The following is a 61,655-nucleotide window of genomic DNA, read 5'->3' as shown; positions in this document are numbered from 1 at the left end:
TATATGGGGAAGAGCTTTTTACATGGCTGGTGCTGAATGGGGGCTGTCATAAATGCCAAACTGTGGGGAAAAATAAGTTTTTTAAAGCTGTCTGTATGTGCTTCCTACATTTTGTTTTACAGAATTACATGAATTTACATTACTTCCATCTAGGTATATATGAACATTTCTCGGTTATGTCATATAGCACCTAAATTGTTCTCCAGCTTGGTAAATAAAGCCTGCCAATTTTTCCCATGTTTTCTACTGTTAGAGGTGCCTGCGACTGTTGCCCAGGGTGGAGACAGGTCTGACTAAGAGCTAGAGTTTCTATTTTCAGAAATGCAGGGTCAAACGTTTGTTTTGCTCCTAACAGTCCCGGGGCAACCCCGAGTGAAACCACCAGCTAGAGCTTTATCTCGATGTCTGCAGACCTCATCCTCCATTCCATTGTAGGATTGTGATCATACATACACTGTGACTTCAGCATCAAAACAGTTTAACTCCATCCCCCATCGTGCCTGTGAAAAGATCTGGAGACCTTGAACACTTGCACTCTTTTTGTAAAAGTTTGCTTGCCCAACAAAGACATTGTGCTAATAAGAATTTTGGAATACTTACAACTGACTTTTGGAGTGCTTGCATACTCATAGACTGCAAGACTCCAGAATTCAACTTGTTGCTTACCTGGTTTGTAAGGAAAACCCTTAAGTTTGAAGTCCATTCATACTTAGAGTAGGGCTTCATGGGTGCATAGACAAAGGAGGGACGTGCAGGCAAAAGCTAGCATAAGTGGGGGCTCTGATATCCACTCCCCATCTCCAAGAAAAACAGGTATGGTGCATCCTGAATGTATCTTCTCTGTCCACAAGAGGTATCAAACTATTTCCCACATGCTAATTGGAATGTGTTCTTGTTGGTTGTGTTCCAGTTATCTTCTGTGTGCTTAGCCAAAGTTATGGATGGACGAGCAGAGATGGAGGTGATAAGAAGCACAAAAGGGAGTGTGGCAGGGGAGGTCAGTGTCCACTTGGTTTCCAATGAGACTACTGTGCAAAATGCCCACCTACCAGCAACTGCCTTCATCATTCCAGGTAGGTGGCTGAAACACTGAAGAATACCATGCTACATCTAGTTGTCTTTCAACGTCTTTTGCTGCCACTGCTACTTCTCTTCTTTGTGTCCCAGAAAACTACACACTTATCTAGGTGGACTAATTTCCCATTTGATCCTGTTGCTGGATTTTGTTTACTTGATTGTTCTCTTTGCAGGTGAACATACTTATGGTATGAATTAGTCAACTATACTCTGTGTATACAATATAGTTTCCTAAGATTCTGCCCACCTCCACAAGTGCTGTCCCTAAAGGATCATTTGCCCCTTTATTCAGATATACCTTAGAAGCAAAGCAGAATAACTGAAATATGGACATGCATGAGAGTAGTAGATAAGGTGCCAACAATAATGGCATTGCTCTGTGCTGCAAGCAGTGAGAACCAGAGTCACACTAAAATGTTGTGAACTAACCTGGTGTGGACATGTGCCTTTGAGAATCAGATTTTTCTCTGCTGCTTCTGCTCACAGCACTCTTAAGGTAGGGAAGGAAGAAAGAATATTTCCTTTACACATCCTGATTGCAATCTGTTAAGACTATGAAAAGAAAACTGAATTCTGTCCATCTAATTGTGAGGATTTCTTTTTTTGGTAGGGATAAAATCTGAAAGTGACTCACAAAATAATGACAATGCAGGGCTCTGCAAAGGGGGTGGGGAAAACCAGCTATGACTTAATCATCTTATATTGCCTATTCATATAATAAGGTATTTGGAAACAATCAACTTTCATGTTCTCTTCTGGCGTTCAACCCAGCCTGACTGTGCTCTCTGCATAATGTCCCTTGCTTGTGGTGAACTCTGGATATATCTCCTGCAAGATACATTTTGCACATGTGTACATATAGATATGCTTGTGATAGACATGTACTATTTTTCTTTCCTTCTTGGTAAGCAAATACAACCACTGTAAACCTTCCAACAAGCACCTTAGAAATCCAACGATTCCCTCGGGATCCGCAGAAAAACATGGGCACAGAAAGGCAAAGAGAGGTCACTGGCAATGAGCCTATCACAGCAACGGTCATCCCACAGATCAGTGGTGTTCAGACTTGCAATACCATCCGAGTTCTGGAATGGAAAGATGGGGTGGCCACTCTCCCTGGCAGCAACCTACGGGTAGGTGAACTGAAGCCCCTTTCAAGTTCCCAAGTGCCGCCTCTGTGACTGGAGAGCTAGCAGGAGTGGGGCTTGGTTTTGGTAGGTGGCATAGAAGGTCTCTTGGCAGTACAGTGGATGAAGCAGTGGAAGGTTGGGTTCTTTATTCTAACTCGTTGTGCAGTGATAAATTTAGAAGTGCAAGCACTTATCATAACAAACCTCATAGCTGCAGTTCTGAGAAAAGTCCAGAATTGCAGGCAATTGTGTTGGTCCATATCAATAAAGCAGTTCTAGGAGTTTTTATCTGCTAGGAGCAGGTCTTGTGCGATGGGAATTCAAAACCAAGCCACCCCAAAATACTTTACAAGGAACAATATATCATTGCTGGGGAAATTCATTGTCCTCCAGCTACTATTAGGCTCAGAGGAAACAGGACATTCTTAAGGGGGTGGCAGATGACATGGACATCCGTGTTGCCACAAAGTGCTGGCTTCTCATGCTTGCCAGCACTGGCCTCACCACACCACTGGTGCCGTGTCTTTTGTTGCAGCATATCCCTTGCAGCTAAGGCATCCAGCAGCAGGTCTGAGTTGTACCCATGTTAGTCTTATTTAGAGTAAAGCTACTGAAATCAGTAGGGCTTGACTTGACATAGACTAACCTTGGATACAGGCCTATAAATGTGCAATTCTAGCTTGAGAGAGGTTATTTAAGGGTGTTGTAGAACCTCTGCACCTGCAGTTCTTTAAGAGCAGGCTGGGCAAACACCTCCAAAACTTAGGAAAAGTCCTGCTGGAATAGAATAAGGGACTATCCAGTCCAGCTTCCTGTTCCTGCAAGTGTTTTGCGGTCAGATGGATCGTGGAAACCCACTGGGTGGTATCCAGATCCAAAGCAATTCTCTTTTGATTTGTCTGGTTAGGTTTGGCCAACTTTATCCATGAAGCAGATAAAGTAGTTTGATGGCATAATCCCATATCTGTGTGCTCCAAAGCTAGCCCAGTTGAGTTACTCCCAGGCAGTCGGATTACAGCTGGAGATTACTTGAGACCCTATAATAGATACAAGGCTGCCCCATTGATGTATATGAAGGTAATCAGTGGCCATGAAGGTAGGCAGGGCTTCTGTTGGTTTCTTTCACACAAGGATGCCTTAGGTAGGATTTCTGCTGTTGCAGGAGGCAGAACTCAAAAGTATAAGAGGTCCTTTACAGATTCTAAGTCAATTAACCTAGAGGTAAAGAGGCGTTTATCTCTGTCTTTCAAATACTATGTGAGAGACAGTTCTCACTGGTCCACGTTGAAGTGCTTGCTTGCTTTTTTTATTTCATATAGTGCATTCAACATGCATAGCACTGTAAACAAGGACAGCAGGCCCCTGCCTAAAGGAGCTTGCAATTTAATCTCAGACTGTCAAGTATCCCTGTCCTTACTGTGCTGCATACATAATAAAGCTAGTACAGGGACGTAAGCACAATACTGAATTTGGATCAGAAGAGATGGAAACCCCTCTCAGCTGTACAACCTGCTCTGTGACTTTGGGTCAATCTACATGTACCTGTCTAACCTACCTCACAGGGTAGGGTGAGGAGAAAACAGGGTGGCCTCCTGTGCATAGCCCTAAGCAGAGCTGAGTCCAGTTTTAGGGAGTGTAGCCCCCTCAGTGGGCTCCTTCCTGCAGTGAGTCTATCTTCTTACTGCTCTTGGTAGCAGCTGCTGTTGCGCCTGCCCCGCTTTCTCCTTCTTGCTGCCACTTGCATGCTTGGCAGGCAGAGAACTGGTGAGCAAAAGGCAGTGGCACCTAGTGCTCCCCTTCCTTAGCACCATCATTGTCTGGGCCAAAATGAGAGGTAGGTAGGCAAGCAAGTTGCAGTGGTGAAGAGGGGAAGGAACGCCAGGGCTCCTGCTGGGGTGGGGTGTGGGCCTTTGGAGATCCCCAAAGCCTTGATCACAGCCCTGGCCCTAAGCTCTTTAAAGAAGTGGCAGGATACAGGCACACTCATGCCTACTTTCTCCCCCATAATGCAAAACCTTTCCTCCTTTATTGCTGCAGTTTCGGATCAATGACTATGGGACACTGAAAGTGGTCAGTGCTGACAAGCTTTCGCCTGCAGAGCATGTGAAGGAGTGCCACATGGAAAGAGATGGGGACGATGAGATGGCACCTCCCACCAGCAAGGACAGTCCTACTGCAGCTCCAGGTTGGCATAGTTCTTGGGCAAGTGTGTGGAATGTTGCATACAGTTTCCATTGTAGAAGCCACTGTTGGGGCATGGTGATACTCAGAATGCGGAGCATTTTGATACTTCCCTGGGCTTATGTGTGTGGCGATTTGAAGATAAATTTGTGGTCAGAATGTATTGTTGCAGCTTACTCAGCCCTTTGCATCTAACTCCTATGTGCTAGAACTCTACAGGTGTCATGAGCTGGTCGTCTCTCCACCTGCCCCACATTCTTCAAGCAAATCAGGACAAATGTCTTTTAACTAAGGGCTTTATGGCTGCTTGTGGGCTGATCAGCAGGAAGTCTGAAACTACTGAATGGATCCTTTTTAATCTGATATGGTGTAACTGGACTATTAGTGTCAAGTCTGCCCCCATCCATTTCCCTCTGTTCAACAGAGTTTCCCAGAGAACCAAATGTAGTCTGGTTGATACCTGCCTTTAAATTATGTCATGGTCCAATCCTACCTCTTCTTCCAGTTTTCATTCAGAATCTCAGGCAGCAACTTTGGAAGGCTGTATTTAAGGGCTAGTAGTTCTAGGGCAGTGGTGGCGAACCTATGGCACATGTGCCACAGCAGGCACACAGAGCCCTCTTTCTCGGCACGCGAGCCAGGTCGCCCAAGCATCTCTCCAGCAGCTGAGTATCAGATAACAGCACACATAGGGGCCATGCGCATGCTCGGAAAGGAGTAGTGGCGCCAGGCGATGATGTCATGAGCTACGACTCATTAGCCGTGACTCGTCCAAGCTTTTGCATGGCTGGTCAGTGCGTTGTCAAGGATATAGATATGTATTTGCTGAGACTGGCTGTGAGTTGTTTTTTCTAAACTAAAACCTCAGTTTTCAGGTTTTATTGCAGTGTTGGCACTTTGCGATAGATAAGTGGGTTTTGGGTTGCAGTTTGTGCACTCGGTCTCTAAAAGGTTCACCATCACTGGGTTAGGTTACAAAAACGAGGTATCCTGGATTGATTTTGATGGTTATAATGTGTTTAGAATGGGCAGAAAAGTTGAGCTGTACAGAAAAAGCTACTCAAGGAAGGCTCTTTCGGAATTGCATTATTTTCAATGGAACTTTAGACCTATATTAGGGTTAGGGGTGTGTGCCAGGGTAGGGTTAGGGTTACAAAAATGAGGTGTCCTGGCATGATTTTGATGGTTGGAATGTGTTTAGAATGGGCAGTAATGGTGAGCTGTGCAGGAAAATCTACTCAAGGAAGGCTTTTTAAGAATCCCTCTCTTGTCAGTGGAATTTTAGCCCTATATTAGGGTTAGGGGAGTACACCAGGCAGGGTTAGGGCAGCGGTGGTGAACCTATGGCACGTGTTCCACAGCAGGCATGCAGAGCCCTCCCTGTCAGAACGTGAGCCAAGTCACCTCAGCATCGCCCCAGCAGCTGAGCATCGGACAACAGCACTCTTAGGGGCCATGCGCATGCTCGGAAACAAGTAGCAGTGCCAGGCAATGATGTCACGAGCCGCGACTCATTAGCCGTGACTCATTTGAGCTTTCGCATGGCTGGTCACATGGCCAAGAATATATATATATTTGCTTGGACTGGCTGTGAGTTGTTTTTTCTAAACTAAAACCTCAGTTTTCAGGTTTTATTGCAGTGTTGGCACTTTGCAATAGATAATGGGTTTTGTGTTGCAGTTTGGGCACTCAGTCTCTAAAAGGTTCACCATCACTGCTCTAGGGCCTTCGGGGGTGGGGGGTGTATTCAGGCTGATTTTTTATTTTTTAATTTGGCAGTTCTCTAAATGCTTTGTTACAAGCAGAAATTAGCAGTGGCACATTGAGCATGTTGACTTGTTTCACATGTAATGATAATCCTAAATAGGGCTGTTGTTGAACAGTGGGTTGTAGTTCCATGCAGATCCCTCACTATGGTTTAATGATGGGTTGCTAACCACAGACAACTCAAGAGTTTAGAACCCGATAACAAACCATGGGTTTTCTTCCTGTTAAGGCATAGTGCAGAGTTCACATGTAATGGTTACCTACAATCCTACAATTCAGTGACAATTACAGTTTAACTACAACCTGTTCTTTGGTTTGTCCTCATGTGCCTCTTTGTCCTTTTGACAGAGTGGTCTGACATTTTGCAGTGACACAATCTGATCAAGCCTAGAACGGGTTCCCATTCTTGTTTGCAAGCGTTCAAAGGAACCCATGTTAATTTTGCTTCTCTTTTGTGTCCTCTAGACGCAGATGTTCCAGAGCCACCAAAGCCTCCGAATGTGGACAGCTTGTGTCACTGTGGTACCTGTGGCCGAAGAAACATCACAGGGTCAGCCCAGGAAGGCAGGGGGTTTTGCAGTGAGAACTGCCACCAGCAATTCAAAGAAAGGTAAAGCAAACAAAGCCCCTACCACAGGTGCAGGCACAGCCACGTGGCCCCCAGCCTGGCCGCTTGCATAATTAAAAGGCTGGCCGGATAAATGGGTATGGTGGGCCAGATCCGGCCTGCACGCCGTAGTTTTAGGATCCATGATCTACAGGGATCCTACAGCTGTTGAAGCGGCAGATTCTGGTGCCCAGTGGCAAGCACCTCCCGCAGCTTGTGAAGCATTGTTATTTGTAGAAGCTCTAAGTCTTGCTCGGCTTGGCTTTGACAGGTCTGTCATTGTGGAGAATTCTGCTGGCAGCACCAACTCCACTGAAATCCTCAAGCCAGTGAAGAAGCGGAAGAGGAAAGATTATCAGAGCCCCTCCGAGGAGGAAGAGGAAGAGTCTGAGCAAACGGTGTGACTGCAGTGTTCTCACATGTATTTGCAGTAGAGTCCTGTAGCCATGTGTGTGTATGTGTAGCACTCCTCATTTGATTGGCCTGAATTACAGCCCGCCATGCCATGACATCATCATTCCCTCTCTGGATGCGCTCCAGATGCTTTGGGCTTCAAAATCCCCAGTCATTGACCTTGTTGGGTGAAACTGATGGGAGTTGTAACCCAACACATCTGGGTCTACTTGGTGGGCTCTATGGGTTGGCAGCACTGGGCACTGGACACACAAGTTCTCACAGACCACAATTGTTCATTTATTTATCCTTCTTTTTACTTGGAACCCCAGAAGCGGTTCATGACATTTATAAAGTGCAGCAGATGCATTGGAAACCACGCATTTTGATATACAACAACATCAGTCCACCTGGAGCAGGAGTAGGTTCCTGGTGCTGATCCCCCTGCCTCTCTTCTTCCCTCTCTAGGATTCCTTATCACAGCGGGAAGTACAGTCCAGCTGGAACAGGAGTAGGTGTCTTGTGTTTCCTTCACCTGCCTCCCTTCTTTTTTTGTTCCACCCCACATGGCAATAGGTAGTAGATGGTCCTGTGATGTGGCAGGGTACAGTCCAACTGGAGCTGATGTTGGTTGCTATCTTTCTCTGCCAACTTCCCTGTGCCATTCATTCCTGCAGGGCACTCGGTGTTACCTGTTGGCTCCTAAGAGGTTATAGAATGCTATACAAGTAAGGAGAGAAACACAAATTGGTAGACCGGTACCTCTTGGTAGATCTCTGGGTGATTTGCTATCATTCTTCAAGGGTTTCTGGTTTCTGATTGTTCAACAACAATAGCAACTATTTTAGCTTGGTTTTATTGGTGACTTTTGTGCAATTCTGTTCCAATTTGTTTTATATCTCCTTAGTGACTTCTGTCGAAAGGTGATATGGAAGTTTATTTTTTAAAAAATAAAGGAACAAACAGGTTTCCCCCTTCTAAATTAGGCTGCTGAAATGAAGAACACTTGGGAGAAAACTCATATTAATTAAAAGATTTTCTTCCTCATAAAATCACACACACAGGAACACTAAAGATCTTATTAGCCTTGCTAGGAGAAAAACAGGTGCATAAAACTGGTGTGTCTTTCTCCTGAGCATGGCTAATGGCTGCTTGGAGAAAGGCAGTTATTTTGGAAAGGTGCAGGAGGAAAGAGTTAACCTCTTTCTTTTCCAGTGCCACTGCTTCAGGAAGAATCAGAGAACTCCCCTCCTAGTCAGCTTCTTTGAAGTTAAAACAAACAAAATTGAGAGGCCTGAGCATGGAACTTGTGCATCACATTTGTTCTGGCTCTAAAGTGTCAATGCTTTGAGGCTTGAATCATTTGCCTGGTTACCTACACTCTTTCTAACTGAATATTTTTAATTCAGAAAGTCAAGGACAGAAGAAGGAAAGAAGGGCCAAATAAGAGATGGGTTGACTCCATAAAGGAAGCCACAGCCTTGAATTTAGAACAGCCAGGCAGGGATGTCATGGGTAGGACAGCTTGGAGGGCTTTCATTCATATGGTTGCCATAAGTCAGATGATGGACAGCACATAACAACAATGCAAAAGCAGTGCAAGTTGTCAGTTCTCTTTCATCCCAGGGAAATTCATCCCTGGAACTTTCTGCCATTCAGGAAAGTGGAAGTATGTGAAGCAAGAGATGGATTTAGTCACAGTAAAAAAGTGCAATTTTGTCTGTATGACATAGGAAGTGAAACAAGAGGAAACAAATGGCTCTGGAGGAGAACTTCCTACCAGCAACATTGACAATGAAGAATGGCACGCAAGTCAACTTGGTAAGTGAATAGCATGGCTTTCTTGCTTGAGCCATTCAATTTTTTGGTTTGCTAGGCAAGTTCCTTGCCCAAATATCGAAGGCTATCCCTTATTTTGCTCCTGCTATGTGGAAGATGAGGGCTGAAACAAAGATTGTTTCTGGATTTGCACATCATACTATACCACGCAGGGGCAGAGTATCTCTGTGTCGTTCAGCACAGAGGGAGGAGGCAAGCATCTGGGTACCAGCACACACACTTCAGAATGACTCCAGGTATTTAATCATCAGTTGTATTGTCCGAACTAGCCCACTGGACCTTCAGAAGCTGAGAGTGGATGAGGGTCGTCGTGGGGACAGAAGGGAGAGAAAAAGAACTAGCCTTGCGTTCCTGTTTTCTAAGCCTTGCCTCCAAGTGTTTAAACATGGAAATGCCAGTGGAACTACAATGGCTTTGATGGTTTGTATTCTACTTTTCTCAGTTTCTGGTGAGGAGAAGACAGACGGCTGGACCTGGGCGTCTTACCTGGAAGAACAGAAAGCTGCAGCTGTCCCTATAAATTTGTTCCAGGAAGTAAGTTAGAATGTTCCTGCATCTGGTTTCCAGGGTGTATCTACACTGCATGCTCAAACTGGCTCAATAATCTTCATGTCTCCACTGAGGGTTTTGAGTGTGCTTGTTTCATGAGGCAGATTAAGGACTTCCAAACAAGAATTCTCAGCACTGTCATAAAATAACTTTTCTGGTTTCTGTGTGAGAAGCCATAGCAGTGAAACAGATATAAAATGGATATTCCATTAGGTGTTTAATATATTTCTGACACAGTTTGCCAGCTCAACAATTTAATCACAACTTCTGCATATTTTAATTAAAAGTCCAGTCATGCTAGTTTCACTTTTATTTGGCCACACTGGCAGCAGAAAACCTCATGGGAGAGGCATTCTAGAAAGTTTGAGAATACAAATGTATCTATAGTGTATTCTTTTTGAGAGTGAAATGTTTTGGAAGCAATCTATGATGGTTTAATATTTTGATTAGAAGTGCTTGGTTTAAGATTAATTTGGCTTGGCTGTGTTGGTAACATTTTCAGACTGGTACAGAACACCATCACTACCTGCAGTTTATGGGTTGGATAAACACGAGCTATTCCAAGCAGTGTAGGGCTCCTTCCATTCACAGAAGGTGCCACAATCTAGTGGAAGCTCCATGTGGAAGGAAGGGGATAGGGAAGTAATCTTCACTGATTCAGTCTTTCCCCAGTAACTGCAGATGAACCCCCAGCCCTCCAGAACAGCTAGAGGCACAGGGGGTGTGGGCGGAAGGAAGGTTTGTGAAGATCACCTCCTTACCTTTCTCAATGTTCATTTCTTTCAGCACCAGTTGGTCACCCAGCACAAGAATGGTTTCAAGGTGGGGATGAAACTGGAGGGGATCGATCCCCAGCACCCTTCTATGTATTTCATCCTCACAGTGGCAGAGGTGAGATGGTTTTGATTGCACTCTGTATTCTGGCACATCTCAGTGGTGGAAAAGCAAAGTGCCTTTCTTGGGATCACTTCAGCCTTCTCTCATTTTGTCTCCAGTATCATTTCTGGGGGTAGTTTACAACATTGCCATGAAAGAAATAAGGCATAATGACAAGGAAACAACATCATTAGGGCTGCCCCAAGATGTATTGCTGCTTGAGAAAAAGGGCAAGATAGCGCTTCTGCTTAGCCACATACAGAAATTGACTGGACTGGTCATCGACTCTTTCTTCAACATTGCTGACCAGGCAGCATCCCCACTGCATCCGGCTTAAGGGGTGCAGAGCAGGCAGCAATAGTGGCACCCAAACACTTCAAATACACATTGGTGGGTTCTCTGTTCTATGATGGGCAGCTCCTCCTACTGATTCAACAGGCAGAGCTGGGTCAGTGCAAACTGCTGAAGAGTACGCCATCCAATTCCAGTCCTTGCTGTCATAGAAAAAACACCAGATTTCTAAGGTCTGTCCAAACTTCACATTCATCACCAAAGGGTCTTTTCTGAGTCCCTTGCATTCTACACTCAGGTAGCCACAGAACCTAGAGAGTGCTCTTAATTCAGTTGATCCTTATATGTGCAATGGCTCTTTTTCTCCTGACACCAGACTTTTCAGCACTGGCTGAAGACTATATTTTTAAAAAATTCTTGAGGTTTTCCAGCAAATTACTACAACTGGTTTCTAAGTCATTGTTTTTGTTGATGTGTGCTGTATTTTATCACTCTGCTACATCTAGTCACTTGCTTTTCTAATATTGAACATTCACTGTGAATGTTCATTTATTCTTTCAGTGTATGAGCTGTCCTGAGAATTTTTAAGATGAAAAGAGCCAAAGGATAAGAATTTAAAGTATCAACTTTCCAAATAAATTACTTCAGTTTAAATAGAATACAGGGATACAATTGGCAAAGTATAGAAGTGGACAAAGGATGGCATTTCCAGTGAAGGGGGTAGTAAAAAGGGATTATTGGTTTTAATTGGTTGGGTGTTGGTTATTTCTTTTATTGATATATTTTTAATTTATCCATTTTATGTTGCATTTTCAATCTTTTCTTTTAATAAGTATTTATTGTCAGCTGCCTCTTTTTAATGGAAAGATGGGATAACAAATAATAGTATGGACTCAAGCACTGATTGGATTCTGACAACTTGATAGCCCATATCTAAAGGTTGAGTATGCATTGTCATTGAACTGTGGATTGTGTCATCTGAACCCAGTGGTGCTACCAATCCATGGCTTGTTAACCATGTACAACCCATGAAGAGAACTTACGGTTGTTAGATTGTTAAAGTGGGTTGTTCGCAGTTGTTTACTAGTGCAGCTGGGTTCAAACAGCATGATGATCCATTTTCAGCAACAACCCATGGTTCAGTGACAACCCACACACAACCTATGCTCAGCCCTTGAAAGTGGATTATTGTGTTGTCACTGTGACCTGAGATTGTCTGCTGCTGATATGCATGTGTGCATAGGCAACTTTTCCCAGTCTGGTGGCCCCAAGATGCTTTGCACTTTGGTCCCCATCATTTGCCATCAGCATTTGCCAAGTGCTGTCAGGAATGGCAGGAGTTATAGTCCAGAACCTCTGGAGAACACCAGACTGGGCAGGGCTAGTATATCCACAAGTATCACTTTTGACTCTTTCATGTGTGTGCTTACTGGATTTCAGTGCTATTCTGTATGAGACACGGACCCTACATATTCTGATCCATTTGCAGTCCCTCTGTTGGTGCATTAGGTCATAAAAAAGTTTCAGGACTCACAAAGGTGCTGGGTTAATTTGGTCTTTCACAAAGGCAATATTGTGGAATCTTGTTTCCCGGAGCACTCTGAGATTTCATCTGCAGAGCCCTTTTCAGTCTGAATTGGGTCCCTTGTGAATGTTACTATGGGGTAGAAAGCTGAGGAGACCCATTTTAAAATCAAATCTACATGGTAACCATCACGCAGTTTACATTCAGATTATAGAATGGGAAGTTCAGGAAAGATGAACTGAGAATTACTGTCCGGTGCCTGTTTTTTATTTTTTTGTGTTTTTTTTTGGGGGGGGGGGCAATTGGTCCATGTCTGTCTCAGTTTTATTTGTTTATTTATTCAATTTATATGCCACCCCACTAGCCATAGGCTCTCTGGGTGGCTTACAGCATGCTACATTTTACAGTCAGAACAGTTTCAACATATCTCCCTTCAGTTGATCAGAGGTGGAAACTTCCAGGAAGTCAAGAAGTCCAGGAAGGTTTGCAAAATGAAAATTCAGTCAATCAGATGGAATGTCTCTTTTTTTCCTGTGGCTTTCTTGCATGCAGGTATGTGGTTATCGGATGCGGCTTCATTTTGATGGCTACTCTGAATGTCATGATTTCTGGCTGAACGCCGATTCCCCCAACATTCATCCTGCTGGCTGGTTTGAGAAGACAGGACACAAACTCCAGCCCCCCAAAGGTAGGTGGATGAGGACAATGGATTTATGGTGATGGTTCAAAGAGAGCTTCCTGCCTGGGGGCAAGAGAAAACCAGCACCTTTGTATGGGTGGAGAGGGAGGAGCAAGAGAGTACCGTGGCCCCACTGGCTCCTCCAGCTGTTGGTGGGTTGTAACTTCATCAGCTCTAGCCAACACAGTGGTGAGAGGAGAGCTGTCCAGTAACATCTGGGCAGTCACTCATGGCTTGTTGTTGAGTTGAGGGTTCTTTGGTTTGTTTTCTTGGCTGGGTTCAGATGACATGTTAACCCATGTGTCAAGACCATATATGCCATGGTTTAACACTGAACCCAGTCAGTGTCACAAATCAGACAGATCAAAATCAGAGAGGCCTCAGCACCATTTTAAAGTATCTCAATGGTGTATGATGGTCTCTTCTGGTTTCCTCAGTGGCATCACAGGAGAAGATGACAGCCTATCAAGGGCTTTCTCCATTAACTGTGGTTTCTGTAGGTCAAAGAAGAAAGTGTGGACCTCGGTTGATATTTCTCTGTTTCTGTCCCCTTTACTTGAGGGGTTTTAGGTTACAAGGAAGAAGAGTTCAACTGGGCCAATTATCTAAGGACCACCAAAGCTCAGGCTGCTCCCAAGCACCTCTTTGTGACCCGAGACAGTGTGAGTGGTGACTGCTTCATCTTACAAACCAACCTCTTTATTTATGCTCTTGAAAGATAGACATTGACATTTGTGTCACAAAAATACTACCTGCAACTTCAGTGTGTTTCAAGAAGTAATGGATTGGTCCAAATATGTCAGCTTAATTTGGAAGCACAAAATTAGGTCTGTCAACCAGTTAAAAGATTTAATTGGATTAATAACCTTGCTTTTAAAAGGATTGATTACTTGATTAAATTTAAATAAATTACCAAACTGCAGTATAGATGTGAGGTGTTGTTTTCATTGTAGATGTGCTGAATGATATGTAAGATAGAAAAATACTCAGCTGGCTTTTAGGTTTGACCACCACCTGCTGATGAAACAGCTAAAATTTTAATCTCTTTGTTGAGCTAATTATTTTAAAAAGTAGTGGATTATAGCATTTCAATCCAACCTAAATATGAGATATTGATGGCATATCAGACCTCCTCCGAATTCACTCTGATATGAAACCTTGTGAGGTCTGCTCCATTCTTAAGCAGGTACACCACAGTGTCAAGCTGTAGCAAGTTGCTCTCCACTCCTACCCTATTTAGACTTGGTTTGGATGCCAACAGAAAGTACATAGTGTGTCAGCACAAGGCCAGGGAAGGGAAGTGGCAGAGTGCTTCTGCTCTCTCCAACACCACTGCTTGCATCAGTGATGGGCAAGCGGCAGCACTACACCTGACTTCAGAGGAATGTTGGCCTGATTTCAAAAGGAATCTGCAAGCCATCAGTTCAGACCTTTGGCAAGAGAGATCTAGCTCCACCTCAGCAGCCGGCTGGGGGGGGAAAAAGAATAAGATAGAAAAGGGGTTGTTCCAACCACCCCTGGCTTCTTGTCCTCTCACTGGTTGAAAGATTACCCTGGAGGAGGAAATGCAACTGTTGGTGGAAACAATGGTTCTCCATTCCTGGTTTATCAAGTTGGTGCATCTCACTCTACCAACTAAGAAGGAAAGGCCTAGCAAGTTAGGTGTGATATGCAGGAATTTTGCATTTATGGTTACACTGAGAATGTTTAAGGCTGAGATACAGCCTCTGTTTGAAGGCCTTTCACAAGCAAGATGCTATTCTAAATGACATAGGGAAGTAAAGAATCCAGACTGCCAAGAGTTCATACATCCTTTGACTTCAAAGTGACTGGCAGCTGAGGAGATGTAGAGCTGCTATCAGAGACAATTTAGCTCTGATCACATAATACTGGAAACAAGTAGCTGCAAACTATGTCATGCTAATATGGTCCTCCTAAACACTGTTGGACACAGTGTACTGGACAAGATGGACACTTGGTCTGATCCAGCAAGGCAGTACTTACAGAGGATGAACAGGTCCTGGGTGTGTGGGCAGATGATTGAGGTGGTGATCTCACTTGCACAGCAATGGGATCTGGAGTTTGTGACTGCAGGTAAACCCAGTTGGTTGTGTAATAAAAGGCCTTCGGTTGTATAGAAAAGTGTAAGGATTACTAACTCTTGATTTTCTGTAGCTAGTCAAGGAAGGAGCAAGCAAGGAAAGCAGAGGTGCTCCAGGAGTCAACATAAATCATACAAGAAGACTTTAAATATACATCCAGCAATATTTCCACATGGCACATTCCAATAATGCAGAGATGTACAAATGAATAATGCATCCACACACATTATACCTATGTTGCTGGGTGGGCATATGAAGTCTTACTGTATGGTTGCCTGTTAATCTTGTCCAATTGTGTGCATCTTTCCCAGAGGGTCAGGATTTTCCCTTCCAATGGAGCATGGTTTGCATGGTAAAGACTCACATAATCAGTCTTTCTGCATGTTTACACTGTCCATGCCACCTGTACACCAAAAGTTTGCATCACTCTTTCCTCTCTCATCCCTTTTCTCAGAATGCTGCTCCCACGGGATTCCAAGTGGGGATGAAACTTGAAGCGGTGGACCGTATGAATCCTTCTTTGATATGTGTTGCCACAGTGACAGATGTGGTGGACAATCGTTTTTTGGTGCACTTTGACAACTGGGATGACACATATGACTACTGGTAGGTGAGAGATGAGTACAAAGGAACAGCTTCACTCATCCTTGATGAAAATTGCCTGTGGTCCTGATGAAAACTGCATCAGCAGCTTGCCAGCTTAATAGTAATGTAAAAAGAGCTGTAGTTTGCATACACAACAAAGTAACATCTCGTGCTTTGCAGTCATGCTATATAACATCTTATTTGTATTACAGGTGTGATCCCACCAGTCCTTATATCCACCCAGTCGGTTGGTGTCAGGAGCATGGAAAACCTCTCACTCCTCCACAAGGTGAATACCTGATGGTTGTCAGCTTTGTGTCTTGCCACAGATGCTTCACACACAATGGCCTGCATCATGGTTTATTTAACCATGGTTTGTTGCCATACCAGGTGTTTGTCTGGCAGATGACTGAACAAACTGTAGCTTGTTTTCTCATCCCTGGGTTTTTTGATTCCCTCCTGTTTCATCCATTTCCTCCCTTTATTCCCTCCCTGTATCCCAAATGCCTTTTCATTGCTATAATGTTGGGATATAGAATGACTGGATATTTTTATCGCTCTTGCCCACCATCTCTGGAGCTTGGTGAAACAGCCCATAGTGCTGACTGAGATCATGCTTAACAACAGTCCAGAGTTTAAACAACCCAGAGTTCGCAGTCCAGCGAGCCATGCATTTTTGTTTTTCTTGGCAAAGAAACCATGGTTTGTCAGCTGAGATATGATTGCACATTACAACAAACCCAAATTTGCCAGCTCATACAATGGATTAACATTACGTGCAAATGAATGAATGCCCATTGGACTGTGAATCCTGGAACTTTTTCCATCACAGAGATGAATCTGACACCAGCTGCAAATTGGCAGCATCATTTGCATGTTAAAATGCATACCTTTTCAGACATAGAAGCCAATAGGAATCTTCATGCCAAATAAGAGTAACAGGAAGTAATCAGGAGGCTTTGCTAAAATCTTTGCTGCAAATATTTTCTGGCTGGTTTCAAGAGTAGGCATGTTGAGGCAGTTGCTGAGGGCCCTCACCCCAGCAGGGGCCCACTGGCGGAGCCCCCTGCACTGCAGGCTGCCTGCTCAGCTGCCTCTTGCTCTGGCCCAGTGCTGTGAAGGAGGAAGAGTAGATGCCCTCTCTATTGCTCACTGGCTCTCAGTTTGTCAAGCAAGCAAGTGGTAGCAATGATGAGAAAGACGAGGAGAATCAGTAGCCACTGGTGACCATAGTGGCAAAGAGGTTGATGCTGAAGGGGGCCATTCAGGTAATCTTGTCCAAGGTCCCCAAAAAAACATGCAAATAGCATTGGCAATGTAACCAATTCTATTGCAGTACAAACCACAGTAATGAAAAGACAAGTAAAATCAGTGAAACAAAACCAAAATGTGCAGAGATTTAAAATATCTGTTTAAATAAAAAAGTCTGTCATGGTGCTGGAAAGCTTATAATGGGAGCACCTTTTGGGGGAAGGCATTCCATCACCGTGGGCAGATGTCTTTGATGATGCCACTTTTGCCTCTGGTTTGCTGTTTCATTTTAAACTTTCTTTACGAATAGGCAATGTTCCCATGAGTCAGGAACGAACCTTGTGCAGGGCCTGGGAAGAACAAATGTGGGCAAATGTAGAAGGAGCATTTGGACCTGGCCAGTAGTTTGCACAGATTTTGGCCAGCACTGACTACCTTTAGTTCCTTAGAGCTTATTGCAAGTAGTATGTGATTCCGAGGCCTCTCTAGCAAAAGCATTGTCATCTGGCAGGGTCTTTCATTTCCAGACTATCCTGATCCTGAGAACTTCACCTGGGAAAAATACTTACTGGAAACAGGTGCTTCTGCAGTGCCAGCATGGGCCTTTAAGGTGGTGAGTACTTAACATCTTTCTCTAGCCTGCGCTATAGAGTCACATGTATTTTCAGGGAAGAGGGTGGAAGGAAAAGCAGGAGGATAGGAAAGTGTGACTGTCCCAAGCTTGATTTCACTGAGCTTCATTCATTCATTCATTCTCTCTCTCTCTCTCTCGCTCTCGCTCTCGCTCTCGCTCTCGCTCTCGCTCTCGCTCTCGCTCTCTCTCTCTCTCTCTCCATTTTAAGTCTATTCCATTCCAGCTGCATACTGGCTTGGGCTTTTGGGCTTTTTTTTAAAGTCAGCATGACAATTGATATACATTTTCATGTGCATTTTTAACAAATCCACATTTTTCTTCATATTTTCCTAAATGTGGGCATCTCTACATCTTTTTGTAAATATATTCATTATCCCATTGAATAATGTACTTTTGTGCACATTTTTAAGAAAAAATGCATCTTTCCTTGCATTTTTTGAAATGTAAGCATTTTGTATCCTGTTTTTGGACAACTGCATCACAAACATCAAAAATTTAGAGATTTTTACAGCCTGTCCTCCAGAAGTGTGAATGTTGTAATAAGCATGAAAGTACCAACAAAATTAATTTCTTACCTATCCATAGAGGAGGTTTTTCTGCTCTTCATGCATGTCCGTGTAAATGTTCATGCTTACATGTCATGTAAATGTAAGGCATACACCCCCACTTGGATCATCCTTTTCTGGATGCTATGATTTAGCAATATGCAAGCCTTCACAGTCTGGCAATTTCCGGGGAAGTAGTGATCTGGATTACTACCTCCGAGTAAGGAACAAACTGGGTGCACACACTGACATCCTTTCCTGGAAAGGAAGGGGTTGTGGGTGCAGGGAAGGTAATTAATTGCTTGTAGGATCTTGTTTCACCCATTCCCTTCTCTTCCCTACCCTTATTTTTTCTCATTCCAGAGGCAGCCCCATGGCTTCTTGATCAACATGAGGTTGGAGGCTGTGGACCGAAGGACTCCATCCCTGATCCGAGTAGCCACTGTGGAAGATGTAGAGGACTACAGAATAAAGGTGGCTTGTTGTTGCTCTTATTAAAATGTCTAAGACACCTTTCTCCAAAAGACTCAAGGTGTCTTACAACAGGGATTAAAATATTCAAAAAATGTAAAATGATTTTCCCCATGCTGTGCATACCATCTTTCACTTCCTGTTATTCCTCCTTTCTTGCTTTATGGTGGCATCATAGAGAAACAGCAAGGAATCTTGTGGGAGCATATAGACCAGTTTATTATGGCATAGGCTTCCGTGAACATAATCCACTTCATCAGCTCCATGAAATGTTATCCTCAATTGAAGGAATGGTTGAAGTAGATGGGATGGGAGAACTGAGCTTAGAGAGCACTGAAATACAAAAAAAAAAAAACAGGCCGTTCTGTTACCTTAACAGTAGCCATGCACAGCGCAACTGCTAGATGCCAACACAGGCATCTTTGCAGTGTTGAACTATGTTGCTGAATCATGGATTGTTGCATTGTGTGAATACACAAATCATAGATTGTTGAACAACCCACAGTTCATAGAGCAATGACAAACTGAGTTCTGTCTGTGGGATTTTCCTGATTAACAAGCCATGGCTTGTTAGTTCAGCTGGGTTCACACAGTGCAACATTCCACAGTTCAACAACAACCCATACTCAATCCACAGTCAGCCCATACTCTGACTTCTCATGTTGTATGAACTAATTGTTCAATGAAATGAAATCGTTGTTTAAGGATGCTTCCTCTCAGTAGCTCACTAGGGTCTGGAGGGAGGTTTGTTCTGGAAAGCCACAAAATTTGGTTCTGGGTATCCTCTTCAGTATCCCAAGCACCTCATTTTTTTCTTTTCTTTTAAAAACACGCTTCTAGCATTAATAGTCAGTGCTGTTTTTGTCATAGAACACACCGGAACCAAGTTCTGGCACCTTTTTTCGACAGATTTTCAAAGTTTTAAAAGGAACCTTTGAAAATTTGATGTTTGGTCCATTTGGATTTGAATCGCCCTGTCGAGAGTAGCAGGTTGGCGGCAAAATCATTAAAATCATCATGCCGGCTGCTTGTGTGTCAAGCCCGATGCATGCGTACTTCATCCGTGCTGGTTGTGATGGCGATGCTCGGCTTGTGATTGGTCATGTGGTCGTGCGCTGAGTGCCTATTGCGGGCGGCGACCGTTATGTTTTGTTACACAACTGACGTGTGTGGGTGTGTGTGCAGTGATTGACTGCGTGCAAAAGGTAAAGAATTTCATGAGTTCCGGCACCTTTTTTCTTACAAAAAAAGCACTGTTAATAGTTAAGAAGATATTACGTCTGGGCTGTTAATTGTTTTCATGTTATGTTTTAATTCATTGTACTCTACTCTGAGAACTTGGGTTACTGAGTCAGCAAATGCATTTGGACAATGCCAGATGGAATCTCAGAGGTCATGGGAAACAGGTCTATAGGTAGTTTGCATAGGCAGCTCTTGCTGGGCCACATGGCTAGAAGAAGCAGAATATACGACAACAATATTTGTTTTATTGGCATAATTTATGCAGGGTTTGTTGAATATAATTTTCCATTATGCAGAATATTGATTATTGTTTGGGCGCACAAGGTTCAGCACCCTGCACAGCCCTGCCTCATGCCATTGCATCTATTACATTTGTTGCTGCAGCAGTTACCTAACTGGGGGGGCCAGTCCTGGCACCCATCAAAGCTAAGCAGGTGCTTAAAAGCAATGGAGGAGTCATGTGAATGCAGCAACGCCATCTGCTGCTCCCATGGAATCTCTGGCCACTTGCTTGTTGCTCTCCATTAATGTGTGTTTCCCACCTCCAGGAAGCCCAACATACATGACCCTCCTGCTTTCTTACAGTCCTCGCAACAACCTGGGAGGTAGAGTAGGCTTCAGTAGAAGGATGGGGACCCATTTACTGGTGTAACACATGAAGCAGCCCTTAAAGTTCATTTCTGTGCCAGAACTTTCTTTTCACATTTCCCTGTGCCTGTTTAATGCTCAGCACTGGAATTAATCAAAGGTCAACCTGTTGATTCATGCTCACAGATCCATTTTGATGGCTGGAGCCATATCTACGATTTCTGGATTGACTCAGATCACCCAGACATTCACCCTGTGGGATGGTGCTCAAAAACTGGACATCCATTGCAGCCTCCTCTCAGTAAGTACTAACATTCTGTACAACATTTGTGCATCCTGCAGCCTGTGGGAGGAGATGGTAGAACTGGTGCAGTGATAAATTCTGAAGTGAAGGCAACCATCATGGTAATCCCTATGACCATGCTACCAAGGAAATCCTCAAATTTCAGGCAGCAGAGTTGATGCATCTGAACAGATTTGTTCTAGGAGTTTCATCTCCACCAGGAGCATACCTTCTGTAAAGCTAGTGGGCTTTGGTTGCCTATTCAGGACTAAAACATCCCCTATATACATTGCATTACAACCAAGAACAATGAACACATTCACACAACATGCTACCCCCACCCTGGCTATAAACAGGTTGATTGTCATGGGAACGACATCAGGTGAGCTGGACGGGATTGTCTTGCAAAAATTACTCAGAGCAAAAGAAGCAAGCTAACAAAACAAAACAAGATTAGCCAACCACAGGGAAGCCTCTCCAAGGTGCTGCTGGCTCCACTTGGAAAGGACCTTCTGTACCTATCAAAATGGAAATTAAGAAAGCTGGCCAGACAGCTGGCCTTTGCAGTCTCCAAGGGAAAATGATTAAAGCTGTAGCATGGCTTTTGATTGTGGCAGAGTGGCAGTGGGGAAGCCCATGCCTGCTACCTCCAAGCACTGTTCAGGCACCGTTGGGTCAGCTGGCTTTGGTGGGTTCCAGGCCTGCCTGGCAAGAGGGGATTATGCTGTTTTAGCCAGGTGAGTCCTGTCTCCACAGTGGGATGTATCTCCTGGGCTTGGATGATGCAGCAACCCCTATAATAGGCCATTGGTCTTTGTTTGCATGACATAACAGCCCATGTGTCATGCAGACCCACACTGTGGGTAGGAACATTCATCCCCACCCCGGGCCTCAGCCTCGGCAGTAAAAATTGCTGCTAAACTCAGAAGGAGCAGGGAATTCTGCAGAGGTGGCAGATGATCTCAGAAGCCTTGCTCATGCAAACACGCTGCTGCTCGGTCCCTGCAAGTTAGTGCAGCCAGGAGCTGACTAGGGCAGGGGTCCTTGCTGTTGTACAGGTTCTGAAAGCCCAGCAACAGTCCCTGGATGCATTACATACTCCATCTAGCCTAGACCTACAATGCTATCATTACCTGCATTAGCCTCACCTATGAGTGATTTCTGGTTCTGCAAGAGGGCGCAAAAGCCCGACCTCATCCCCCTAACCTTGCTTGCTTTGGTTCCTCTCTCATCAGCAGAGTTAGTGGGGCAGCGGTGGGGAGGGGGGAGTGCTTTTTTTTAAAAGAGAAAAAGCAAAAAGAAAGCTGAGATTTACTAGGTTGCTCTTTCAGAAACCCAACTTGTGTATTATCCACTTATGCAAGCTTTTCAAATAGCTTTTATTTAGGAGCATTATGGCAGTGCTGCTGCTTGATACTAGGGGATATGGATATTTTCAGAGTTTTTAATGGTTAGGATTGAATTAGTTTTAACTGATGGTTTTATATAATTTGTGAAATTTCATTTTGTAGTTGTGCATTTTGTGAGGGTTTCAGTCTTAAAAGCCAGTTTAGAAATGAATGCTTCTGTAGATCCACTTATGAGTCTAAAAACAGAGCAGAAGGATAGTTATACAAAGAACCTTTCTTTCAAAAATGGTTTTTAAGATAAATACTGATGTCATTATCAATACTGATTTTTGGTTTCTGAGATGAGTCAGTATAAACATTCTCCATAAAATATAATGCTATATTAGAGAACCAAGTTCTCTGATTAGGAACTCATATTTGAAAGCAGATTTCCTCCTGTATGCAGTTCAAATGTTCCCATTTCAGTTAGTGCAACTCAGCCCAGGAACTTGACTCCTAATAACCAGATATATAGCATCTCATCCAAATTTGTCCATGTGACATTTAATCCTCTATCCTTGCATTGCACTCAGGTTTACACCTGAAAATCTGCAGCATAGAAGACAATTGAGAGCCTTTACAAAAAAATTTTTTAACCTCCAGCTTTTTCCTGTAGTGCTTATTTGCCCTTTCTCCAGTTTACTGCTAATGCATTGAAATCTCATGTTCATGTGGTGGATTTGGCAAGAAAAGAGGACTCCACACTACAGTTCATGGGTCTCGCTGTTTAAGGTGAACCTGAGCACTGACTTTATGCAGCTGGGAAGCGCTTGTCCAGAGGATGGGACTGGAAACTAAATTGTGGCAGTGGAGAAATCCCAATCTAAATTGTTGTCTGCATTTTTCTGCAGGGCCGAAGGAACCTGTCTCTTCAGCCAATGGGAGCTGTCCAACCTTGGCCTGCAAGACCCTCCCGAACACGAAGAGCTCCAAATATAGCTTTCACAGGTGAGTCCTGAGCACAGGGCACAAGGGGAATACACTGCTCACTTATGTTCCCACTAGGAGTAACGTCCATATAACAGCAAGCCTGGTATAACTGCCATCAACTTAAGATAATGATAATAATAATAAGTTTGTTTTTTTTTTAAGGACAAGTAAAAAGGGAATATATCCAGTTTACTAAATTGCACAGTTACTAAATTGCACAGTTACTAATTTACTAAACTGCACGCTAGGCTTGCACAGTTTAGGATTAACAAAACCAGAAGAAGCTGCCAGCACTACTCCACGATGTTGATAGCCCTTTTGTTGCCAGAGGTTGGCTTCCTCTTGGGAGCTGGTCTCTCTTTCCAGGCATCTTTCTTTTTCCCTTCCCAGCAGATCAGGAGAAGAGTGTTTTATTATGTTTAAACTGGCTAGCCAATACAGTGATGCAGTGGTTAAGAGTGTCGGATTGTGGGGTGGGGGGGTCAGGCGATCCAGGCACTAGTCCCCATTCAGCTACGGAGCTCACTGGGAGACTTCGGGCCAGTCATAGACTCTCAGCTCACCTACCTCACAGAGTTGCTGTTGTGGGGATAAAAGAGGAGGAGAATTCTGTAAGCCACCTTGAGCTCCTTGGAAGGAAACAAGGTGAGCTATAAATATAATAAATATACAAAACTAAGTGAATACTACAAAGGCTATTAACATGAGACTGCTAATTATGCGTTTAGTACTGCCCATGCCCGAAGGTGATTCCAAAGTGAATTCCCTTCTCTTTCTCGCCAAGCGGAGTTTGGGTTAGGGTTAGGGTTCTTTGTCATGGCTTCTGTGCATCACACACATGGGTGCTGTCCCTGCACAGTGCCTATTTTTGGGAAGATTCTCTCAGCTATAATGGGTTTAGTGTGGTTTGTGATCGGATGGCAGGATGCCAGATGTTTAATTGCAGGATGCTTAATTGGTCTTCTCATTTCACCTGGTGTCAGACCAGTTGAAGTACATGCTATGTGCTTCCCTTTCTGACCCCACCTATTCCACAGGGTCTCCCCCTGAACAAGAGAAGTCTGGTTTTCACCAGACTCTAGGCTTATCTTGTAGTTCATTAGCCTTGGCAATTCAGCTAAGCATTTCAGCCTCACCTCATCTTGCAGTTCAGATTCAGAGAACGAGGTATCCACCTTAGAATGCTGCAATTTGGGAGCAGCAGGCCTGGTCCCTACACTGCTTGAAGTGAAGGACAAAAACCAACTGGACCATCAGGTGAATTATTCTTCACTACCTGCAATGGGACAGCATCCTCTGCTACACCTGAAAGTATCAGGCTAGCTTAGGAAGCACAGAGTGTGCTGACTTGCTCACAGCAGGGCCCAACACCTTGCTGTTGTTCCCCAGCATCTGCCACTTGAGGGCCAACCCTACCCCACTAGGGCCAGACCTGGCTGCAACAGACCAGAAAAAACTGGGGAGCTATGAAATGCTGGCAGAATATACTTCATGGCTGCATTGTGCTTGATGAATCAGAAGCTGAGCCAGACTGTCCTGTGCCATTCTTTGTCTGGGTGTCTGCCCATATCTGCGACAGCTGTCAACTATGCACCTTTCTGATCTACTCTGATCCTCAGAAAGTGTCCAACACCTGGTTGTGATGGCTCAGGTCATGTGACAGGGAGATTCACAGCTCACTACTGCATCTCAGGGTGTCCCCTGGCAGAGAAGAACCAGGGAAGAATGAAGGCTGATCTCTCAGACACAGAAAACTCTGTTCGAAAGCGGAATCTAATTGGCTTCTCTCAGCGGAAGAAATCTCGACACCACGGAAGGTAAGGAGAGAGCTGACACAATCAATATAGCCAGACAATCTTACCTAGAAATGTCATTGTTGCACACAAGTCAAGCCCTTCCCCTGTTTGTTATGGCTCCTCCAGATTATAGATTTGCTACTACACTGTATCTCAGTAGGCATTAGGGCTTTTCACATGCAGTGAGCAGCAAATTGTGGCTTTAACTAACCTACAAATTAAAGGAATACATGCAGGCTGCTTCCAGTTTCCAGCAAGAAGCTACAGATGATACAGTCATAGGTTGTTACTGTGATGTCTGAACTTGGGCACTCTATTCATGGGTCAAGCAACCCAAACTTAACCCAGGAACAAACCATGAATTAACTTGGGATTGTTTGGCTCACAAGCCAAAGTATGTGTGTTCAGATGTTACAGTAACAACCTATGTATGCAGTATTCATGGTCTGTTGTTGGAATCTGAAGGTGGATCCCCACAGTTCATATTTTAATTAACCTACAATTTGCTGTTGAACACCACTGTCTCATGCAAAACAAAGTCATTGCATCCATTAGGTTGCATCTGACATCCCATTCATCTCATTGGATCTACACTACATAGGACTAGGTTAGGGAAGTACCCATTTTCATTATACTGTTTCTCTAGCAGGTTGAGCTTGTCACAGCTGCTAATTTTATGCACTGTCTTTCTCCGCTACCACCAGCCCAGGACTAATAATTTATTTGACAGATAAAAATCCATTTTCCTAGAAAGCAGAATAGCTTGCTGCCGCATGTAAAAAACTGTTGGTTGGGGATTAACATCTGACACAGACATTAGAAAGGGGAACAGAGCAAGATCTCATGGAACAGTTTAAGAGCAACATGGTTCAGCAACCTTGCTGAAGCATAACAGGCCTGGACTGGATCAGGTAGGAGGACCCAGTGTATGTTGCCTTGAGTGCCACATGAACACATGAAATATAAAGATACTTAAAATACATACATAGATGTCAAAAATCAAAGGTAACCATACTGGCCATAAAAAATCCAAATCCGGTTTGAGCAATACTTTTATTAAGACAATTCAAAGTTTCTCCCTAAATGGCATACAGAAACATACCATGAAAGCAAAGCAGCCCATCCCAAATTCTCTTGAGCTGGTAGGGCTTATGGGAGAGTCTTCACCTCTGTTAGAGTGAAGAACCTCTGCTAGAGACCATTCAGCCCTCCTGTTAGGCTGTCCCATGTCCTCCTCAGGACACCTCAGGGGCACCTCCTCAGTTTTAGAGCCACTGATTTAATGCAGCTACAAAACAACGAACTGTTAGTGTTTTCTATACTGTTTGTAGAATCTCTGTCATTTTGGTTGGTTCATTCCTGCTTCATGTGTTTGGAGGGAGCTGCATTGTCTTTGCATAGTGGAAGAGCTACAGATTCACTACATGACAGTTTAACTCACTGCTTTACCAAGACTTCTGCTTCTGTTTTCTTTATGAGATTAAAAATAGGTCCTTTGCAAGTTTGTTTGTTTGTTTGTTTGTTTTGCCAGAATTTTTAACTCCTCTGCAGTTCTCTGTCTTTCATGACACAACCACATGATGGTGCTGCAGTATAGCTGTGATATTTACAAAATTTCACAAACCTCTCCTAGGGCTATATCACATTGTTAAGAAATAACAGCTGACTTCCTTGCTTAGGAAAAATAAAAAAGCTGATATAATTGCTGCAAAACACAGGAGGGGACCTGAATGATGATGATGTCACATAAAAGATCCCATGAGTGAGCGATCATGAGCACATAATCAATGCAATGCCTCGTGTGTGGGAGCCCCTCGTTTCCCCACCCCCCTCCCATTCCATCACATCCATATTTGATGTGACCCGAGCTCTCCATGTGAATGCCTGACAGAATCAGGAATGCCCCACAACATTTCTGATAAGAAAATTAGCAAAAACTGAAGTAGATAGAAAAACTATTAGGTGGATCCAAAATTGGCTGCTAAATCGAACACAAAGTCAATGGCACCTTCCCAAACTGGAGGGTGGTTACAAGTGGGGTGCTGCAGGGTTCATCCCTGAGCCCAGTGCTTTCCAACATCTTTATTAATGATTTAGATGAGGAAGTACAAGGAAAGATACTCAGATTTGCAGGTGATACCCTAGAAGACAGAATGAAGGTCCAGGGCAATCTTGATAAACTTGAATGCTGGGCTGAAAGCAACAAAACGAGATTCGATAAGGACAAGTTGTAAGCCATCCTGGCACATTTGAGAAGGACAGGGTAGAAATAGTGTAAATAAATAAAATAAGTGCCAAGTCCTCCACCTAGGGAAAAGAAACCAAATGCATCAATACAAGATGGGGAATACGTGGCTCAACAGAAGTGAAAAGACTTTAGAGTAATTGTGGACAACAGGCTAAACAAACAAGCTAAACAGGCTATGAGCCAACAATGTGATGCAGCCACCAAAATGGTAAAAGCTATTTTGGGATGCATTAATAGAAGTATTACTTCCAAACCATGAGAATTCATAGTTCCCCTAAACTCCTCACCAGTCAGTCCAGTCAGTTCTGCACACCAAGATTTATGAAAGATGCAGAAAAGTTAGAAAGGGTCCAGAGGAGAGCAACAAAAATGATCCCAGGTGTGGAAACACTGCCCTATGAGGAGAGACTGAGAGAACTGGGCATGTTCAGCCTTGGAAAGAGAAGACTGGGGGGGCATAATATCCCTGTATAAGTACCTCAAAGGCCGTCACAAAAAGGAAAGTCAAGATCTTTTGACACTGCAACCAGAGTGTAGGACACAGAATAATCAAGTCAAGTTGCAACAACCCAAGTTCAGGCTAGATAACAGGAGACGTTTCCTCCCTGACAGAGTGGAACCAGTTGCCTAGAGAGGTTGTGGGCTCTGCCACACTAGAGACATTCAAAAGAAACTGCACAGCTATCTGAGTGGGATGGTATAAATTGGTGACCTTACAACAGCAGGGGATTGGACCAGATGGACTTCATGGCCCCTTCCAACTCTACTGTTCTATGATTCTATGATTCTACCAGAAGTGAAAAAAATCCCTGCCTTTTGTGTGTGTTTGGCCCTTTTTTGCAGCTATTTTTGGTCTTTCCTTGCCTCCACTTGATTCCCCCCCACCTCCAAAAGTACGAACTAGGACTCAATTAATGGGGTGTACCGTAGCTCATCATCTTCTAATCAGTGCACTGTACCCTTTGAAGATAAAGCTGGTTTTATTTCTCTAGAGGGCGACCTCCAAAATACCGGAAAATCCAGCAGGAAGATTTCCAGAGTAAGTTCTTATTATCTCTGTCTTTGTTTTCATAACAAAAAGAAGGGTTTCTTCCACAAGAACAATGTTAAAAGACAGACAACAGAATTGTCAAAGGGCACATCACATGAAATAGCTCTGGTTTAGAATGAGGGATGACACCTAAGACAGATTTTAAATTGGATGTTCACTTGGACTAGTAGTTTTGTTAAAATATGGTTTGATGTTTCATGCATAAGTTATACTGCTTGGGATTAATTCAGCATTTTGCCAGCAACTAGCATCTTTCTAATGTGTCATGTGGGAAGAATTAAGAAGCTGTTTCTCTGCAAAGTGCAGATGCTGTTGAGATGTTTCTATAATGGGACTGGGCAACCAAATTTCAAAAGTGCTGTATCACTTATCAGCTTAGACCCCTGAAAAAAACAATCTCTCCTTCCCCTGCTGAAAGGGAAAGGGAATGGGAGTATGTAAGCAAAAGTGAAAGAAAGCGAGTGAGCTGGTTTGCATGTAATAACAGTCATGAGTATGGACTAGCTATAGTTTGTTACTGAATCATGGGCTGCCACTGATTCATGGATCCTTGCTCTATGGTTTAACTGTGGGTCATTCACCACCACCACCACAACAAAATAGAGTTTACAGCTTAACAACAAATTATGGTTGACTTTGTGGATTGTTCATAGTTAACAACCCATAGTTAACTCAAAGTCCTGGGATCACATAACAACAATCCACAATTCAACAAAGCTTTGTTAATGAAGCTGTGGTTTGTTTTGACATGTGAGCCAGGTCAGAGTGAGATGGGCACCCACTTTTGGCTCTGTTGGCCTTCTCTCCATGGTGTGTAGCCCCTTAACCATTACCCCTGAGGAAGCACAATTCTTATTGGGAATTTTTTTCCCATACCTCATCTAGATTCTGGCTAAACTCAGATTCTTTCACTTGGTTATCAGCAATCCACTAAAGCAGGGACAGATGGCATGCTGTCTGGGGGTTGCATCCAGGCTTTATGACAATCTTGTAACCTCAGTGTCTCCCACCAAATTTGTCACAGTGGCAGCAACAGAAAACACTACAATTTTGCTGGAGAACAAGTTGCAAGGGAAGCACATGCCTTTGGAAGAGAATCTGCTTCAGAAATGCAATTGTGCTTCCTCTTTTTTTCAGCAAAAAGTGTTGCTTTTTTTGCCGCTACCGCTGTGGTCATTTCACCAACAAAATCACTGCAGGAACAGCAGTATGGTCCCCTGTGGGTTTCAAGGGGAGGTGCAATCCTCTAATCTCCAGAAGTTGGCTAAATTTGTTCCTCCAGCACTGCCCTCAGAACCTCATGCTGAAAATGACCTGATGGCTGAGTGAATTCACTTCCAGCCCTTACTTGGTCATCTGAGGGTCAAACTGGAAGAGGCAATATCACTTTGGGTTCTGCAGAAATTATCAAAAGTGATGCAGGGGCAATGGCGGGGCTGGTGGGGAGCTGAACCACTCCTGTGATTTGTCAGCCAGCCTGATTTTTAACACAAAGATTTGCCATATTTTCTACTTTAACTCTGAATCTCTTCCTGACTTCGCACATAATCCAGATGTCATTGCCACAGGCCCTGGAAGAGAAGGTCTCTTGCATCATACTTTAACCTGATGTGATGTTTTGAATGTCATTGCTAGCCATTTCTCCGGACAATATGCACCAGTCTCTCTTCATGTCAGCCTTGTCAGCACACCCAGACCGTTCCCTGTCCCTCTGCTGGGAACAGCACTGTAAGCTCCTGCCAGGAGTAGCTGGAATCACAGCATCTACTGTTGCCAAATGGACCACGGATGAGGTAAGATGGCATGAAAGATAGGCATAGGCAAAGGAATTTGATTCTGGGTTGGTGAAGACACAGCCATGCTTGTGGGGCACTTCTATGCCCCACAATGTCCAAACAATTCTAGGCACATGCAACTGGACTGGGAGACGATTACACATCTTTTCACTTGCCCACACGAGGGCTTTGGAGATACCCAGCTCACACTACTTCTGCTGACCTCTCTTTGGAGGAAGAGGCCATGAAGGTGCAAATGAAATACAGGTTGCATGGTATTTGAGAAGTTTTGGAGCAATTTGGAACCTGGTTTGTCTAAGAATTATTTGCATGTCATACTCTGTTACCAGAGCCAGTTTCTATCAGCCCTTCCCTTGTTCAGCTGTGCTTTCTAAAATATCAAGGATACAGAGACTTCTAACATCATACAATTTTAGTGCTGCAAGTGATTTTTGAGATCGCCTCTAATCTGGCTTGCAAGATCCCTCACACTTCAAGTATCCTGAGCAGTCTAATTCATATTCCAGCACTTTTGAATATGTATTTGAAGGACAAAACGACTTGGGGAAAATATGGGAGAGTTGCTTGCCTTCCAGTTCTACCCTGTAAATTACTACCTTTTCAAACTGTTGTGTTTTTTTTCTCCCACAATCAGTCTAAAGCCTTAATTAAAGATGACTGGGAGGAAAAATTGCTGGAAAGTAGAAGTTAAGCATCCTTCCTAACTCCAGAATGTCCTCTTGCAAAACTATCTATCTTTACTCTGCCTTTTAAGAAAAAGTAAACAAAGTAGCTTACACAAATTCATGAAAATGCACAGCAAGATAAAATAACAAAAAGTGAAGAGAACAAGTTAAACCAAACAGAACTTTAAAGCAGCAGTACAGTAGGCTATTTAAATAATGAAAAGGTTTAGCAAATGGGGTTGAGAAGCTTCAGCTGGTCCAGGATAGGGCAGCTAGACTGTTGATTGGATCCAGTTCCACAGAGCATGTAATTCCCTTGTTACCACAGCTTTACTGGCTACTGACCTGTTTCTGGGCACAATTCCAACTGGTTAGAACATCTGAAGCCTTATATGACTAGGGGTTCATCTATTTGAAAGACCTGCCTAGGTTTTGAGAGCTTTTTGGGAAGCCCTTTCCTTGGACCCACCACCATTGGAGACAAATAATAGGAGGATGCAAGAGAAGAGTTTCTTGATGGCAGCTCCCAGCCTCTGTAAGCTCCTGCCAAAGGAAGCAAGGCTGCCCTTCTCCTTGTCCTTCTGGCATGCAAATATGTTTTTACCCAGGCACTTAGCATTGCAGCTGGGTTGCTATGGAAGGAGGGTTTACTTGGTGGTTGAGATTGCTTCTTATTGAAGTGTGTTAATTGTGCTTTTAGTCTCCTTTTATGTGTGAATTGTATTTCTGCTTTTCTTTGAGTTTTATTATTTTTAGCTGCCTCAAGTGCCATTTTGACAAAGCCCAGCATATACATTTAATAAATGAGTACTGAGCAAATGAACTTGAAAGTGAGAATGAGTGTATGTATGTGTGTATGTGAAAGGAGGGAGCTGTTTCTTTCTCTCCTCATCTCTCTCAATTATTTCCTGTATGCATTTTTTTCCAAAGGTCTTTAGCTTTGTACAGACATTGACGGGTTGTGAGGATCAAGCAAAACTCTTCAAAGATGAGGTAACAAAATGGGCTACAGTCTCACAGAACTGTGAAATTCCTGTAGTGTGTGGAGTGGGATAGCGGATTTGTTGGGAATGCCATACTAACACACACTTGGGGAACTGCTGTTCCCCCGAACGTATTGCAGTGCAACTCTCATCACTCCTAACGAGCATGGCCAGTAGTCAAGGATGCTGGGAATTAATGCCAAGCAACATCTGAAGGGTCACAGGTTGCCCATTCCTGTGCTAACAGAATTACTGAAGTTGGCTAATGGATTTTCACTCTGTGTGGTACCTTGTTTTGTATTTTGTGTACTATTGGATTTCTGTCCCACTCTTTTCTCTCCAAAGAACTCAAGACAGCTTACATGACCTCCCTGCTCCCATTTTTTTTCTCGCAGCAACCCTATGAAGCAAGTTAGGTTGAGAGCATCCACTGGCCCAAGGTCACCCAGGAAGGGCCAAGCAGAATGCTCAGCTAATTGCCTTACATATTAGAGTGTAAGCATGCCCAGCCCCAATTTGAATTCAGACCTTGGTGATTTAGGAGGCAAGCCCTTTCGTTTCCTCCTTCCCATTTTCATGCTAAAATGGTACTCCCCTACAGCATTCCAGCAAAGTATCTTTTTTAAACCCCTACCCTAACAAGGGTTGGATGGAATTTGAGCTTGAAAATAGGGAAGGGGAGCTTAAATATCCCCTCCAGAATCATGTTCTTTCTGTTCTGGGTCCCCTAAAACGGAAGCCAGAGAAGAATGATATGTTGTACCCAACATAATTTAAAATATCCAACATTGATGAAGTACATTCCGTGCTTTCATTTGCTATCATAAATGTGGTCCTTTATGGTAGTATTATATGAGTTGAAATCAGAGTCTAGATCTGTTGGCCTGGCTGAAAGCTACACAGCTTTCTGCAAAGCTAGGCAGTCCTCTGACTTTTGGCAACAAACAGGTCCTAGTTTTGTCCCACAGCATATGGGAGAAGTAGTGGGACAGCAGAGCTGACAGGAATTACCTAGTCTTGTAGAGCTAGAAATCAAAAGATGTAGGAAATGGGGAACAATGTGTTGTGTGTGTGTGTGTGTGTGTGTGAGAGAGAGAGAGAGAGAGAGAGAGAGCGCGCGCGCGCGAGCGCCTTCTTTCAGCATGAGGGCTGAAATTCCTTTTGGAGAAGTTCTTGGGGAGAGATGCATGACAGGGTGGCAGGTGAAAAGGCAAGCTTTTTGAATGGGGTAAAAACTATGCAAAAGCTGGACATCTACCAAAGGATCAGCAGTTAAGGGAAAGGAGATAAGGCCAGAGGAAAAAGTTACAGCTTTCCGGAGAATCAGACCAGAGCTTCTGCTCTGGGCTCTACATGCTTTTTAAATTATACGACTAGCTAAATGGCAGAAAGAGGTTGAACACAATGTAATTGTGGTAGAGCATTAAAGACACCATTACTGGGTTAACACTTGGTTCATGGCATGGGATCAGCAGTTATTTAGAAGCATTATGTATAGGGCGTACCAGGTTTTTAAATGCTGAAACTGCTCATTGGTGGTGTTCTCAAAGGTGTCCATTTGACTTTTGGTTCATTTGGGTTGACTACAAAAAACCCTTACTGACTGCTGTTCTTGGGAAGTTAGGAAGTGCAGCCTACAGCCATAGCCTCACACACCATGTTTCTCTGCAGAGCCAGTGTAGCAGAACTGCAGTGCTTTGCCAAACAACTGTTTGCTGCAGAGGGGACTTCTTCAAGGATGCAGGGGACCCAGGGGGGCTGCCAAATCTCCCCTGGTGTTGTCCACCTCTGCTTTATCCAAATGTGCCCCTTCCAAGCTTTGGGAGCTGGGCATGTACACTACACAGCTCATTAGTTGAATACGTAGCTGTTAGAAATGAAGGCTCCTGGGAAGACCAGATGCTGGGAAGGTTCTGGGGAAGGCCAGATGATGGGAAGTGATGCATTGTTGTAAGAACTATATTTTTTACTGAGATAAGCACTGGGCACAGAAAGAGAGCTTGCTTCATGAGTGAGGATATCTGCACATGCATGACAGAGAAAAACAGGCATCTTGAACACCTCTCTTTTCCCACAGATGATCGATGGCGAAGCATTCCTTCTGCTGACTCAGGCTGACATTGTGAAGATCATGAGCGTCAAACTTGGCCCAGCACTAAAAATCTACAATGCCATCCTCATGTTCAAAAATGCTGATGACACCTTAAAGTGAACCATCTTGGGCAATGTTTGACTTTCCTTCACATGGAAGCAGCCAAACTCTCTTGCCTGTCTGTCTCAGCAGAGTGGAGACCTTCCTGACTGCAACTTGCTCTCTCTCTTTGAGTCTTCGTCTTTGTTTACATGCCAAATCCATCTCCTGTCTGTCTTCCTCTCTTTTTCCTGCCAGCCCCCATCATGTTCAACAGTGGAGCTCCAGCAACCACCTGCCCGCAAATCCTGCCAAGTTCTTCTCCTGGTAGTTTTAAAGGCACATGACATAAGTTTGATAGTGGATTCAGCTTGCCTTAGTGTTAACCCCTCCAACTCTTGACAGCCTGGGTTCTTACATTATAAAGTGTGCCTAGATTTACATGATTATAGAAAAGGAAGACATCTATATACCAATTGCCAGTATATGCAGTTACCCAACTTCAGATGGTATCATGTATGTGCAAGCAATTCTGAACTCTGATGTCAGGGCAAAGGTCAGTCTCAACCGATGGGATCAGGCCATAAACTTCACAGCAGGGGCAGATTATCTGTTTCCAGGGACTTGCTTCAAGATAAGGCTACTGGACTAAATGCATTGTAGACATAACTCCTCCTAACAGTTCTGGATTCATTGCTGCTATGGAAAAATGAAGAATATTTTTTGGTGCTCACAATTTGTAGACTTGTAATATTGCCATGTCAGTCATGGAGGATGTGAGGAACACAGCACACTATGGAATATTGTTCCTTCTGTTTAACTTCTGTTGGTTCAGCCCTTCAGGTTTTCATGGAGTACTTTTGGACACCAAGAGTGCTTAACTTCACAGAAAGCATGAGAATTAAACTACCAACATCAGTACTTTATATGAAGTAAAAGCATTCTTCTCAACCATTGGAGTAATAACAAATGCCAGGAAGAGCTAGCTAATGCCATCCCATCCTGATGGTCTATCAGGGACTGTACCGTACGGAATGGTGGTGGTAGAGGGTGGAAGATTCTGCGCAGCACAGCAACACTCTGTTCCTTTGTTCTGATTTCATCACCTCTGCACCATCCAACCATACTTAGCTCAGTGTGTGCCAACTGTTTACATACAGCTACCTGACAATGTCCCTTGAATATGTAGTTTAGAAACTGTTCACTTTTAGGACTGGTGGTGATCTCTTTCCATGTGAATTCAATATATGATGAAAACCTAGGCTTTCAAGTCAATGTGAGCACTGCTGCTGACTATGTAGGGTTTTCCCTATGCTCCCCTGGTGCTGGGTCACTTGGTGATTAAGTGTTCTCAGGCAGCAGTTCTTGAATACTATTAAAAGACGGGAAGTTTCCTGTTAATGTATGTGATGACTTTATTTTGGGAATGGAGGTATTGGAGCCATATGAGTTTTCCATCTCAGATGCCAAAATATTATGGGATGGTTCTGTTGAGTTGGGCACTCATTTCTAATGTCTAGATTTTTTCCTGGATCTTTTCCACTCGGTTCTCCTTCAGTCTTTAATATGTAAGGCCTTTATGTAATAAGGCCTTTTCATCAAAGACAAAATTCCATGGCCAAACATGGTCCTGGGTTTCTTAGACCTAAATGCAACCCTCTAGTCATGTATTGCATATTGTATCCAGTATATGGAATTTCTCAGTCTGTGAAGGCAAGGGATAGCATTTCTTAACCATGCATACGCCAGCGACATGTCTCATAGTAACGTGGCATGTGAAGTCCACTTTTTAACATTTGGGTGAATTCATGCAAAGCTTCCCAGGGAAAGGCAGCATTTGACTCTTAACGTTAAATACTTGGCTGTTGTTGGTTTACTTTTTCAATGGTTGGCTTTCTGGTGTTCAAAAAAATGTACCTTGGTTTTTCTTTTCTCTCTTTTTAACATTGGGGTTGTGATGGGTCAGGCACGACTTTGCGACTAACAACTTTTAACATGGTGAACTAGTTTTTTAGCAAGTTTCCCCGTTTCCTTTTGAACATTCCCTTGAGTTTATGTGCACCAGGATGAAGAAAGTTTCGTGCTTCCGAGCAAATCCTTCCAATCGCTGCAACTGCTAAATAGTGCCAGACTATCTCCATATCCAAAGATATGTTGTTTTTAGCCAACCAGGAAAAATGAAAGAGGAAAACTGCTTGAGGTACCCAGATGATTCTTGCCAGTGGATGGGGCTTTACGAAGAAAACTTTCCTTATTTTTGGACCTAATCATAACAGGTCCAACTTCTCATTTAATTGCTTATAATACAAATCAACCAGGATATTTGAAAGAAACAAATCCTATAAGGAAAAAAGACCCCTTATATTCTTATTAACATGCATCTTAACCCTTCATGTATGAATAAATGCCTCTTGTATTGAAAGCTAGCTGAGCACCAACTTCATGGGTAGACTGCTGTGAATTACAAGGGAGTTGTCTCTGAATTTGAAACTGGGCTAGGAAGAGGACTGCTGGTTCGGAACATACTCATAAGCAGAGATCCTTGGGTGCTGCTAATGTCCAGTTTGAAAGAGACAGGAAGTGTTTCATGAAGTTGAGCCCATCTTTGTTAGCACTGCATTGGAACTGATTGCCGCTGAAAGAGTGGCTTCTTTTGTGCCAGTTTAGAGACACTGATTGAGCCAGCTCTGACTCTTCACAGGATTTGGACTCTTGTTTGGCTCAGGTGAAACTGTCTTTCTGATGGGTCTTGTACACTGAACTGCAGCAGGTGGCCACTTGAGGGCCTCAGTGCCAAACTTTACTCATATATCCTTTTGGATGTAGTTTAATCTGCCCCAGATTTCATACTGAAACCTGCCAACCTTCTACTTTGTCATGCTGGCTATCTCTTTATAATATTTCCATCTTACCCTGGAGCACAGCTTGCAGGGCCATTGGGCAAGGTAAACTGGATGCGAACCAGGAATAGAGTCCAGCTAGTGCATTGCTCCCTTCTGCTCTGAGTTTGCCAGGCACAGAGTATGACGTGAAAATCTAAGATTGTGCTTTTGTGTACATGTGTATGGGAAAGAAAGAAAAAAACTAGTAGAGGGGGATATGCACACTAATGAACAACATGGAACTTCCCAATTCATTCCCATTTCTCTACTGTCATAGGTAGTGTCCAATCTTGTACCTCTTTTGAGGCATTAAGCATCTGAATCCAGATTGAAGGGGTGGCAACAGGTGTAACTCAACTGATGGCTAAGGGCTATTTACTTCTAAAATGGGGTTGGAACCTTCTTTTGTATGAAGAAACCACAGTTGGACTCAAAGCTTGCATGTGTGAGTGAGCTAAAAGTGAAGCTACCATTGCCATATTTGCTCAACTAATTCTATTCCACTATTTCTCTAGATGTTGCTATGGAGCATTAGCTCTGAAAGGGAGCAACTGTTGGAGGGTGGAAGGGAAGGCAGTCATGGTCTCATCAGATATCCTCTTGAAACCTTTGATATCCCCACGTGGCAGGGCTGATGGAGGCCTGTATTGGAAGACCAGAACAGATTCTGCTGATCTGCACTGCTTGTACAGGTCTATATAGAGCTTTGATCTGAGAGCTACTGATAGCTAGTTCCTTGCATACTCTCTGTGTAGAATAACTGGAAGCTACAGCTTCTTTCACCACACCAGTACTGCTTAGGCTTGTGGCAGATACCAGATCATCAGGCTAGAAAAGTGCCAGGCTGATGCTCTTAACCTCTCCTAGTAGGCTTTGTCTTGCCTGGCCTCACTGATGGTCACAGAATGTTGAATCATCCTAGGAGTTATTTTCTCTCAAGCATCTTCATAACAGCTCCTGTTTTGGAGGAGCTAATGGCAGCTAATATGTCTCCTGAGATAAATGCACCATAGGAGCTGGAGGTTATGAGGTTTTTGTTTTCTAACTGTTGCTTCGATAGTTATCATCTCTCCTAAAACCAAGCATAACAGATCTAAATCTGTTCTAAATCTCAAGAGTCTGAGACCATCCCCCATATTTGCTCATGATAATACTATGAGTGTTTAAAGCAAAGGTTGGGCCAGTTTCATGTACAGAGACTCCCTCTTGTTCTCTGCATTGCTGTTGCTAGAATTATCTATCCAATCAAAGGAAGATAGAGTCAGTTCCCTTGTTCTAGTCCTTGCCAGCAATCTGTTATCCCAACCAGTTCTGGAGTCACTTTAGGTTACAAAAGGGAAGATTGTTTAAATGTTAAGGCCAAAAAAATCGAGGAAAGGTCACTGGAGTTGTAGGGAACTGTTTGCATTGGCCCTAACCATTTAACTCTGCAGATCTGTGCATACCTACTCAGGAGGAAGTTCCATTCAGTGCAATGGAGCTTACTCACAGGTAAGTGGTGAAGGATTGCAGCCTTTGCCTATTAAGATCAGTGGGCACACCTGTGTTCAGTGGTGGATGAGTATGGGAGTATGTTGACAGAAGTGATACAGAAGGAAGTGGTGGAGGAACATGACCTCCAAAAAATTCTTTATTTATAAGCAAGCAAAAGGAAAACAATTGTTTCATGATATAGTGAATGTAAGTATGTATGAATGTCTGTATGGGGGCAGGGCCACAAGCTATCTCCCTAGGTAGATTCTGCATGCCCTAGAGACTCACACAAATATGCTCTTTCCATCCTCCTGATCCAGCTATATGTAGCATCTAATCAGTGTTCAGGAGGACTGCATCTAGTCTCTTGTTTACCTTCTAGTCAGCCCACTGTGTCTCTGTCTTGATTCCTTGAGTTGCCCGATAGGGCTAGCAACCTGAGGCAGCATTTCCTTAACCGGGCCCTTCCTCATCCAGCTAGGGGTGCAGGAACAGACCTTGATTCTGCAGATAAATTTCTCTTAATTGGCTCAGGATAGAAAGCAAACAAGTGTATTAATCAGGGCTTTGAGCAGTCTGAAAATGCTGTATTCCCAGACCTTTGAAAGACAGGTAAACTGCATGAAACATGCATTTATCACCTAGGAAACTGATCTTGTGAAAAGGCCCTCAATCAGCCTTTCTGTGCACTTCTCATTTCCTGCTCACAGTCACTTACAGGTTCTTAGGCAAGATCATGGCTCCAGTTTCATCTCTGTTGGTAAATGGCATTTTCCCAGGTTTTTCTTAAAAGTGGTGAAATGTAGCATAATTTCTGATTAGTGAAAGAAAGCAGGAATATATCTTGGGCATTTGCACTATTCTGCTATACCAGAGTGCCACTTGGAGGTTATGTTGTGGAAAAGCAGGTAACAAAACACTCCATTTGTAGCACCTGGATCTCAATTCCACAACGCAACAAAAAGTGCTTCTCTCCTATGCTCTCCCACTCATGTTTCTTTAGGAGCTCTCTTTAGGATATCTATCTTAGACACACAGTCTGGCGAAGAATCCAGTTCATCCAGCAGATATCACATAATCATGTTCCACATGTGAGCTAAGGCCCTGGGAGAGTTCATAGGAAAAACATGAAGCATTCTACAGGATTGCGCTGTTAAGCATGTGGGTCCGTGGGTCCATTTCCTCACCACAGCCATACTGTTGACTGCCCTCTTTGTGAGTGCCAATTCGGTCAAGAATTTGGATTATTTCCTCCCTATGAACTGTTGAATGCGCCCACCCTTGATATCCAGCCACAGCACCAATGTCAAGCACTTTCAAAATGCAGAAGTCCAAATCCAGATTGCAAAGCTTTGGGCTTATCTGGGGCTTGAGTGCAATGGAAGACAGGTATGTCTTCTAATATCCTTGATTAATGGCATTCCCTTCTGCTTCTCTGAAATTGTTCCTTGGGCTGCTGGGCCCTAAATGTGAAGGGGGAAAATCTGGTATATGTCTATCTTTGGCCAAACCTGCCAAAAAGCCCCCTTTTTAGGGAGTAGCTTCTGTAGAGGGCAAAGATAGTATTTTCAGAAGAAGCATTTTCATGAAATGGAAGAGTTTTTGCACTTTCATTCATTTGCACTTGTTCAGTTTGTCTTTTGATATTTGCACCTTTGTGTTTTCATGATGGAAATACTATAATTGTATCTAGTGCAGCTATTCTGGAACTTTGTGTCCTGAGTATACAGAAGGTTAATATAAAATAAAGCAAGATGTGATATGTTTTGTCCGTGTTTTACAATAACAATACATGTGAATTATGGAATTATATAAATGATGCAGAGTTGCTGTTTTTGTTGTTTTCAGGGATTTTATTATGAATTGTTTATTTAATAATGGTCATGGTGTGTGTAAAATAAAGTACAATGAATATTCAAAGTTAACATCTACAGAGTTGGTATCTCAGCTCATCATTGCAACTCACACAAGCCACTTGCTTCTGCTTTGCTAAACAACCAAGACAGCTGGTGTGGCTTAGTGGTTAGAGTGTTGGACTGGGGTCTGGGAGCTCCAGGTTCTGGTCCCGCTCAGCCTTGGAGCTCACAGGGGGACTTTGGGCCAGTCACAGAAGCTCAGTCCAACCTACCTCACAGGGTAGTTGAGAGGATAAATCTGAGAAGCAGAGGGGGTTATGTTAGTCACCTTGAGTTCTTCATAAGGGGGAAAAGGCAAGATAAAAGTATAATGATCCTTACTTCCTGTATTGCTGAGGGTAGATCAACCCAGAGGTTTCATCCTGTCAGCTGGACTTCAATGGGCTGTAGGTGCCACCTGTTTACAGAGAAGGGCTCTCCTGGCAGGATGACACCCCTGGAAGAGACTGGCATGCTGGTGAAAAGTCCCAGCAGTAACCATGCAGTTGAGGTTTGGGACTGGGCATTCCAGGATTAGATACAGTGAAGTTGGTATGTGCAGGATTCAAAGCCCTCTTGTTCCCCCAACATGCTGGTGAAAACAGAAAAACTGCTTGGCCTAGAGCTGGCACCGTTGCTGCTTTACCTCTCTCTCCTGCTGTTTTTGGTGTCAATGTTATCAATTGAACACACACACTCACATTCACACTTGGGGGGTGGGGTGAAGGGATGGAGCAACAGCTTGGTCTCCCATTCCAGCTGGCATGATCTGGCAAGAATGATGTGGGAGTTGCTGCACTTTAGATTCTATTCCCCCCAACCCTGGATCCTTCTGCTTGTAATACTTCATTACTGGAAAAGGTTTTAAAAAACTGTTGGTAATTTAAAAGCGTGATTGATCAATCATACGAGTTTGAATGCAGCTGAGATGGAGAAGGTTGCTTTTTGCAAACACTTTAGGCAGCATTTGGTGATTGTCTGGCAGTGACAAAAATATTCACCCATTCAGAATGAAAGCCATGCAGAGGAGGCAGCTCTGACCTCCCGTTGGTTTGGCTGTGTTCTCACGGACACTGCCACATGATAAGAGCTTTGTTACGTGGTGTTCTGATGTGATCGCATGCACTGCATGATCCCTGTCTGTTAGGTTCACTCCAGGAAGAAGTCAGGGTAAACAGGTGCAGAAGGAAAAACAGTGACTATAAAAGCCACGAAGAATAAGTTACATTTTAATAGCTTTTTAAAAGGGATTTTCCTCTTAAAACAGTCAAATATTCTGTATAAGTGTACTTTCCCTACAGCTGTGCACAAATATTATAAGGAGCATTGTCTCTCCTAACTGCAATTCTTGAAATGGCACGTTGTAGTCATTTCCCACATAGTTGCAAAGAGGAGACATCCCAGTCTGCTCTTTGTCCCTTATCTTTATTACTCTTGCACTGTGCCTGGAATATATATACTATAAACATGCCAAGAGATGAGCATGTGAGAAGCAACAGGGAAGAAATACAGTGTGACCCACAACAACAAATGTTGTCTGACCACCTATGCACTTCAGCTTACCTGATAAGTTAGCATAAACAACAACTGTACTTCCCAGGACACCTTGTCTTATTCAAACCTGCAGTGTGCTGTGTTGTTGAAAAAAGGAGCCCATCCAGGGATCTGCTACAGACACTACTCCAGCAGTTAATTTCTACTAATCACCATTCATATTAATGCAATTCTTGTCACGTGAGCAGCAGAATTTCTAAATAGAGGATCCATGCAAGTCTGCAGCATTTGCACGCAGCATTCAAAATACCACAGGAAGTCCTTTTTTACTAATTGCCAATGTGCTGAAATTATCTACATGTCTCCTTTAAACATACATGCTCCCACTCCAGCCCTGCAACACAGCATCTTAAAAAATATAACTTTGGCTTCTGCACAAGTTCTTATAGGCCTTTGGAGGTTTCTAGCAATCCCAAGTGTTCTTAAAAATCTGACAGCTTGCATAGCAAGTCTATTTTACCACTACTTTCTGTGAAGAAAAGTGACCACTGTCTTATCCTTTAGTGAACTGAATGCTAGAAATACAAGAAATAAAAGAAGAAAGAGGGGCAATGTGGTGGTTAAAGCACTGAACTCGGAGTTAGGAGATCCAGCCTAACCTACCTCACAGGGTTGTTGTGAGGAGGAAATGCAGCTATGTAAGCTGCTTTATATTCTCAAGAAGAAAAAAGGCAGGCTATAAATACAACATCTTCACCACAGTCATCTTAGCACAACTAGATAAGTAGCACTACTTCTGTCAAATACATAATGAATGCACCCAAACCAGAAGAGTTTTTTGCATGCACACCTTGCATTTACCCACTTAAGTAAACCCCTGTCAATTCTCTCAGTTTTCCCAAAGTTCTTAGGCCTAAGTTGTCCCTTTTGATGGTTCCTTTCACATTCTTCCTGCGACCTGGACTTAAGTCATCAAAAAGCTTCTTTCGTTGCTGGCAATCAACTGAACACAGTTTACTAGCCAGTTCTTATTTCAGCAATATCAGCCATGGACAGAGCCAATGTAGTCTAGCAGGTAACACCATGGATTGGAAAGACCCGGATTCAAATCTCAGCTCAGCCATGAAGTTCAGTTGGGCTAGGCAGCCTAATCTACCTTTCAGTGATGCTGCAAGGATAAATGGGGAGAGGAGGAAACAATGTGAGGCGTTCTGAGATCTTTGCCAGAAAGAAGACAAAACTATGCAATCAACAAAGCTGGGCTAAAACATTTTTCTGCCTGAGGCAAAGGACAAAATGGCAACCTGCCACACTTTTCATTTACAGAAGCCTTGAATGGCAAGTAAAGCTTCCTTCAGCAGTGGCAGCTTGATAGTGTTGTCCATCATACTTGAGGCAGTAGTGTGTGCATGTGTGTGTGTGTGGGGGGGGGAAGCAGGTCATATTGTGCAACAAATAGCTCTGGAGAATGGCCAGGGGGCTTAGGAAGAACAGCCGGGGGAACTGCTCCTTCCCCAGCATCTGCCTCCTGAGACAGTTGCCTCACTCTGCCTAATAGTAAGGCTGGCCCTGGAAATTATAGCTGTTAAAACAGTGATGGTGATTCTCTTAGGAAATGGTACCCCTTGCAGGTGTCCTAGATAAAAAGCCTTATTTTGGCATGCCAGCAAAAACATAGCCAGCCCTTCCCAGGCTCCTCTTGAGAAAAGTTCCATCTCTGTTGTTGTTATAACAACTATTTATTTGAACTCCTAGCAGCTGGGAGAAAGGCCATCTCTGTTTCCCTTAAGGCAAGACAATAGAACACCCTAATGGAAGTTTTCAATTGTTAACCCTTAGTGGCTCACTTCAGTGGCTATGGGCTGTGTCCAGCCTTACTCCTGTGCTTACTCACTGGGAAGCCTCTGCGAGACACACAGCTGCATGGCTGATTCCTCGATGCCATGGGGTGCTTCCAGAGAAGGGGCTCCTAGTGCTCCTCATTGGGGTGATCCAGCTGTCCCATCTTTTCTGGAGAAGGGCTGGAGAACACGGCAGGGCTGCAAACAGAAGATGTGATTTCTAGATCTCCTGTAGCATTCTGTGAATGTGTCAGGGCAATAGCATCAAAAAAACTTCAGTGGGAAGCACCAAATGCAGGGAACTAAATGGGGAGGAGTGGGTACTTTACTGAAGCCCAGAGATTCAGGTGGGGGCTAGCTCAGTCTGTATCCATTCTACCATGCAAGGAAAAAAATGGGATGAATTGTAGACCACGTTTGAGGAAACTTATTTCCCTGCATTTATGCATGCATTTTGTGTAGGATGAGGTTGAAGGCTGGGAAGCAGCACACACAGAGAGAGGGATACAGCAGCTGCTTGTCGGAGCTGGTCCTGCCCACCCTGCTGTGCCAAGGGGGCTCTGAGCCAAAGCATTTGTCCAATTCATGCCAAGAGTTCTAGCCACACAGCTCCCATGTCATGGGTAGTACTGTGGGGAGGAGCTGAAGCTCAGTGGCAGAGAATACGTTGCGCATGCCAAAGGTCCAGGTTCAGTCTCTATTTGAAAAGCTCAGGGGTGCTTCCAGAGGAAGCTTTAATTGTACAATTGGCCCTTCCCATTCACAGGATGTTATGGAGAGGTGGTTCCAGATGTTACACTCCCCATTCATTCATTCCTTTATTAGATTTATATCCCACTTTTTTCTTTTTCTTTTTAAGAACTCAAAGCAGCGTATACATCCATTCTAAACTCTCCTATATTTTTCTACTGCTTCTTCCATCATTGTTGTAAACCGGAAGCAAAACTAAAAACAAAACCTTTTAAGGAGGAAACATTGGAATAACATGCCTTTTACACAAGGTCTCTGCAATGGCTGTGCCAGCATCTTCTTCCAGGAAGCACCCAAGTGGCAGGAGATGGGAAAGTTCTGCACACGCTTGTCAGGGTGGGTGCATCCTCTGTACTCCCTTCACATCTGTGTTGGGGCATCAGCAGCAGGAGATGGGTGCACTGGGTGCTTAGGGGAGTTGGTCCTGCAAGAGCCTGCAGGTCCCACACTGGCCACTGCATACCCGTAACAGAACACAAATGGCATGTTAAGGAGGGAGTCTCCTTGTCACCTCTGATCTGCGCATCCAAGAAGGAGATTCTCTGCTGTGTGTAGCTTGCCTTCCTATTGGGAAGGGGAATGGCATGCAGGGGATTTCCTTTGCCCTGTTCCTCCCCACATTCCCAGTCTCCTCCAGCCAGGGTGGGACTTGGGAAGAGTGCCTGACTTTCCTCTGCAGCAGCTGGATTAGACCAATTGCCCTTACCTGAAGTAAGGCAATTTTCTTTAACATCACACTAACAGATGCATGTCCTTGAAGAAAGATGTAAGCATTCCCTGCAACAAAATGCTTTGTGTGACAATTAATGGTACATAATTGCCATGTACCATTCCCAGCTAAAACCACTTTGACACCTGATCAGTGATCTATAGCCCTTCTGGAACACTTCCTTTTCACAGGCCTTGGGTCCCCGACCTATACTTGCCTATATAACTAGAGACAGACTTGTTTAGAGAGTTTCTCAACCTAAAACAAATACTCTCTCTACAGAAAAGAATAAATAGACAACAGTCTAGTTCGCATGGAGACCCCCCACAGTTACAGGATGCAATCTTCAGTCTGCCTGCCTGCACGCATGCAGTGCGACAGAAGTGCATAAGGAGGGGCGCAGCTAGAACACTCCCCCTCCTCTTGCCCTGATTGCACACCAACCCTGAATCCCTGAACAGGATTACTGTTGAGCTACAATTCAAAAAATGTTCAATTTATCACCAAAATGCTTTTTAAAAAATCACCCTATCTTTGTTAATTGCCCTTTTTAGTGCCAGGAGGTTCATACTACAGCAGCAACTGCATTCTGAATGACAATGGTAATAGCTCTCACTGTCAGTACCTTTCTCATTTAATTTCCTTTTGATCTCACTGCTTAGAATTCCCCAGCACCAACATATGCACTGCCTCTGTACCCACAACCGTTCAGGGATACTTCACACACCAGAAGGAGTGAGCTATAGGCCAGCTGATGAGTGTCGGCCTTTCAGTGTGTCACAGAACTCTTTTTCTTTAGCTGCAATTAGACAGGCACGATTATCCCCCTAGAAATAGGAAAGAGTCCATTTCTCATGAAAGTCCTTGCCTTCCATTCCCCCCACCCCCCAGGTAGGAGTACTCCTGTTAAAGCATCATTTAAATGCACTTTTAAATGCTATCATGTGAACAAAGTGCCCTGAAGGAAAGAAAGTCATACTTAACCCCACCATTAGTGACCACAGAAACAAGGCTGTAAGAGGAGAAAGGATGATCAAGTTTACATAATGGTGCCCCATTGCCATAGTGACCACAGACTACTAGCCATACCTTCATGCAAACCTGGGGCTCTTTTTATTCCAAATAGCTGCATTCCTCTAAGGCAAAGTACCTTAGTGAAAGCAGCTGTTAGGTGACACTTAAGTTCTTTGGTGATTATGGGGAAGGAGGGGAAAGGTCATAAACCTTGGTCAACAACAGTTCAGTTTTCAAGAAATGTTCCATTATTATCATTAACATCATTTTGCACGACACCTAAATCATTCTCATTTTCAATCAGAAAATGTTACCTGTCAAGCTAAGCTTGAAAGCCAGCATCTTCCCTCTGAGCCACAAAACCAAAGAATAACAGACAAAAAAGCAACACCAGGAAGAAGAATCAAGGTGCATCCTATCCATGTTTCGACAGAAAAAAGTCCAATGAGCATGGCTGTATACAGCATGCAAGAAGTTACAGGATATTTTCTGTTCAAACATGTATTGGATGCAGCTTCATTCTCTTTCTGGTGTAGCTGTCCTTTGTTTATCTGGTTTTGCAGACCAGAGGAAATAAGCTAGCCTTCAGGCATGGCTAGAGATATTTTTTTCCTGGTAAACATGCATAGGATTGTGCCCTAAAGACCACAATCTCATGCTAGGCTCAGTTGGGATTTACTGCTAAGTAAACAAGCTTAGGTTTGCCCTGTAAGGCAGGCACACTTCCTTCCTTCTGGATAAGGAACTGAACAAGATCCCAAAACTCAGGTTGCTCAACAATACAAGGGATAGGTTGTCATAGCAGGCTTGTGACATCTTTCCACATCCCTACATGTCAAATTAATTAGGGAATGGAGTACTGAGATGATGAGAGAGTTAGGCTGCAGCTCTCTGTGCTACTCCAATGGCTGCTACTTCCCACAACACAAAAGCCCACTAGGATAGCCTTCCCCAGACTCCCATCATGCCCAGACTGCATAGCCCATGATAAATGCCTCATCTAGAAAAGCTTGTAACTGTGACTCCATACCTGCACTGCAGTCTGAATCAATACAGTCTGTTAAACCCCCAAAGGAGTTGTCCAGTTCATTGTTCTGCACGTGTGGACTGTTCTTGGAGCATAACAGAAGCTCGGAAAGTGTTGGCAACGGCTTATCAGCGTTCCATTACATAAGGCATTTGCACAGGACACGATGACCCAAGTGAAGCCCTTGGGGTTTGTATGTGCTAGTAGTTTCCCTCACATCAGTCTTGATTTGGTACACTGATAATGCAGGTGGGTTGTCATTTTTAGAAAATCCTGCACACCTGCGACCAAATTTCACAAGTCATTTCACACCAGTGCGTCACCAAGGAGGGAGAAAGGCAAAAAGCCAGACTGTGATCCCTGATGGTAGCCCAGTTTCTGCAGAATATCCACTTTCTACTCACACGGGTGGGGGGGGGGATCTAGTAGGGAAGCAGAAAAGCAGCAGGTGACCAAGAAGTGCATAACAAAAGACTGTGGGAATCTCCTGGAGATGGACTAGGTAACCTTCACAGCCAGTCCTTCATAACACAACCAAGGTTGCTATGGTCCAAGGCACACAGTGTGAATTAGCACTGGATTATCATGGCTGCTGGCATTTAAAAGACAACACATGCCTCAGGTTACCCCCACTTAGCCCTGGCATGTGACTTGCTTCCAGAAAAGAGGGCACTTTGTTTAATTGTTTCCCTGTTCCTCTGTATGACTGAGCTCACCTCTAATCTTTCTGTGAGGAAAGCTGTCCTGTTCCACCACGTTCGGTATTTCTACCCCTCAGAGCCAATAGCTGGGTAATAATTTACTTCCTAGTATAAGCCACTCCTTGAAAATATTTTTGCGACCTTCAGGCTAATTCATAAAAATACCCGTCAGGAGGGAAGACGCAAGTAGAAAGACCGTAGTTAGAAGATGGCATTCCTTTACAGCATGAGAGACCCTGAGAACCCTGCCTCCTAGAATTCCTTCTTTTGGCAGGTAAAGTTTGGATATACATATTCAGCACATATTCAGATATCTTTGAAGCAGCTCAAAGAAAGTGATGAGGGTGTATGTGTGTGTTGTGGTGGGGGAGGGGAGGGATTGATCCTAAAACCATGCAGCATGATGGTACTTTGGAATTAATCTATTTGAACACATGCACCCTGTTTCTGTTTCTTTCCCAACCCAGTGATCATTTTATTTCATAACGCTAGTCAGCCAGTTCAGGGTCACAGTGTAATGTCTTAATAAACAGGTAAGCCAGAGGAAAGCTTTCTTCCAAACAATGGGGTTGTTTTGGCTTTAGCTTTTGCAGGCAACAGGCTACAAATGGCTGTGATGGCTTAGTTACTACAAATTACTTGTGCAGGTTTTCCAAAAATTTCAGCAGCACCGGGTTAACATTTGGTTGGACAGACAGGCCTATGGATGAGTCTGTTGTAGCGATCCCTAATTGAACTTTTAGATATAGGATAGCTATTAAGCTCTATTATGCCGTAAGTGGCTTACATAATCCTCCACTTTATCCTCACAACAACCCTATGAGGTTGATTAGGCTGAGGGTCAATACTTAGCCCAAAGCCACTCAAGTGAGCTTCATGGCTGAGTACGGACTACAGCTCAGATCTGAGCCCCAGCCTGTGCCACATGGGTTTTAGTTTTTACTTGTTTGTTTACTTCTAGCAAAGACTTGGGGCTGTTGGAAATAAATATGGTAAACTGATATTGATTCAGAATTAGCATTATGGAATAAGTGCTACTCTGATAATGTAGATGAATCCTAAAATTGCTTGCAAGTTCCAGATCGAGAAACAGAACAGAGGAAGAACAAATCCAAGATAAAGGCAAATGTAGTTATCAGCACAGAGTCCCTAGTAACATGTTTGAGAACCACTGCTCTCATGGAGCTTGAGGAAATTTCTCTTTGCTTTTGTGAATGATATTTATTCAGGAACTAGATTGTGACAAGCATTGATCGGTCCATAAGGAGAAGGAAAAGACAACAGCTACCAATGCCATTATAAGCATCTATACTGGGGTAGACCACCCCAGTGAACCCCAGATGCTTCTTTTGGCCCTTGCCAAGGTGACCCACTGCTCCAAATTGCACATTCGCTTAACTACAGCTGGTGTTGCAGGGAAAAAGGTTTCTGGTTGGTGTTGAAAACTGGGAGTCCAAAGGGTTGTTTCTTGCAGTGAGTGCTCAATCCCTACCTGTAGTCTTAGTCTTTTGGGCAAGTTACTTGTCCTTACCATGCCTAACAAAGCAGCCATTTTGTGGTGGTGCCTAGGGCTGTTTCTCAAACTGCCAAATGTAACCAAGGTCCCCTCAAAGTAACCTACTTTTGCACTATAGTATAGTAACTGCAACATTAGATATTTATTTTTAATTTCTTGGAAAATAAAGTTTGTTAAGCTTTGGTTCTTGGGTTCCTCATGCATTATTAGGGGCTCTAGTTTGTTGTATCATTCAATCATGCATATTTTTCATACAAGCTTTGCATATCAGCACTAGTGCTCAGAAAGCCCCAATTTCCATGCAATACCATCAGTGCCCACCAATCATGCCTAGTGTGGCAACATTGAAAAGCTACCATGGTAAAGTTGTGGGGGATGATATGGTAAAGTTGCAGAAGGGCACCATGTAAGGTGGCCATAAAAGGAACCGATCTATTCATGTTGACAAGGAGATCACCCCTCCCTTGCACCCTTCTGTCCTACAGGCAGTGTCATGTCTCTTGTCAAGGGAAGAAAGGCAACAAGGGGACCTACTGCCCCTCAGAGCCACTCCAATAGATCACTAAGTAGGACATGGGGCTGGGAAACTGTAGAAGTGAGTTTGACCACATGTCACCAGGGGGAATATGACTCACCTTTTGCATGCCTGGTCAGCAACGGTTTTGTCAGAGGCAAGAGAAGGAATTCTTAGAACTCAAACCCACCCTACAAACATCCCCTAATTAGACAAGGTCCAAATCATGAGGCATCTGGTAAGAAAGGTGCCTGAAGCCTTGGTCCCCGCTAGTCTGTGTCCGTCTGAAGAAGGGACACCTGCCCTTTCTCTTAGTACAGAAAATCCTCATTCGCTCCAATGGGAACATTTTTTTCCTTGAACATTGCAGTTGTAGTAGGCTTCCCAGTCTAGATCAGGCTTGAGAGACCAAAGGAGAGCAGGTGCAACGTCTCTCACGGCTTCAGTTCCCTGCTAGGAACCCAGTCAGCTGTGGCAAAACTGTTTGCAATGAAGTGCTCCAGGGCACAGGACCCTGCAGCAGCAAGTGGGCCTGGAACTTCAGAGGGCAACAGCTGGAAGCATCCTAGTCCCTGATGGTGGTCAGAGGGTGGGCCTCCCTTGTGGCTTTCACTGAACACAGGGTGGGAAGAATCCTGTACCTGTGGGAAAGCAGCCTGCAGACAGTGGTGGAGGAAACAGAGCGTAACCAGAAATAGCCAGCAGCTGGAATACTTGCTTCCTGAACCTGCAAGCACCGTAAGTTCTTGTTGGGCAAGGGGGTGGGAGGGGAGAGGGAGAGGAAGGATCGATTATTTGGGGTGGTTAAAACAAAAAGGGGTTGTGAGCAGCTCCCAAGGGATCTCTCCAAGCTGGGAGAAAGGATACTGAAATGGCAAATGCAATTCAATGAAGTAAGTGTAAAATGATGAATTTGGGGCTAACATCCTAACTTCAGCGATAAATTGATGGGAACTCAGCTAGTGTAATTGATCAACGAGGAGATTTTAGGGTTGTAATAGATAGCAACAGAATGACAATCAACCCAGTGTGCAGTTGGTTTGAAAAAGGCATATGCATGTCATGCATATCATTTTCTCCTTATGGAAACCTATGGTGCAACCACACTTACAATGTTGCAGACAGTTCTAGTGATCATACCTACAAAGTTTTCTTCAGAGGTGAAAAAGGGCAATTAAAAAGATCATGGTGTTGGAGCAACTCCCTTGGGAGCTGGATGTCTTGGACTGTTTAGTATACAAAAGAGGCAAGTACAAAGAGACATGATAAAGGTGCATGGAATTATGTATAGTTTTCAGGAAATAGATAGGGAAACATTTTTCTCTCTCTGATAACAGCCTGTCATGTTATATTTGTCTGGTCTGTGATCCTGCAAGGCAGATGATCCTGTGAATTTTCAGGCCTGAAGTGGTAATGGCCAGCATGGCATAATAATAGAATATTATTAGCAGTATAATTTAGACAAGGTACAATATTCTCACATAATGGTGGAAGGACAAATGGAACATGTTGATATTCATTTATGGCATCCTAAGTTATGGAAATGGTGTGGGGCTTCTGGTTGACTGCTTGTGTCTGGGCCCCCAGGCTGAGGCAGCTGCTAGGTTTCTAAACAGAGGTAACTAACATTCCTGAGTTAGTGGAGTGGAGACAAGTTGCTTTATGCAAAGTACCATGTTCCCTGTTTCCCCTCACCAGAGTTGTCTAAGTGAGCCAGGGAGATACAACCCCATGTGGTACACCTGATTATTTGGGGTGCCTCCAGATTGGGCTTTGGGGTGCCATCACCCTACCCCATTCATAGAAATGTGTTGGACTCCACTCTTGGAGGTTTCTATCCATGCTCATCCTCTGTTTTCCCAGCTCTTCTCTCATCATTTTCTTTAATGCAGATAATCTCTTAATGAGAAAATGATGGGACAGCTGCACAATGCTTTCTGACTGCTAGCATGAAGAGCTCTGTTTCTGAAAGCAGCCCTGTTCTCCTTATCTGGGGTTGATATACTGGTACTGGTGGAGTCTGGATGAGCGCTGGTAGGTGGGCCCAATCTGGCATGGAGCTTTTCTACAAAAAGCATTTATTGTACCCTCAGGATTCCTAACTCATGGTAATTTATGAAATTGTTAGATTATTCATTTAACAAGTTCTATATACTATTCACAGCTCATGAGCTTTCTGAGCTTTTACAACATAAAAACACAATTACAATACAATATAATTTAAAACATCAGCTCACGCAACAGATGAGCCTGTGAGCCTGGAGGTGGCAGCATTGGCAGCAGCAGTTTTCAGTAGGCAAAAATGGGGTGTTATATCTGCAAGTGAAAGGAAAGATGTTTTCTCCATGTAATTGTGATATTCTGCTACACTATAATGCCACCTACAGGTTATATAGTGGAAAACATCTCAGTTTTGTGATGAAACTGAAAATAGATATAGCCATTAACGGTCTCCTGTAGAAACATTAATGCTGATGAAGGAACAATGGGAAACACTGATCTTGTTATGTTTCCTTACCATTCAGTTGAATGGGAGAATTTTTTTTCTTCTACTGGCTTTATGGTTGGTTTCAAGACTTGCTATTTGGGGTTGGTGTTCAGGATCTGAAAAAGAAAAGAATTTGCTGAGTCTTCTCATTCCCATTCCAGCCACATCTTCGCCCTGTTTTGTCTGCTGTGCTAGCTGAGTTGTGCTAGCATATAGTTCATAATGACAGCATATTTCACGTTCTGCTAAACCCATTAGCCCCTCAGTTATGTAACTGAAGTACAAGTTTGTGCTTTTACTTCCACTTAAGTGTCCCTAGGATTGGAACTTGGGATTTCTAGGGGTTTTTTCCACTCATTTCCTTGGTTGCACATCTTTGTTACCCAGTTTTGAGAGTCTGTCTTGTGTACAGAGGCCATACTGGTGTTTCAGGGCCTTTCTTCATGAGGAATTTATTGTGCTCTCATGATCCTTCACCCCTCAAAGTCTCCATGGTCTTTCTTAATGTCATCATCCTCCAGCGCTTCTCCCATGTTTTCTAGCTTTGTTACCAGGTTTCTTTAGAGTAATCTCAAATCTGTTATCATGCAGTTGTCCCACAAAGACATCTTGCAGTTAGTTGTTGATAGAATATATAGAATGGCAGAGAAGCATGAACGCCAGGAAAAGAATACTCCACGTAAAGGATGCCTTTTTTCCTCTTGCAACCAAAAAGGAAGAAGACACTTCTGTAAACCAAGTCAAACCCCTCAGGTGGAGATGCACTTGGGCAGAGAATGGGGGGAAGACATGAATCCACCTTTGTGTAGAAGTGCCAGTAGCCCGTATGCATGTATTTGGGCCTCTGAGCTGATGGCAAAACATGGGAATGATGCAGAGATCTCCACAAGATGCTTGGTTTTGCCCATGCTTCCTTCCTTGTTGTTGATCTTTACTGTTCATTGCTTGCCACTATCTTTGTTTTCTTTCAGGCACAAATGCAAACATAAGGGCAAGAGATAACAGTGATGAGGGTACCAGAGGACATGGCAAAGAGGCATCAGGGAGAGCAGGCAGAAACCACTGTCTCCAAATCACTGCATCCAAAGCCTAAATATATTTGACTGCACAGAGAAACGAGGCTCAAGTAGTAATAGCTATTTGATTAAAGCATGTTTTATGCCAGAAAGCATCATGTACGGAGTAGCTGCTAAGGATTAAGGACTTTGAGAACATGGGTACAATTGACCTTTTGCATTGCAAACTTTCTAACACATTTTCAATCTAAGAACATTCCATATTTTGCAAGGCTGGGACAAAAGTGCAAACTGTTCTTCCATGTAAAGGGATGAAGGGAGGGACACACATTTGCCAAATGGTAGTTTCACATTCTGCATCTCTGCTGTGCTCCTATGCTGAATCATAGAAGTGATTGTTACTATGGCTTTATTCTTTTAAATTCATGTTTGTGTATGTCTTTTAAACATTTGTTTACTTTTAACTTTTGTTAACCACCCTGAGAGCCTCAGCAATTAATTCTGCAATTAATGTACTGTGTACTTTGACTCCTCCCAGCCCCAAGTTCTGCTCAGCTGCTTTAAAATTTTTAAAAAAATGCAAAGGCAAGAGATCCTGGATCTTCCTCATCATGTCCTTTTCAACCTGATATAAGAGAGGTGGGGAAGATGTAACAGGATTGGTTGAGCGTCCTGAAGAACATGGCATTGCTCTTAGGATCAATTGTAAGGGTGGACCAAGGGTGCTCTGCATATGAAGCTGTTGTTATGGTGCTTCCTGTCTGGAGCTGTTTTAGCATGTTGGCTGTTTAATGTTTAATGTAATGTTTAATGATTACGCAGTCAAGTTCTTCTTTCAGTGTGTATATGAGGGAAGAAGATTCCCACAGGTGCTGCCATATTTCATGTGATCTGGTTTATCAGCATGGGAGGCAAAATGTGCAGGCAGGATAATTTACAGCTCAGTCCTTCTGATAAAGCATTTTATTACCCTGGCAAATGTGCTGGAATGAGAAATGTGAACTGCCTGCCAAAGTATGTGAAAACCCAGTTTCCCCACACATTTGTAACTGTTTATTAACAATCTGAGAAATGCACATCTATGCATATTCACATTCTCTGCAGCTCAGGATTATATATTTGGAGATTTTCCTATTTTTTCCTCCTCACAGCAATCCTATGCTGTAGGCTAAGCTGAGAAACAATAACTGGCTACAAATCACTCGGTGAGCTTCATGGTTGAGTTAGGATTTGAACCCAGCTCTCATCAGACCAAATCTCAAGTTATCTATCACATCACTCCAGATGAGTTCTCCTTGATTTATAACCTGTTTACTTTCTGGTTCTGTTCAACCTAGGCATTCTGCCATTTCTCCATCTGGTTGCATAAGGCAGGGGAAGGTAACTAGGCAGACTGAATGGGGATCATGAGAACCGTAGTCCATCATACCTTGAGAATGCTTCTTTCCCCACCCTCTGCATGCTGGTCACACACCATGTGATTTTTCTAATTTTACCATTGTGGTGCATGGCTTCATGCATCATCTGAACCCAGCAAAGTGTACAGCAAGGGGTAGCTATGAAACCAACAAACCATGGTTTTCCTGTTATCGTCTGAAGCTAGCAAAGTCTATAGGAGCTTTATTTCACTTAACACAGTTTAGTTATGTGTTAACCATTAAGGATCATAGGAACACAGAGCTGTAATTTAGGCCATAACATTCCATCTCCCCCTACCCCACTCCCAGTACTCACTGTTGGTCTCCAGTTTATAGCATCTCAATCAGATAGCTGTCCAGTCTCTGCATGAATACTTTCAGCAAGGGAGAGCCCACTTCCTCTATGAAGTTAGTTCCATTGTTTGGTTCCTTTGACCATTGAGAATTTTTAAAGTTTTTAAACTCTCCTTTCCTGTGAATTAAGCTGTTATTTCATGTCCTGAAATAACAGCTGATAGGGCACAAACCCTCTTCTGTCTGACAATCTTTAGATACTTGAAGAGGGCTATTCCCAGTCTTTCCTTCTCAAGACCAAAGATACCCAATTCCTCAATCGTTCCTTGAAGGATATAGTTTATAGTCCCTTTATCATTGCTGCTGCCCTTCTTCAAACTTGTTTCCACTTCATGAATCCTTCATAAAGTGTGGTGTCCAGAACTGGGTGCAGTATTCAAGGTGAGGCCTTACCGGAGTGGAGTGAGATTATTACTTCCCGTTATTTAGAGTACAGTCCCAGTACATGAGTCCTTGCTGCAGAAAAGCCCCCAAACTTGGAGGCACTGGAAATTCCTATCAGGGTGAAACTGGCAGGGTGGGAGAAGTGGCAGGGGTCAACTCTGCCTCCTTGCCCTCCACTTTTGGTGATTTTCCTCAAGCTTTTCAGCCCATCTAGCACAAGTGGCTTTAATACTGAGGCAAGATGTAGCACACGGGCTGTAATGCAAAGTCTGACAAAATCAAATAAATCAAAATTCACAGAAGACCTATCAACATAACCATTATTTAAGTCTATGCTCCAACAACAGATTCTGAAGAAGAAATTAATTGTATCTAAGAAGGTGTTCAAGAGAAAATTAACAACACACCAAAACAAACATGTTGGAAACTGGAATACAAAGTTATTGGTAATTGGCATGCAAAAGTAGGAAACAAAGCAGAATCAAATTGTGGGAGAAATTGGGCTAGGGGTCAGAAATGAAGGAGGAGAATGATTGTAGAATTCTATGAAGCCAACAATCTGTTTAGCACAAATACATACTTCAAGGAACGGAGCAGATGACTGTATACAAGGACATCACCAGATGGCCAATACGGAAATCAAATAGACCATGAAATTGGCCACAACAGATGGAAAAATTGCATTCTTACTATCAAAGCAATAGCAGGAGCAGATTGCAATAGTGACCATGAATCCTTCATATAAAAATCAGAGTATAGTTGAAAAAGATCACCAACAGAAGAATAGTGCCAAAATATGGCTTAAATGACATACCTGAGGAATTTAAAGTCCACATAAAGAATAGATTTGCATTACTCCATTCAATTGATCATGAGCCAGAAAAACTGTGGACTGAAACCAGAAATATTATTTGGGAAGAATGCAAAAAACCCCCAATTCCTGTACCAAGAAGAAAGAAAAATCGTAATGAATGACAGAAGAAACACTCACAGTTGCTCAGGATAGGCAAGAAGCAAAAGCAAAAGGTGACAGAAATAGGGTCAGAATACTGCATGCAACTTTTCAGCAACTGTCATGTACAGACAATAGAAACTACTATCATGAATAGAGCAAAGAAATAGAAGAAGGCAAGAAGTGAGGAAAAACAAGAGGCCTCTTCCACGAGGTCTGAGAAATCAAAGCGAGATTCAAACCTAGAATACTAAAAGACAAACAGGAGGACATACTATCTGATCTGGAAAAAAATAAAGACGGTGGAAACAGTATGCAGAAGAAATATACAGGAAAAGATATCTGACTCTTTTAAAGAGGAATCCTAAGAAGAGACTGTATTATTACAAAGTGAAGTGAAAGCTGCACTGAAAGCACTCAGAAGAAATAAAGCATCCAGAGTAGATAAAGCACAAATAGAACTATTCCAAGCTGCAAGAACTAATTGGTCCAAATCTGAACAAGAATATGACAACAGTTATGGAAAATAATGGTCCACAGACTTGAAATGGCCGATATACATTCCAATCCCCTAAGAAAAAGATGCAAAAGAATCTAGCAACTATAAGACCATTGCACTATTTTCCATGCCAGCTAAGTGATGTTCAAGGGGTTACAATAAAAATATTACCCTATATGGAATGAAAAAGGTACACTCAAGCTGGATTCCAAAAAGGAACTGGCATGCAAATCATACTGCAAATACATGTTGGCTACTGTGGTGCACCGATGTATTTCAGAAGAAGATCCATCTAAGCTTTTGACTGTGTGAATCACAAGAAGCTATGGATGGTCCTGAAAGAAATGGGAGTTCCTCAGCACTTGATTGTCCTGTTGTGTAACTTGTATTGTGGACAAGAAGCTAGTGCCAGGGCAGATTATGGAGAAACAGAATGGTTCCACTGAGGTAAAGTAGTCAGACAATGGTGTATTTTACCTCCCTATCTGTTCAATCTGTATGAGGAACATACAAGGAAACCTGGAGCTGGCTCAGAAGAAAAAGGAGTGAAATTTGGTAGAAGACATTTCAGTAATTTAAAATATGCAGAAAATACCAATCAGCAATAATTTGAAATGACTCCTGATGAAAATGAAAGAAGAAAGTGCAAAAAAAAAAAAAAAGGACTGCAGCAGAACATTAAAAAAACAAAAATCATGACTACAGAAGCATTACACAACTTTAATGTCAACAATGGAGAATTTGACACTGTGAAAGATTTTGTATACCCTGAGTCACTCATTAATTCAAAGGCAGACCACAGCCAAGGTATTCAAAGACTGAGAATTGGAAGGGCAGCAGTGAAGGAACTAGAAAATATCATCAGGTGTAAGGCTGTTTCATTGGAGACCAAGCCCAAGATAAACCACACTATTGTATTCCAAATCACTATGAATGGATTTGACAGTGAAGAAACCTGACAGGAAGAAAATTGATGCATTTGAAACACGGTGCTGGGGAAGAGATTCGTGAATACTCTAGACTGACAGAAGGATGAACAAGGAGGTCCTAGATCAAATCAAGCCAGAATCTTTCCTGGAAGCAAAAGTAACAAAACTTAAGCTGTCATACTTTGAGCACATCATGAAAAGGCAAGACTCCCTGGAGAAGACAATCACGCTGGGGAAAATGGAAGGCAGAAGAAGAGAAAGCCCAACTATGAGATGGATTGACTCCATAAAGGAAGTCATAGCCTTGAATTTACAAGAGCTGAGCTGGGCTGTGAAGGGCGGCATTTTAGAGGGCATTTATTTACCGGGTCGCTATAAGTCAGAGATGACATGATGGCACATAGCAAGAAAGCTGTACAAAAGAGCTGGATGTGGGTCAACCCAGCAACCAGAACATTTGGATTTTCCTTGGAAACATGTTTATGGGTATTATTATGATGAACACCAGTATGTCAAAATTTACCACAGTGCCATTTCTTGAAAGCTATGTTGGCAGGAACTAGGATGGAGTTGCTAGAAGCTTGCAGATAAATATAATTCAATGAGCAACCCATGAAGGCCTCCTTTGTAGGCAGCACATGCCCAGGAGTTTATGGGACAGTTTATTTGCCTCAAAAGCATACCTTTAATTAGTATTACAGCATTTTTCCAGGACTTTGTCTAAACTGATTTGTGTCAGTATCACCTGTTCTTCTTCAAGTCTTGCACAGTAGATTCTTTTTGGATTTAAAAAATATGGTGCATTCCAGAGAGGTCTGAGAAAGAACCTAGAGAGTCTAATGGACTGTGAAATAATTCTTGCTTGGCTTGGAGTGGCACTTCTTGTGCACTCTTTCTAGCACTTCTTGTGTACTCTTTCTCTGTACATCTTAAAAAAACACCCTCAGCATCTTAGACTGACACATTTCTTCTGGCATAAGTCTTTGTGGAAAAGGTGAGTCTCTGAAAGCTTGTGCTGCAATAAATTCATTAGTCTTTAAGGTTGCACAAAGGTTCCTCTCTCTCTCTCTCTCTCTCTCTCTCTCTCTCTCTCTCTCTCTCTCTCTCTCTCTGCAGCAATGGACTAATCAGGTAATCTCTGAACATTTTTGGGCAAATCTGATCTTTGGGTATTTTCAGCTTCTAAAGTCTTAGGTCTGATTTTATGTCCCTCTAAAAATGTTGAATTTGAATGGTTGCCTTTATCTACTCAGTAAGACTTTAGGTCTGTAGAATGCCGAAAAGTGTGTTCCCCAAAGAGTTATCTAGATAGACCATGATGTTGCTGCATTCCAAAATTGTGAAATATCTAGTCAGCTGCTCACCTAAATGGTGAATCTGTGCTGTTTGATCAACTGCAAGAAAAAGAACACAATTTGCATGTAATGGTGCATGCTGTGCGTGTTTTGTGGCTATTCTGAATATTCAACTCCCAATCAAGGGTTGCTACAGGATGGCTGAACCTGGACACTATAGATGGTATACTAAGCACTGCACACTTAACCTACAATGTCCTTAGCATGGAACTGAGATGGTATACTAAGCACTGCACACTTAACCTACAATGTCCTTAGCATGGAACTGAGTTTTCATTTGCATACAGGTTCTTCTGCTGACGTCCATCCAATGTATAATCACTCCCTCTTCTATTTAACTTATTGCCTGTAGGACAGCAGACCTTCACATTTGCAAGAGCAGGACACAAGTGAAGACACTTGTGGTCTACTTCTCAGTACTCCTTACTGCACTCAGCACATGCCCAGACTGGGCAGTATCTACTGGAGAAGAAAGCCGGTAGAGAATTTCTCGATCTGTGCATACAACTCCAACTGACTTGATGCACCCACCTGGAGCAGAGGGCCTCTTTACCACACTGGCAAAGACAAAAGGTAAAGTTTAGCTGATTTCCCATTTCACAACCACTGCCACCATTTCTCCCAGTTAAAAAAAATCCCTTGGGGATGACTTCTAGCACTCAATGAACACTCAAAATGTGTTAAGATCAACATGGAATAGTTATCTGTTAAAATACTTTAAACAATATTGTACTCACTGGGTGGTTAAGGCAAGTAAAAGGATTGCCTTCTCCCTCATTTTAGTACATGTTTTGCTAGAGGTGAATTGAGCATTAAGTGCCCTGAGAGGTAACCATTGCATAATCAGTAATGCTGTGTTTGTATATATTTGTAATTTTGTTGCTGCTGAGTCCTCTCTTCTTTTTTTTACTGGTTTTGGAAAATTACCTGTGATTATCTAGTTAATCCTGTCATAATAGTGATGTTGCTACTTACAATAATTAGGAACTGTGTGATATATTGATTTGTATTTAATAATTTCCTTGAACTCTTCTTTGTAATGCATTTAATTGTAGAATTGTTGTTTCTATAATTTTTCAGAATCCCTATTGAGTACAGTGAGTACAGAAAAGGGCTATATAAATAAACATTACATTCCTTGATTTTTTGCTGGATGTGCCATTTCACTGGAACTAGAATGTATGGGACCTCTAACATGGAAATTAGCTCTTGACACATATAAGAAGGAAATATGCAAGGTCTGTCTGGATGAGATTTTTTTCTGCAAACTGTTTCTGTGTGGTTAGGAAATGTGTGCCCTAGAGATATTTATCATTTATTAGTTTCTTGCATTATATCCCACGTTTTCCTCCATGGAACCCAAGAGGCATATGTGATACTCCTCTTCTCCACAACATTCCTTTGAGGTGGGTTAGTCTGAGAGTTAGTGGTTGACCCAAAGTCACCCAATGAGTTTCATGGCCATATGGAGATTTGAACCTGGATCTTTCCAGTCCCGGCCCAACTGCCTCTCAGATGCTGTTGGACTGCACCTCCACCAGCTGATGGTCAGCATAGCCAAAGATGTGGGGTGATGGAATTGCAGTCCATCAACATCTGAAGGACTGCATCTTGCTCATCCACCTGCTGCTTATGTATGCGTAAAGAAGGAGGGCAACCCAGCCTCCCTCCATCTATAACTTGCTCTATTTCTTATACCAAAGTGTTGTACAACTGGTCTGATCCAGGCTGGAACTATCCACCTTCCTCCCCTCTCTGTAGTGAAGCCTTGTTTTCATCTTTGAGAAATGCGTTCCATTGTATCTAGAAATCAAAGCCTCCAAAATGCCTTCCTAATTCATCTCCTATTAGAAAAGCCTAATTTGTGGACAATTCACCATCCTGTAAACTGACCTAAACTCCATGTTCCTCCAAACCCACATTTTCACAATTTTGTCTTAAAGTATTCACTTACCTTTCCTAACAGAATTTAGTTGAACTGTGACCTGCAGCATTAATGGGATTATTTTAAACAATCCAGTGTTTATGAAGGGAGGAGAAAGCAAATAATTCCAGGCAGAAATGTCTTCCTTTTAATGCTGGGCTGAGTATCCCACACACACCCACACACTGTGAAAAGGGAGATGGATAGTCAGAGACTCTGGGGGCAAAAGGGGAACATGAGTGAATTTTAAGAGTTTTCTGAGATGGCTTTCCATTAATATATGATGTTACTGAGTTTTTTCACCTTTTCTTTCTTTTGACCCCCACCACCCAATGCTTGCCACCACTTCTCCAAGGCATTCTTGTTTCTGGGACAAAATGCTCTTGTGTCATTCAAAACTGTTGCTTGTAGCACAGATGGTGAACTCATGATGTTTTGAATTCCCATTGCTCTCTCCCTGCAGTGCCACCCTAAGTACACTGGGCATTGAATCATGTGTTATTATACATGTACCAAATTAACCTATGCAGTATAGTGGCATTGGAGCAGAAATTCCCACTGATTTCTGTTCCCACTGATCATTCCCACTGATTTTGTATCTCATACAGGCTTGGAAACAGAAAGCCTTCTTGGTGGTAGCCCCCTGTGTATGATTGTGCAATGCGCTCCTTGCTGAGGCCTGCAGGGCACAAACATGGTCATTTTTCAGCACAGATGGAATGAATAAGCAAATTTATTTTGGTCATCCAGCAGTAAAATACAACATAAAAATAAAAAATAGATGAGTTCAAGAAAATACCTTAAAACATGACACCCATAAAAAAGAAGTCATTAAAATACTTAGATACTTAAAATATAGTAAAATCAGTAAATTTTTGCTCTATTTGCAGGCATTTAAGGGCATATGATGGGGATTT

At 43.1% G+C, this 61,655-nt stretch overlaps 1 protein-coding gene across 1 annotated transcript; it reads left to right on the top strand.

Moving 5' to 3' along the window:
- Positions 1 to 937: 937 nt before the first annotated feature.
- L3MBTL1 (L3MBTL histone methyl-lysine binding protein 1) lies at positions 938 to 33,900 on the top strand. The gene is made up of 21 exons (XM_044440273.1): positions 938 to 1,073; positions 1,987 to 2,210; positions 4,245 to 4,392; positions 6,627 to 6,765; positions 7,034 to 7,160; positions 8,889 to 8,976; positions 9,437 to 9,528; positions 10,330 to 10,434; positions 12,788 to 12,923; positions 13,485 to 13,576; positions 15,471 to 15,622; positions 15,814 to 15,890; positions 17,380 to 17,465; positions 18,395 to 18,505; positions 20,519 to 20,633; positions 22,855 to 22,951; positions 24,553 to 24,750; positions 27,970 to 28,016; positions 29,664 to 29,821; positions 31,420 to 31,482; positions 33,550 to 33,900. Exons 1-21 carry the CDS (start codon positions 938 to 940, stop codon positions 33,682 to 33,684), a joined length of 2,526 nt encoding a protein of 841 aa, XP_044296208.1. The 3' UTR covers positions 33,685 to 33,900.
- Positions 33,901 to 61,655: the final 27,755 nt, after the last annotated feature.

The sequence above is a fragment of the Varanus komodoensis genome, unplaced genomic scaffold, assembly GCF_004798865.1.
Source record: "Varanus komodoensis strain SLA01 unplaced genomic scaffold, ASM479886v1 scaffold37, whole genome shotgun sequence".
NCBI classification, from domain to species: Eukaryota; Metazoa; Chordata; class Lepidosauria; order Squamata; family Varanidae; genus Varanus; species Varanus komodoensis.
The sequence above is the reverse complement of the archived record's forward strand: the minus strand, read 5'-3'. Positions and strand labels throughout refer to the sequence as shown.

Bases quoted from the DNA above. Each gene is read 5' to 3' on its own strand.
- L3MBTL1 (XM_044440273.1), top strand. From the start codon at position 938: ATGGATGGACGAGCAGAGATGGAGGTGATAAGAAGCACAAAAGGGAGT. The intron at 8,977-9,436 runs GTAAGTGAATAG...TACTTTTCTCAG, and splicing joins ATGGCACGCAAGTCAACTTG to TTTCTGGTGAGGAGAAGACA. The intron at 24,751-27,969 runs GTAAGGAGAGAG...TTATTTCTCTAG, and splicing joins AAATCTCGACACCACGGAAG to AGGGCGACCTCCAAAATACC.